Source organism: Gossypium hirsutum, chromosome D07 (assembly GCF_007990345.1).
Source record: "Gossypium hirsutum isolate 1008001.06 chromosome D07, Gossypium_hirsutum_v2.1, whole genome shotgun sequence".
NCBI classification, from domain to species: Eukaryota; Viridiplantae; Streptophyta; class Magnoliopsida; order Malvales; family Malvaceae; genus Gossypium; species Gossypium hirsutum.
The window spans coordinates 54,671,187-54,743,275 of NC_053443.1; the positions used below are offsets into that span (position 1 = coordinate 54,671,187).

A 72,089-nucleotide genomic window follows, 5' to 3' on the forward strand; every position below is an offset into this window, starting at 1 on the left:
CTAGGGTCATAGGTATAATGATTATAAGCCATCGTTGCCAGGCAACCTGAGGTGGTATAATGTACTAGTTCTAATAGTCATTATTGTCGGCCAACCCAAGTGACAGAGTAATAAATCCGTGTATCTATCTTGAGTCTATGTTTGGTTAATAGGGGTTATAAAACGTAAACTAGCTAAACAATCATTGATATGAAATGTGATAGAAATTGGTATACTTTGTATATATACGAAATATGAAAAATGACAATATGTGAAAGATCATGCGAACTAGTTTATACAAGCCTTGAAGGTCGATATGCAAACGAGACAAATCAATAGATTCAGAAATGAAATGAGATAATGATACAAGTAAATGGTATGATTTGAAATGAAAATAAATATATTCTTGATATGAGAAAGTATAGCATGATATGTTTATATTGATTTGTCAATTGAGATAGCGTATGAATTTGGTATAAAAGTAATGAATAAATGATTTGAAATGGTTGGAATTTGATCATACATTGATTGTATTTATTATGTAAATGCTTTCATTTATATGACTTGAATCATGAAAATACCATTGAGCTTTATCACTCAGTATACAGTTTGTTTATTTTGTGCATAGGTTCTCGTAGATCTTGAAGTTCTAAAGTGAACAGCATCCAAATCGCAACTTTCAACTCAAAAATGTTTGTATAGTTCTTTATGTTTTTCGATATATGGCTTGTACCTAAGGTTTGAGTTGGTTTTATAATGTAAATAGTCATTTGGAACCTTAAATTAGTAGATGTTAATATGAATTTAAACATGTGAAATGTTAAAGTTGTTGTATATATAGTATAAGGTTTATGATGGTTGAATTGTACAAATAGTCATATGTGTTTTATTGTGTTGAAATGTCAATTGGTATGTTTGATGACTATAGGTGTTAATTTGGTTGACAATTGGGTTGATGCTTATATGATTTTGTGGAAACAATAGGTGACGCCACGATGAAAGACCTCCAACGTCGTGGCGATGAAATGGACAGAAAATGGCATCGCAACCTCAAACCTTTGATGTCGTGATGACACTCATTGTTTTGTCAAGGTTGCAACGTGATAATCTCGACGTCGCGACACCAATCCGATAATTTTGAGAATGTTACATTTTAGTCTTCAACCAACCTTAGAGCTTTCCTAAGCTCATTTAAATCTTGGATATGATTATATAACATATTGTGATTGTGTGTTGAACTTAATAACATGTATAATTTGTGATTGTAGTTTCTCCAACAACGAATGTGGCATTCTGTAGCTCAGACCGGACAATTAGGTTGGGTATGGGGTATTACATCTTAGCAAACTTTTAGCCATCAATTCACCAAGGTAACAAATTCATTTATTTAAATTTTTTTTATAGATTATTAATCATGAGTGTGACGACCCAAGATTCAGTAGTGCCGAAAAATACGATTTTGAAATAATATTTTCGTAAATTGAGTCCGTTAATATTAAATAGGAATACTTATGGGATTAGTATAAAAATATATTAAAATTCGGTTAAGCAATTTAGCCGAAAAAATGGTTAATTAATGCCAAGAGACTAAATTGTAAAAGTCCAATCGCTATAGAATTTTAATTACCTAGATAACAATTATGCAAAGGACCAAAATAGTAAATAAACCAATTTACAATATGAGATAGTGGATTTTGGTTATGATTCCCATTAAAGATTAAATTATTATTAAACTAAGATTAATTAAAGTAAAACCATAATTAATTAAGCTAATTTTAATCTAAGTTATGTAGTAAAAATTAAAGGAAGATGACATATTGTCATCATCTTCCTAAAGCTTATTGTAGCCATTGAAGAATAAATCCAAAGCTTTCAAATTTTCCTTTCGGCCAAAAATTAATTAAGGTAACCAAACCATTTTCTTGAATTTTTTTTATAGATTTATGATTAGGGGAGCTTGATTTAGCTAGCTCATATATCAATTTGTTAAATTTTTGAATTTTTAGCAAGTTATCATTGTTGATAATTTGATGAATTAGGCTTGAAATTAATAGAAATTAAGCTTAGGTTATGAAAAGGACTAAATTGTAAAACTTAGTAAGCTTAATTGTTAACTTTGTTACATTAGGGACCAAATTGAATAAAATAAAACCTATTATGAAATTTTATTAGGAATAGAAAGTATGGATTCCTTAATGAGTAAATGTGAAATCGAATTTTAATCTAAAGCTTTATATGGAAAATTATGTTTGTCTCGGGTTTAGGGACTAAATTGAATAAACTACAAAATATGCTTGACTTTATGTTTGAATGTGAATCGATGGGAATTAATATCGTTTATTTTACTACGTTATCTTCATAGCTAATGTCGATGAGTGACACGAAATTTCAGTTCGTACTTTTTGTTGGATTTGGTGCCCAAAGTGTAGTATTTTCGTCTATGTACACTTGTACTTTTTTTCGAACATATTAATTAATAAAACAAATTTTTTGATCACATTAATATACTTTGTATAATTTTCCTCATGTGGTTTTTGTATGCAAAGCAAATGTTGCTCATTGGTTGTCTAATGTTGAAACTAATATTAAGTGGTATTACGTTGTCGGATCGTAATACGAAAAGACAACTTATATTAGTAGACGAGCCTAAACATGTCTTTATTCTATATCAAAAATGAGCAAACTGATGGAAAGACTAGTATGTCGTCTATCAAGTCCAATTAGGGATATGCTCTGTCTTGGGCATCGAAGCGGATGACTCCCAAAGACAGAGATATAGATATGACTGACTGGACTAACAGTATATTGGACATGACCTAAGATGAATAGATCCTAGATCCATTTATGGATTTATTCACTTGTGACATTCATAATGTGACATATCTAAATCTTGAATGGATAACGAACTATATATGCGTGACTCGTATACTTTGATGTAAGTAAAAGTTCGAGTTCAAATAGATAAACAGCCAAAAGTTGATGCGTCGGGTATACAACTTCTGAAGTATGTAGAGTCATTCATAATAGTAGAATTTATAGCCCGAGACATGATTAAATGATATCCTTTTACTTTGATGTAAGTAAAAACCTGAGTTCAAATAGATAAGGAACCGAAAATTGGTGTGTTGGGTATATGACTTCTGCAGTATGTAGTGTCATTCACAACAGTGGAATTCATAACCCGAGACATGGGTAAATGATATCCTTTCATTAGCATTACATGCTTGATGACAAGTAAACATGGCCACAGGTCGTTTGTTTTTGTGATGAATGACTTAATTACTATTTGATAGTAATTGACTTTTCATTAAGAAAGATGTAATGGTTACCATGAGATAAAATATGATCATATTGGGAGAATAGATTTTATCCCAAAGAGATTAAGGATATCCTATAAGGGTAACATACTTATGATAAGGTCATTAGACGAGCACTGATCGAGTTACTTTTATAATGGTATGTCATTAGGGAGAGCTCAGTTACGATACTATACCGGAATGACTTCGTGACTAAATGAGTTTATAATTAATAAGAAAAAGCTGGAACTTAATTATAAATCATTTGAGCCCTAATTGCATATGTCCAATTGGTCCCTCTACTAGTTCGTTGAAACCATAAATGAGTTGCAAATTAAATCAAATGAACATAAATGAATAGAAATGGTGGAAATGGAGAAATGGAATCATTTGGAAATGAATGTGTTTTTTCCAAAATGAAAATGAAAAATGACCTGAAAATGAATTTATGTTTTTCGAATTAAATGAAGTTCGAAAATGAAAATAAATAATTTGGTCATAGTGAACCATTGAATGTAGAAATATAAAAATATATTTTTTCGTACATTCTTTTACGATAAATTTGTCATGATTTTAATTAGACCGATATGGGAAAGGCCCAAAAGCCCATCATGTTAAAGGGGTAGATGACAAACCCTAGTAATATTAACAATGATTTCTGCCTATAACGACCCGAAAGTCAGTGGTGTCAAAAAACATGGTTTTGGGACCTCGTTTTTGTAAATCAGACTCATAAATATTTAATAAAATATTTACAGAGTTACATTAGAAGTGAATTGAATTTTGGTTAGGTAATTTCGTTGAATTAATGCTTAATTCGCATATAGGGACTAAATTGTGAAAGTGAAAAAAGTGTGAATTGTTAAAGAATTTTAATTAGAACTTAATAAAGATGACTTAAAGGTGATTAAACCAAATATAAAGGGTAGTGGACGGTAACATAGCTTATTATGTTTAAAAGTTTTAAAAAATAAATTATAAAATGGAAATTTAAATAATAATTAAATAAAACATAAGTTAGTGGAAACTAAATACATTTCTTCTTTTTATCCATTTGTCCCAATCTTTGAGAGTGAAGAAGAAGAACTCACGACCTAGGGTTCTTGGATTTCCAAGCTTCAATTGCAAACGTTAACCCAAATTTCTTGAAAAAGAATGGGAAAGACAAGGTCGTCGACGAATAGCTCAGAGTTTACGGTTTGTGTTTCAATAATATGAACTAATTTACAAATTGCTGCATATTGATTTGTTTGTTCATGGTAAGTATTTGAGGTAGATTTCTTGTTCAATTGGGCTAATTTGAACCAATTGGTAATTATGGAGACTCAATTGTGCATAATTGAGAAATATATGTATTTTTATAAATGTATGAATTGAATATATGTGTTGGAATAACTATAGTTTTTATTAAGTTGAATAAACGTATACATGTTGAGAATAAATGTGAATTTGAAACATTGGTTGGTATTGAAATATGAAATGAAAACCCTATTAATTGTTTGGGCTAAGTTAGATATAAATGACATACCATAAGATAAGAAGAGTTTAGGGATACTTTGACTATGAGTCGATGAGGCACATGGTTCCAATTTACTTCGGTTTAACCGATGAGACACTGGGTGTCAAATTTATTTATAGCGCTGGGCACAACTACTTGCTTTGGATTTATCTGATGAGGTACTGGGTGCCAAATTCGTATGTTAGTTGAATTCGTGTATCTGTCCTAATCCGAGTTGTGTTAACAGGGGAAGTAAATGGTGAACTAGAACTAATGATTTGAAATAGAAAATGGTATTGAAATGACAATGCTATTGAAATAGCAAGTGAGATGAAATGTGAAATGGAAATCAAAAGAATGATTAGATATGGAGTTAATTTATGTATGATATGTGAATTGAATTTTCCATGTATTTAGCAATAGTAAAATGTATTTGGTATAAAAATGTCTACATAAAATTGCATATTTGAAATGATAATAGCATGATATCACCTAGTTTTAAATTAAACATTTCAAAGTATTATATTTTGTAGCAATGTTCAAATTATAGAAATGCCACTAAGTTATACTCAGCATACGTTTTATTTTTGTGCATAAGTTAGGTATTATTCGGTTCGTACATCGATTGAGCATCCAGTGACAATCTCGAACTCAAGTGTTGGTGATGCTCTTATTTTGGTTTTGATATGTACCTAGAGAGTCTTGTATTTGGAATGTTGATTTTTGTAGTTTGATAGCATTTTGAATCTTGATGGCCTTATAGGTTATGTAAATATGTATAGCATTTTGGTAATGGTCATTTTGTTGATAGTTTGTTGGTGATTTTGATTATTTGCAAAGTGATTTCATGAATGAAATGGTTATATGTTAGGCATTGGGTTTGATGGATGTTTGGATTTGGTTAGATGTATAATATGCCTAGAATATGTCTTAGTACCTATGCTTTACTTGAATGTGTTGGTTATTCTTGTACATTTTTGGTTTGGTTATTTGGGTACCATTGAAGGCATAATGATATGTTTGAGTGGGATCATTTAATTAGGTTTGCATTGTTGATTGAGGTGCCCTTCTGGGCATATTGGTTAGACAATTAGGTTGAACGGTATATGACATGTTTTGACATGATTTGGTGTGTTTTGATATGGGTATTTATAGGTGGAAATGGTATGGTTTGGTAACCGAGCAAAGGTAGGTGAAATGGCTTGATTTTGAAGTTACTTTAGGTGTACACGACCTAGGACACGGTCTATCACACGGTCGTGTGACCTACTATGTTTTGGTGCAGGTTTGTCCCACACGGTCTCAAGTTGTAACACGGCCGTGTGACCCTATTTTAAATCACACATGGTTTGGCACACGATCTGCGACACGGCCGTGTGACCCTATTTCAAATTACACACGGTTGGGCATATAGTCTGGCGATACGGCCGTGTGACCCTATTTTTGAATTGTGCATAGTTTGGCCACACGGCCTGGGCTCTGTCACATAGCCGTGTGACCCTTGTTTTAAAGTTTTTCTACATTTTTCTGTTTTATTTTAAATTAGTCTCTAATTGTTTTCAGATTGATTTTTAGGTTTTATAAACTCGATATAAAACACGTATTTGTATATATGCTATGATTGATGATTGATTTTGAATATTTTAATGGTTTATGTTGTTATTTTATTTGTTAAATGTCGTAATACTTCGTAACCCTAATTCGATGACGGAGACGGGTTAGGGGTGTTACACCGCCACCTATACTTCTAGTTAGACTAAGAGTTCGTTTTTCTAGTTGAAATAAGCTTCTACAATTCAACAAGGGTTTCACCTTCTCTCCCTATAAATAGATGGCACTGATAGAGCTATTAACACAACTTTAAGATATTGTTACTCTGCCTGAAAATAGAGAGAATTTATTCTCAACTATTAAATCTATTTTCAGGAATAACAATTTCTATCGGTTTCTATTTGAGAAGAGATTTTCATTTTCACACTTAAATAAAGAAAATTATTTATGTGTTTGATTCAAATCATTTGAGTCCATACTCGAAGCAGTTCGTGGTACGAGAATAGTGAAGAAAATCATTTGGTTGAAAGTCAGGAATGATAATGATCCGTCTATCCAAAAACATAGATGCGAATTTGGTTTAGAGTTTATTGCTATAAATGTCACAAACCGGGTCAATTATCAAAATTTTTATTTTTCGCTGTGCAAGAAAATCGCTTTCGAACTGGATTTTTTCCAACACTTTTATGACTCATGATAGATTTAATTGATTACATATACATGTTAATTACATGATTGAACACCAAGGTGAATATATAATTGTCGTATGAATTGATTTATTATTATTGTTATTGAATATTATGATAGTGGACTAAATTGAATAAAATAGAAGTAAGTATGATTTTATGAAACCTGGTTTGTAATATTTGAATGGATTGAAACATGTTATATAATATGAATTAATTGTGTGTTGATGATGGATTGAAATGTGACTCTGAAATTGAATGTGAAATTATATATATATGAATTGGATTGGATTGAAATGAAATGAGATAAATGATTGTTGTGCAACAAAATAGTGTGTTGAATGAAATGAGATAAATGATTGTTGTCCAAAAATGCAAATGTGACCGAACACAAGGCATGACAGGTTGAATGAAAATGATTATAGGGTGTGAATATGTGAATAAGAATGATTACATTTATGATAATGCATATATATAATTGGTGCCCATGTGAACTCAGTAAAAGGTTAGGATACGATTAACATGCCAATAGAGTCATATGCGCGCTTGTATGGGATATGTGATTGTATAGGGATTGTAATAGCCCGTTTTCAGTGAAATCAGAATAGTGGTTTCGAGACCATAACTTAACTAATAATTAAGGGAGGACTTAAGGCATAAATATGCCTAAAGTAGATGGATGCGGTGGCATAACATAGGAAAATAATAACATAAAACCAAATTAATGGTAAAATTGTAAATAAGTTGAAATTAAAACTAAACCAAATTGAAATAAAAGGTTTCTAGACATTTTCATCACCAATTTCAGTTCAAAAATAGACATAGAAGAGAGCTTAAGCTGGTTCTTCAATTTTTGCTTCATGTGAGTTCAATTCTTACTCGTTTCTTGTAATTTTTATGTTTTTGAGATTGTTACAATTAGGTCCAACTAAACTTACCTTAGTTTTTTATTTTATTAAAAATTTTGGAAGTTGCCATTGATGAGTTTATATGATTTTAGTTATTAGTTGATGAATTTGAGATGTTGATGGGTATTTAAAAGTATTTGGTTAAGGAATTTTGATGAAATCATGATTTAGGGACTAGATTGAAAAGATAATAAGTTCATGGAAAAATTCTAAATTTTATGAAATACATGGGCTGATATTGTTATATATGGAAATCAACTAGGCTTGGAATAATGATTAAATTGTGTGAATTTTCTTTTTCGAGCCTAAGGACAAAATCATAATTTATTAAAAGTATAGGGGTAAAATAGTAAATTTTCCAAAGATGTGTATTGGACTGAATTGAATGTGAATTTTTATTGAATTGAGTTAAATTCATTCGTATAGATCCGGATAGACACAATACGGAATTGGATAGAGGAAAAGAAAAAATATCAGATTAGTAGCTTACAAATCCACAAACACTTGTCAAGGTAAGTTCGTGTAATGAAATGGTATATTTAAATGTTTTTAAATTGAATATTGTTGTGTGTGATGTGTGTACAATGCCATGTATATTCTTGATCACAAATCCGACAAGTATAGAATCTCGTTTGAACATTGGAAATTCGATGGATACAAATTACATTGTCATTAAAGGTTCCCGATTGGTTGTGGTCCTGCATGTGTTGCGTACACGCCACAGCTCGTAAGAGTGTCCTCTTATTTAGCTATTTTGAGCATCTTGTTATATGGCTCTCATGAGCTTCCCGATTAATGGCTCTTTTAAGCTTTCTGTTTATGGCTCGTATGAGCTTTCTGATAATTGGCTCTTCGGAGCTTCTCGATAAATGGCTCTCATGAGCTTCCTGATTAATGGCTCTCCAGAGCTTCCCGATATTGGCTCGCATGAGCTTTCTGATTATGGCTTTTATGAACTTCCCGTTACATGGCTCATATGAGTTTCCTTTATATGGCTTGGAAGAGCTTCCGATTACATGCTCACATGGGCATACCTGTATATGAATTGACAGATTATAGATTTGTACACTTTGTGTGTACTACCCGTGTATCCATTGGTATTACAAATGCTTCAGTTGGCAAAGTTCTGATATGAGAAAATCTGAATTCGAGACAAATTATTACGGAAATAAACTTGAAATACATGGATATGATATGTACATGTTATATGGGCCCATGATGTGGAAAGTATATGTATATGGATATTTAATTATGGTTGAGCTCATACATGTTTTTTGAAATTCATATGAAATGTATAACTAACATGTTGACGAGGATATGTGTTAGAGCTTTTGGCCAAATTGATTTGAATATCCCTAGAATGCTTACCTTTAATGTGATTAAGTGGTAAGTTAAATCCCATGTTACTAAGCATTAAATGCCTACTCTGTTTTATTTTCCCTATTTTATAGAAACTCGAAAGCTCGTTAAGGTTAGAAGCTGGTCGTAGCCACATCACACTATCCATCGACTTTTTCGGTATATATAGCAAACTAAATTTTGGTTATAATGACATATATAGGCTAAATTTGACCAATGATGGCATGTAAATGTTTGGTTGGAACTAGCCATTAGTATGGCTTGTTATTGGTATATTTTGGATATGTATATATATAAGGTCTTAACTTGTTTGACGTGTGTTTGAAATGGTTGAATGATGGAAATCACATAGGCATATTGATGAATGGTTTGAGTAGCATAATTGGTAAAATATTCATATATGTATATATGGTTAGTTTGGTAAGGTTGAATACTTGAACATAAGTGATGATATCTTATGTATAAAACTTGATTTTGGCTTGAATTAGAGGTCCTTTTGTGACTTGTGAATGTGCAAATTGCTGTATTTAGGTTGATACTATATTTGGGTGAGAAATGTGGCTTGAAAATGACCTATTTTTGTCCATATGGGCAAAGACACGAGCGTGTGTCCTTTACACCTTGGAAAAATTTTGATATTTCTCGAAAAATTCTCCGAGTACCCGATTTAGTCCCGACCTATTTCTAATGTGTATATTGGGCCTCAAGGGCTCATATAAGGAACAATATGATTAATTATGATTGGTTTTTAATATGAATGTTAAATGATATGAAATGTCTGCATTTGGTCTGTAATTTTCGTAATGCTCTATAACCCTGTTCTGGCGACGGATATGGGTTAGGGGTGTTACAAGGATTTTTTTACAAGTTAAGCTTAGACAAGCAACCTGATGTGATGTGTTGTAGTTTAAGCTTTGATGAGCAACTTGATGTGATGTGTTATAGTTTAAGCTTGGACGAGCAACCTGGTGTAATTTTAGCTCGGACAATAAACCTTGTGTGGTGTAGTTTACTCGTATATCCGAGTCTATTTTACTAAGGTTCCATCAGGCGTAACATTACAATTGGAATCGAAAACTTGAAAATGTAATGAAAGATTGGTAATAGAATATGGTACTGAAATGAACTATGTGAAATTGGTATGAATTTGTGAATTGATAATAGTGTATGGAACGTATTGATATGAAACTATATATGTGTATATATGTGATTTCATTCGTGATAAAGAGAGTGAACAAAAAAGACCATACAAATGGTTGGAAACAATCCCTAGAGGCTGACTTGAATCCTAATGAGTCGATAGACTTCAAAAAGAGATTTGAATGATATATTTAACAATTTATTGATGTTGAATGAATATGGAACTGAATGATCTCATATGTCAAGGTATAAATGTTTGATCCATGAATGATATTGAATGTTAAATGGCTTAAAGATAGGTAATTGACCAATAAATTGAATTGGTTAAATATGTTACAATGTTGAATGGAATTATATGTTATTTGCTATATATATACTTATATGAGTAGGTGATAATGGAATGACTTGGTACCTAATGTTCAAATGTTTCAAAATGGTAGAAATTGTCATGGATTTCAATGTATAGAATGATATATTAATTTATGTATTTGTTAAATGATGTTTTATGGTTAAAATTGAGTAGATAAATGTGACATTTTTGGTTAAATGGTTGAATGGGAGAATTGGTGTAGATGTTTGAATGGTTTAAATAGGTACCAAATGAACCTTATGGAACTAGGCAGTCACGTTGTGACACTGACCCCTTAACATTGCGACGAGACTAAGTCAGTGAGTTGCACTATGACGAGGAACCCCTGAAGTCACGACATCAACCCGATATTTTGCAACCTTTACAGTTTGGTCCTTATTCGACCCTGAGTCACATTTAGAGCTTTTGTAAGCTCGTAAAAGACCTGAAAATGAATGTAAATCATATTATGAATGAATATTATAACTAATAGCATGAATGCATGCTTAATGTGAATTGTGGTTGATTGTAGTTACTTCGACAACGAATGTGACATCCTGTAGCTTAGACTCGACGATCAGATCGAGTATGGGGTGTTACAATGGGAGCTTGATTTAGCTGACCCATGTATTGATTTATTCAATTGTTAGATGTTTAGCGAGTAAGCTTGGATTATGTTAAGGACTAAGTTAGAAATTAGGTTGAGTTTTATAGATAATTTTATGATATTAGGGATTAAATTGAATAAATTAAAAACTGTTAGGGAATTATGCTATAGATTAAAAAATATATGGTCCTTAATGAAAGGATATAAAATTAGATTTTTATCTAATGCTAGATATTGAAAAATATGAGTATTTCGGATATAGAAACTACAATGAATAAAATGCAAAATATGTTTTATTGTGTTTTTAATGTGATTGGGTGAAAACTAATATCATTTTGACAATTTAATTATCAAATGTAGCTAAAGACGATGTTGGACCGTCTCGAGAGAAAAGAAAGGCGAGAGTCTTAAATGAGTAGCTAATACGATTTATACTACCATGATTTGAATTAAATACATATACCTATGTTACAAACTAGCTTTATTAAGGTAATACCCCTACTTGTCTCATTAATTTGGTGAGTATTGCATGATTGATAATTTGTGAAACATGTGATGATATGAAATGATATGGATTGAATTAAATTGAGCATGATATAAACAGTAGTATATGAAAATATGATACGTGATCATGAATATGTGTGTGTGTGTGTGTGCATGTGTTTGAAACATTGGTGTAACACCTCTCGCCCGACTCGATTGTCGGGTCAGAGTTACAGAATGCTACAGCCGAAAAATGGAACAATTATAGACTTTAATCAATCAATTCTAAACAAAAAACCATTTAATTCAATCATTTAACAAAATTTAAAATATTTCCTGAGTCATATTTGAGCTTTGCATAATTGGCCGCGTTCGCACGTACGTATAAAACAAACAATTTTATAAAATAAATTTATAAGCGCGGCTTTACCACAAGCGTACAGGCCAATTGTAATATTTTTAGTATTACAATGGAACACTAGAGTATTCCAAGGATCGAACCCAAATAGGATGACAATTGAGTGATAAATAGCGTACACGAAAAACTCTAAGTGGCTACTGCTACGATTTTATATACGACAAACCATAACAAGAACAATTTGCAAGAAAATTAAATATGCTAGTCAGAGGACTAAATTGCATATAGTACAAATCTAAGATATTAACCAAATAAATGACTAACGGTAGTTGGTTGATTTCAATATGGTTCACCGGTTCTCGAACTAGGGACTTAAATCACTTAAACTACTAAGTGACTCAATTTTATCTTTCGATTTCAATTTTACCGACTAAGACGAATTAGTCTGATTTATCTCTCGATCTCACCAGTTTTTCTGAGACTAATGAAAGGATGTGCAACAAGATTACCTTTCGGTCTCACTTGCCTAGATATTCCCTTAGAGCCGTCACTTCCTAAGTTTTTAGGTCTATTCAATTTAGTCCAATTTATTACGATTTAGTCATTTGTCCAAAAACCAGCTTCCCTACATCTCCATCAACCAACCTTTTTTAGGATTAGGTACTTATGCTGAAAATAAAGAGAATGAACATGGAAATGAAAAACAAAGAAGCTATTAAAGCAAAGCTTAAGAAAACTATAAAAGTTGAGATTTTTATGCAAGAAAACTTAAGGAACATGAAACTAAAATCATTTAAAAAGAAAATATAAAGCAATAAACATAAAATGAACTAACTTTAATAGATTTAAAATAGAAGAAACTGAAATAAATTAAACTAAAGCTAGAAATGTCTTACAACCAAGGTACAGGGACTGAAAGTGTAAATAAACCTAAGCTACAGTGATAACTAGCTTAACTAACACTACGAACATCAAGAACAAGAAGTAAATACAAAACAAATAAACTCTAAGACTAAGAAAGAAGAAGAGAAAATGAAACTCTAAAAAAGTTACAGAAAAACCTAGAGAAAACTTAGGCTAAAATTAAGCTAATGCGTGTCTCTCTCCTCCTCAGTCAATTTTGGCTATTTTAGGCTGAATGTTGATGGATTTTTGTTGCCAAAATTACCCCTACATGGGCCATGGGTGATTGGTTGATCGAGTGGACAAAGACTACTTTTTTTGTCTAATTTTCCCCCTGAATATGTCGGTGTCGCGATACCTCGAGCAGTGTCGAGCCTTGGGGTCTTCTTTGAAGGGTGGATATCACAATACCCAAAATGGATATTGCGATACCACTAAAGGGTGTCTCTAATCTTCTATACTGTTGGAGGCATCGCGATTCCAAGGTGTGGATAACGCGATACCCTTTTCTTTGGTGTCGTTCTCTCTCATTTTCAACCTCTATCATGTCCTTACACCACTCAATCACACTTTCGACCCCTCAATGGCACTATTGGCCAAATTGGGTCACAAAATGAGTAAAAATGAGACATTTTCACTTATTAACTTAAAATCTAAAACTTTCAAAAAACTATGCAAAAGACGCTATTTTGCTCAAGAATAAGCTCTTTATGTATACCAAGAAAGCCTAGTTTTCCATATCAAATTATGGTAGATTAGTAAGCTCTAAGGTTGACCTGGGATCGAATGGGGACCCAACTGTAAAGATTTCAAAACTTTAGAATGACGTCGTGATGTAACCCCTAAACGTTCAACAAGTCAACTAGTCAAATTGAATGCTACGATTCCCAATAAGTTCATGCTGAAAGCATTAATACAAAATTCATTGATGGTTACTAAAATATATCTATTTTTATTTTATTTTATTTTATTTTATTTTTATTTTTAACCTTCGACCTACGTTGAATGAACTGCACTGTTATTGCATTTTAGTTACACTAATCTCTGATCTTGAGGCTTAGCCTACTAATTCCCCAATTTTATGCATGCTACAACTTAGAAGAATAGCTCACGCTGACTCAAAAGATTATAGCTTAGTCTCTCTCCAGTATCTCGTATATCCCATCTTACCCTATCTTGATATTACCATAATATGGTATGACTTCAATGACCTGGTCTTATGTTGACATCACTTGCAAAGGGCGGATTGTGCGTCATCATGGTACACTATTGACATAATTCACCTTAACCAACTTGAAAGTTGACACATTTTATACATTGACACGATTCTCTATTTTCATCGTTTGTGCATTAGTATATTTTGTAGGATGATCCCATTTACGCTTATGCATCGATTTCATACATGTGGATTCATAGATGCGGGTTCCTACCTGCGGGTCCTTAATAATGGACACGCTTCCCTAGGCTCACACTTGTGGACTCATGTGCGGATTTATGCATGCAAACTCATTCTTGGCAGTCTTAGATTCATGAGATAATACCTTGGCGAACTTAGACTTGAGGATTCATACTTATCGGTTAGTTCCTGTAAACTCTTACTGAACGATAGTCTATACAGACTCTTACTTGATAACAGTCCTTACGGGTTCAAATTTTATACTAGTCGTTGTAGACTTTCATATGGTAAAGTCCTGCGTATAGCTTCAACATGAAAACTTGAGGACAAGTCTAATGGAATGTCATAGCTTGAGTATGCCTATGACCATGGGACTTGCATACATATATGAGGCTTAAAGCCTTAGACTCCGCAGAGTCTCATACTTGAGAAGAACCCTCATAGGGTTATCATATACTTGTGCACATATATGCCTATACAGTCCAACTGAACCTTTGCAAAGCCAAATAACATGTGGCACAAAGTGCACAACATGACACCTCCTCATTCCTTCATCCATTATTACATCCCTCCATACTCCACATATCATTCATTATTTGAAAGTTTTAATTTTATAAATTTGCCAAACACCTTTTATAAATTTTAATTTTATTGAAAATTTTCACTATTTTTTATTTTAGAATTAAAATTTACCATTTAAAATTGATTTTGATTATTTGAAAATAAAATTTAAGGAGTAAAATATTAATATTTAACGATAAATTAATTTATAAAATATCAAAAATTGACAAATTTACTTAGAATTTTTATTTAATGAAAGAAATACTTAAATATAACAAAAGAAAAAGGTTTACTTCTTTTAAATGACTGTTTTCTATTGGTTGTTAATATTATATTTTTATTATTTTATATTATTATTTTAAGTACTAAAATAAATTATTAAAACTTTTTTTTTGTTAAGTTTTGTCTTCAAATGATTTTAAATTAAAATGGAATAGTAAATTTCAATAAAAAAATAAACTTTAATGACAAAATTAAATCGAACAAAATTCAAGAAGAAAAATTCAAGATAAAATTAACATAATTTATCTTTAGTTCAAAAGTACAATGGGTAAAATATCCATCAGAATACTTTTACTTAAAAATTTATACATTTAGATACAAAGTTTTAGTTTTCTTTTAATAGAATATTTTGATGTGTGATAAGATATGAGGAAAAAACTAATATTTGTGACCTTAAGGATATTTTTAATGTATAAGAAGAAAATGCAACAAAGACAATTTAGGAGATCCAAATTTTGTGTTGCTATTAGGATGTAAATGCACTGAACTTTCGACAAACTATTCGTGAACCGTTCGTTTGCTAAGCTAAATAAACGAGTATGAACAAAAATTTTATGTTCGTTTAATAAACAAATGAACACGAACAGAGGTGTGTTCGGTTCGTTTATGTTCATGAACAAGTTCGTTTATTTATTAATGATATTTTCTTATAAAAATTTCATTAGCATATATTAATAAAATTATCTTAAAACTCATTTATTGTTCTATTAGTATATTATTAATATAATTATTAATATTTATATTTGACTATTTATTGTTTGTTTGTTTGTTTATTATTTATTAACATTGTTCGTGAACATATTTGATTAAGTTAAATGAACATGTTCATGAACATTAAACAAACGAACATGAACGCACATAATTTTAAATAAATAAATAAAAACAAAAATTTAAAATTATTAACGAACACAAACTAAACACGAATAAGTTTAAAAATAGAAAATAAAGGTAAACAAAAATTTGTTGATTTAAGCTTGATCCATTTACAGCTTAGTTGCTATTGATTTGTGATTTAAGTCGAGCTGCCTAGAGCTGACTTAGCAATTGAGAAGGCAAATTAATTGCAATGATGATGTATGGATAGTTTTTGAAATATAAATTAAAATTTTATTCAATTAAATCAGTTCACAATTATTTTAAATTTTTAAATTTTATATTTAAATTTATTATTTAATATTTTTTTTCAAAAAGTTATATAACACTTATCAATTATCTTTTATTTACTTCAATTTTATTCTTTTAGAAATATTAATAAAAAAACATGTTAAAACTTTTAATAAAATAAAACTAAAAACCAAAAATTCATATTAAAATCAAATAAAATTATCATGGACGGTTTTAAAAAAAAATCCAAAAACACCTTTACTTGTGGTTTCCCATATTATATAAAATTAGCAAAAGATCTTGACTCATACTCATATCTAGATTTTTTTTTGGTACAACGATGATTCACACTCAAGTTTTTTTCTAAATTAAATGAACACATGATCAGTAGGTCACAACTTAGAGTTCTTGTATCTAGATTTTGATGATCTATATACCATTATTGTATTCGTATATTTGATTATATCATAATTATATTTAGATAGTGTTTGAAAACATTCGGTAATTGGATTTGGATGTAATTTCTTATAATTACACGAGAGTAGCATATTTAGATAACTACTGTAATTTGTGAGTCTTATTAAATTGAGTTTAACTGGAGCACCCTAATTACACTCTCTAATTCTTAGGAGAAAAGCTAAGAATTCGGGTAATTACACATATAATTACGTGCAATTACAATTACACCTATGGTTTTCCAAACACAAATACATAATTTTAAGTTTGAGAAATTATTTGTATACAACATTACAAAAGTTACTTTTATACAATAATAATAAAATATTTTAATTTTAAGATATTTAAGTCTAAATATTTCAAGCAATTTTGGACCAAATAACAAATTAAGTTTATAAAAACTATATTATAAATTTTATATTATTTTTCCCTAGAATAATAGTAGTCGAAATATTATAAAAAAAGTTATAAATGTTATAAAATATAGAAAGATGGGGAGAATAAAGAACAAAGAAAATATGAAAGTAATAGAGAATGTACTTTATTGATAAAAAATGATGATTACAATGCTTCATCAAAGTCTCTATTTATAGGTTTAAGAAGTATAAAAGAAATAGATATCTAATTTTAATAACTATTAGAATTTAAAGTACATCAAAATTTTATCTTGATCATGATGGACATCCACTTAATAAGATATTCATAACACTCCCCATTGGATGTCCATTGGTAGATAATGTGCTTCGTTAAAACTTTATTAGGAAAAACCCTGTGGGATAAAAATCTAATGAAGGAAAAAGAGTATACAATTTATAATACGCATAATATGCTGCCTTATTAAAAACCTTACCAGGAAAACTCAATGAGACAAAACCTCGGTTAAGGGTAAGAGAGTACAACGCGTATTTACTCCCCATCATAAAAACATCACATATTTTATTATATTCTACGTATTCAATCTTGAATACTAGTTTTTCAAATGACTATTTGAATGTATTTGCTAAGCATTTATATTACTATTCTTTTAAAAGTCATGAGTGAGGGAAATTTGGAGAAATATATTTTGATCTCTTCAGGAGGTTCAATAATAATCATAACAAACTTTAATCATGACCCTTCTATAAAAATACAAATAAGTATTTTGGATCATTTTATAATCCTCTTTCAACTACTATTGACTAAGTCAAATTTACCACATATGTTCAATTATTTTAATTCATATAAATGAATAATTTCCCTAGAATTTCAATATGTTTCTAGCATTCTAAATCCTTCAAGGATTTTAATATAAACTTTACTATATATTGATTTATAAAGGTTGTAACAACCACCATTAGACGCAAGTTAAATTTTTTATGATTTGTCAAAATAATATGTCTAAAGGTTATTGCATCCACCATAAAAGAAAATTATATCTTTTGCAAAACTTCATAGTTTTATTCCGCTTTTGCAAAACTACTTCAATTATATCAATTGCACCTTCATTGACTTTATACCTTTAGATATTTGGACTATTGGTCCAAAATTTCACGAATTTAGTTGTACTTAAGTTGAGTCTTTCTATTTTGATCAATTTATTTTGATCAATTTAGGTATCTGAATCTCTTCTGAAGTTTTACTTATTAGTTATGTCTTGGGTCTCTTCTGGAGCACCTGCCTCCACTATATAACCATTTAGAAGAATTTTCATATTTGGAACTGATCAATCTATTATTTTATTCCAACTGATTGTCCTATTGGGACTTTGATTCAAATAAAAATATTAGATGGTATACAACACTTGGTTATTGTTATTAAGTTTGTAAGTACATCTAACAATTAACTTGTAATGAGTTATCCTTATTGAACTTCTGGTTTTAATTACTCTCCCCCTAACTCATTACAAGTTATTATTTTTCTCCCCCTAATATCGGAAAAACTATCGAATCAAAATTGTACTCACAAATCATGTCATAATTGAATCTCTAATACATTCAAAATATCTAATAATATAAAAAACTTGTAATTAATATATATTCCCAACTTTCTTTAAGATTCACTCATCTTTGTGCATTGTGGTGGAGCAATTGAAACATATACGCACATACAAAAATTCAAAGATGAGAAATATTTAGCTCTTGATCAAAAACCAACTGTAATGGGGAGTATTTATAACTTATTGGCTTGATGTGTACAACACGTAAATCAACATAATCTGATGTTAAAATAGGAAGTTTAGTTCTCATAAGTAATTGTTTAGACATTATCAGAGGTGTTCAATCAATAATTTCTCTAAACCATTATGCGCAAACTTTTACAAAAGTTTTTCAAACTCAATCAATAAAAGATTGAGATATGAACTCAACAATATTAGCAAGATAAATTGTCTTAATTGCATGATCTAAAATTAATTATTTAAACAATCAATCTTGCAAACGACAAGTTACAAATTGATAACACATATGTGGTTATTTTGTAGATGCATCTACCAAAATCATATAATATCAAAACCATCCACATGGTGGATGAATGAGCCCATATTCATTTCAGAAATGCAAGACATTAAATCTCAACTTTAGCTAGTGAGTTTCTAAGAACCAATTTTTATTGAGAACAAATAACAAATGAGAATTCTTTAACTTAAAGAATCTTCTGGTTCTTTAATGGATGTCCATGTGAATTCTCAATTAATTTTTGCGTCATATACGATCCAGGATGGTCTAACTGGTCACGCCAAGTAGTAAACACATTTGTATTAGTAAACTTCTGGTTTACTTTAACATGTTTTTCCATTGTACTAAATTGTAACAAATTAATAATTTTATTATCATTCATTTTAATTTGTATCCACATATAAGTACTATTGTGACATTTACTATTGGAAATGTCTAAATCAATGTAAAGTCTATAATGCCACCAAGCCAATAAATATAATTTCCAAACAATTATATGTAGTATTCGCTTCAGGGAATATGCCAAAATCTTCAAATGCCCAAAAATCTATTAATAGCAAACTTTGAGAGTGAATATTATTTTCCAGATGTACAACAGGTACATAACCAATGACTTTTCATACATAGGTTTTCTCTCTTGCAAGTTCTCATCAATAATATTTTACCACGTAATTTTAATTAAGAACTTATTTTGAATACTATAGAGTTATACTCACAATTTTTAGAAAAAAACTTGCAACTTTAGGTGCATCCTACCATAATAAACTTTAGACAGAATTATCATATTCTATTGCTCATAAGTATATCTTTCACAGTCAAATATTTTGTTTTCAAACCTTTAATAGGGATGATGACAAAAGAATATCACAAAGATTATAAACCCAATCTCCTTTTTTATTCATATGAAATATAATATTTTCTTTATTCACAATCTCAATATGAGATCCATTACAAATAACTTTTAAAAGTAATGTATTAACTATCACAAATTTTGTGCTTTTTAGATAGTGATATATTAGCTCTTCTGAAGCTTTCAACTAATTTTGTATTATCAAATATTAGAATAATATTTGTTTGTTTCAATACCAAATAAGATAAATATTTTCTATCTGTAATGATAAAATTCATTACTACATTTTCATATCATTCCTCAAAAAATATTAACAGAAACAAAATATTTAGGCATACGCCACATATGTGGCCAATAATCTTTCATATCACATTGATAACATAAGTTATCTTTACCTTTTGAAAAGTTATCTTAAGAACTCTCATTGTTCTCTTATTTATTACTATGTTCCCACTTTTAGTGGTCAATAATTATATCTTTTATTTTCTTCATGTTTACATTCACTTTAGAGAATGCAACAAATAAACATCCCAATAGATTCTTTATTTCATAATCACCATCGCAAACATACGCGAGATTTCAAATCAAAATCGATCTATTCATGATTATTTTCCAACTATAATAAACATAATATAATAAAAAAAACATAGTAAAATATACCTAAAGATTTTTAACATCATTGTCACCACCTTGACTATTATCACGAGCACAAATCTATACTTTACCCATGCTTGTACAATAAATCAAATATTGAGAATAAAAATCATAATCCATTCTGAGATTGAATCTTTCAACATCCTGAAGATGAAGTTGTAAGGGAGAAAGTTTAAGGTGAAAAGAAATTTGATCTGTGGGGCAACTTTGAAAGATTTTGAAAAAATAGAGAATCATCGTGTTGATAACGTGTTATAAAATAAATAAAGATGGGGAGAATAAAGAATAAAGAAAATATGAAAGCAATAGAGAATGTACTTTATTGATTAAAAATGGTGATTATAATACTTCATCAGAGTCTCTATTTATAGGCTTAATAAGTATAAAAGAAGTAGAGATTTAATTCTAATAACTATTAGAATTTAAAGTACATCAAAACTTTATCTTGATCATGATGGACATCCATTTAATAAGATATTCATAACAATAAAGTAATAAAAAATATTATAATCAAAGGATAACAAAGTTAACTTCTGCTTTAGATTTTGGAATGTGTTTTTCAGGAGAGATCTCAAAATTAATTAAAGATTGCATTTGGTAATCTATAAAGTTGGTTATTTAGATCCAAAAAGTTATCTTACACCTTATTGCGGGATTTAATATCATTTAAGATAATGGAGTAAGACATAATCATTAAAGACAACTTACGAACTTTTTGATTTAAGACATTTAAAACTTTAAAATGTAGTTAAGAGAACATTTGTTGTCTTAAAAAATCATCGTAATCTAAATGATTTAGATTCACATTTCGATATGGATGATGAAGAAATTGATAAGTATATGTCAAATGTTGGAAAAGGAATAACTCAACAAATATAGCACGTTAGAACAATTAGATAAAATTACATATTATATTTATTTTTCTTATTATTTTTATTTGTAATCATATTATCGACTAACATATTACATACAATGATTTGATTTTAATTTTGTTATTTGTTTGAAATTTTTTCTCAAGTATTATTGATAATTTTTATAGTAATTAATGTTTTTAAATAAATTTAAATAATACAAATTTACAATTATAATTTATACCACCAAATACAACATAAAAAATTATAATGTAAGTACACTTTATCTACCAAACAGATTTAGAAAATTACAATTCCAGAATTTAATTATAGCCCTAATAGTTACATTCATGCAATTAGTAAAAACACACCATTAATATATATTTTATTGATATAAATTATATTGTATTATTTTAAATATATATTATATTGTATATCATATTTAATATTATCAGCTCAACTCCTAATGCAACAAAGCCTCCTCTTAAACAATGAACTATCCAAAAATGCACGTGCAATATAAGGCTAAGATGCTGAATGCTGAAGTAATTGATTCAAAATTATATATTACGATTAAATTCTAATCACAACTGGTAAGTGGTAATATAATATAATATAATATAATATAATATAAATTTATATATAAGCCAAAGATGTAAGATATTGTAGAATAGAGGACAAGAGTTAAATAGGGCAGAATAAACAAATGTTATTTTGTTTATAGTTGGTACGAATAGTTGAAGTGATCTTATTTAATCACATATAAATTATGCTCTCTATTTTTTTTTTGGTATAATTCATATAATTTCTAATATTATTGGCTCTACATCTAATCAACAAAGTCCCCCCTCTTACTCAAGTAACAACGCGAAAAAGCACATGCAAGCTAATACTAGAGATGATGATGAGCTAATGCTAGAGATGATGATTACTTAGTTGATTGAAAATATTATGATTAATTTTTAATTATATAATGTATAGGATAAAAAATTAAATAAAATACTTTTTAAAAGTTTATATGTAAGAATTAAATAAAACATTGATTAAAATAATAAAGTTAAATATTGAAAATCATTGTGTCAAGTTTTATTAATAAGTAAGATTTATAAAGAAGAGAATAAGGTTGATTTGGTGGGGATTCACTGACGGAGAGCCACTCAATGGTAAGTCTAGTAAGGTGCTTTTAGAAAGTAGAGGAGAATTATGACGAAGAAAGGGGATATTTTGTCTTGACCTCTCTCAGGTGTTATGGTTAGTTTATATAGTGGAGGATCACAAAGATTACATGTAAATGAGATCACATTTTGCTTCCTACAATGACGATGATTTGATGTCTTAAAATTTAACTCCTTAGAGCAAGTAGATGTTAATGAGTTTGAATCCTCACATGCATCTCATGCACATTTGACGAAAGTTATCTTATGTAAATTCGTCAATCTATTATGATTTAAAGTTTATCTACTGCGAAATGTTACAAACGCAAGGAAAGACATGTGAAGGAAGTATAACAAGTTTAAATTTTATTATGTATAAAAATATAAAAATATAAAAAAAAACAAAAACATACTTTATAAAATAATATTTTTGATAGTTTCTTAATTAAGTTCTACTTAATTTTTGAGAAAAACTCAACCGTTATTTAAAGATTAGTATAAATATATAGCCAAAATAAAAATGTACAACAATGCATATTGGGTTGAAGGATGAAACCTGAATGCCCAATAAAAATTTCAAGGAAAAAAATATTGTACAGTAGAAAAAAGCCTAATAAATAAATGTCATTTTGTTTATAGTTGGTAAATATAGTTTAAGTGATGTTCTTTAATCGCAGTAAAGTTTAATTCCATCTATCACAGAAAGCTACTCCACCCTACAAAATAAGGCAAATTAGAAATGTAAGAACTTGTATTAGTAATTAAATGGAGCAATTTATTATTTTTGCCAGAGAATGGAGCCGATTTTACATAACTTTTAAAGCTTTTTGATTGATGGGAAATGGCAGGCAAGCTTGGCAGCCTGGCATGGACAGACCACCTTTTTATGGATATTTGGGCAGGGGAACTGGGTAGTGTATCTAGAAAGATTTGGGTTGCTCTCTCCCATTTTTTTTTCTCTTATTTACTGTCTATTTAATGAATAAAATATGGGGAACAGAATTCCTAACAAAATTCCTATTACAAAGTTGATGTGTCACATTTAATGGCACCACAGTATTTCATTTACTAAGAATTAAAATTCATCTTTCACCAAAAAAAAAAAAGAAATCATCAATGCTCTGTCTCCTGTCCTATTAAAAAAAAAAGATTTTGCAAGATTTAAATTGTATACGGTTTTTGGTTGAGTTATATTTATTATGATTGTGAACACAAAAGTCCTGAAACTATAAAATAATGATGTTTCTCCATTAAATCCTAAAATTTTGCATATTTTGTTGGGCATTTAGTTTGCACGTTTTAAATTTTTTTAGATGATATGCTATGCTAAATCATGCAAGTGTATTTTTTTCTGATGTGGGGTTGGGTATCCTTCTCTCCCAATTCACTACTTTCAATTTCAATACAAATTGCATGATTTCATTCTAACTAATGGAATTAACAATAACATCTTTCCTTTCTAGAATTCTACTTAACATGGTGTGTCATTGATCCTTACCTCAAAATGTATTTCATTGGATAAGGTTCAAGCCGTCATTTGTTAACCATGGGGATTGGTGAAGCACTCTCAGAATCTCAGGTCCAAGTTCTCAGTTTTTGGTCACAGTTCCATTCTGCATGCTCCCGGGCACTTGACAGAAGAAAGTGCCACAATTAAGCTGCAAGACTGAGTTCCTCTGTGACCTGCATTTTCTGCAATTGCTGAATATGGCCATGTGGTTGGAGAAAAAATTAATAATGGCATCTATTCCTGGGTCACATGTTACTGGAAAAAAACACCTTCAGTTAAATTCTTCATTATGACAAAACTGAATATCAGATTTAAAAAGGATGCAACCACCTTCAATATCCTACAGTTTTCATAGTCAGTATGCACTACAGTAAGATGGCCAAAGGAACTCCATCCACCTAAAACTTCAATACATTTATAATTTGCTAAAAAGCTTAGCTACCATTGTTTAGCCTTCGAAAACCTGAGAACATCTTTAAAAAGCAAGGACCACATTAAAGGCATATTTGAATTGATTACCGATATCATATCATATGTTTCTTTAGTCCAGGCTTCATTATTCAAGCAAATAGGAATGCACCTTTATCTTTGTCCCGAAATATTTGGAAATATAAAGATCACCAGTCATGGATGTCCAGCATATCTTCATTGCAGTGTTAAAATGGCTTCTATAATGTGAACCGCCCAAGGAACTCACAAATTCATCTCCACAAAGAAAGTTGAATATATGATTCTTTTTCAGGAAATTGAAGATCATTTATCTTCTTAAACCACTTGATTGTAAGATTTCCATTGTACATTAAGAGCAAAGGAAAGATGATTTCCAAAATCAGTAGTATTATTCTCCTCAACCAAAGCATTGCTCATGAAGCCAAGGTGATTTTCGGGGGATGGGAGAAAGCCACTAGACTCGCTGCCTTGACTTGCAACTTCAAAATGATTGCAATCAGCAATCAGATTAAAGCAATTTGAGGAATGTGATAAGGTCAAAGGAAGATGTTGCAAATCTGCAATTATTTCTTCATCTGTTTCTAAAATAGATCTTCCAAACTCATGTTTCTCATAGCTGGTACTAGTGGGAGACACTAATGTATAAAAGTATTGGGGATAATTTCCTAGTACAGGTGATGAACACAACCCAAGAGTACCAAATGATTCGCGCCAGTTATTTAGACTTTGCTGATGATTCCATGAACTTTGTACTGCAGGAATTAGGGTCCAATTTGTATCTGGACAAGTAGCTGATAAGCTCCTTTCATTTACGTCAGGGTGCCACTGAAGCAATGCCAAATGTGGTTCTCTTCCAGGAGATCCATTTGGATCATGCGAATCATCTAGCTTTTCTAAAGAATTAAATGGAATATCTAGACTTTGCTGATGATCCCATGAACATTGTAATGCAGGAACTATAGTCCAATTTGTATTCTGGTAAGTAGCAGATGAGCTTCGTTTATTCATGTTTACAGAATCCCATTCAAGCTGCGGAAAACATGGATCTCCTCCAGGCAACGACCCAGTTGGATCACGCAAATAATCAGGCTCTTTAAAAGAACTAAATGGTAGAGAAGATTGAGGTCTTACAAATGGAAAGCCAAAAGTGGGGTCACCTTCAACGCGGGAGATTAGATTTTTCTCTCTTACTTCATAGCTAGGTGACTCTAAATACTTTTGAAGGGTGCTGTGGTTGTTATAGGGTGGAGAGTGGATATTAGAGAGCGTAGTCTCCCTCGATCTGTCTGACCAGTAAGATGATGTACCATTTAAGGAATCCCTTTCAAGCAGTGGCAAAAAAGGCTCACTTGCAGGTAAAGATCCATTTGGGTCATGCAAATCATCTGGCTCGTTGGAAGAAATACATGGTAGAAAAAATCCATGTCTCACGAATGGAAAGCCAAAAGTGGAGTCATTGTCAATGCAGGAAGTCAGATTTTTCTCTCTTAGTTTGCAGGTAGGTAATTCTAAATTCTTTTGAAGAGCGCTGTGATAGTTATAGGTTGTAGAGTCGATATCAGAGATCGCGGTTTCCCTTGATATGTCTGACCAATAAGATGGTGTAGCATTTTCCAAGTATGATGGTGTATCTTGAATTTCCATGATCTTCCTTTCTGGCAACCTGTAAATTTTCTTGGGAGGAATATCAGACTTGGGACAAGCAAATAACTCAGCTTTGGTATTGCTTTCCAACGGTGCAGACTCTGCGCTTCTGTAACCCTGAAAGAGTCAAAATTTCCTTTTAGTAATCAAGTTAAGAGAAGATATCATATCTACAGTAAGTTACAAAAACATACATTCTTCTCATTGCTCCAAGGAAAAAGGCGACTAAGGAGCACTGAAATGACATCACACCTGAGAAAACATCTAGTCAGTGCATGATATGAACTGAGAAAATGAAATTAACTTTTGATCATGACAAGTCTAACCCTTTGGAACCGAGTTCCTCTATCTCAGGAAATGAGTTATGAGCCCACTGCAGCAGTTTCTCTCTCTTTCTAGAAAATAATTCTGCTTCATCAGCATGGGACCCTGAAAGTTGAAATTATCTAATTTTATTTCATGAAATGACTTAAATATTCTCAGATTTAGCCAATGACTACTATTCTTTCAGATAGCAGATGATGATTTCATCCCTTTTTTTCTATATACAGCTTGGTCTGCGGCATTTCCCTATATCCATTTTCCCCTCTTTACCTCCTTTACTTTCGAAACAGAGAATAAAAATATTGACAATAGGATATCTACCTCCTGGTTTCTTGTTGTCACTATGATGCTGTAACCAATCTTCTGTGCTAAATATAGGCTCAACGGCTGAAAAGGCATTCTTTAATTTGACCTCTGCTAACAAAAACAAGAACAGTGGTTACTTGCAAGAAAAAACTTCATAACTTTGGCTTCTTTGGGGACTGGACATGAGAAATTTAACTAAAGAGTTTCAACTGGGGATAGACCATGGACAAAAAAGGTTGGCAACTTTACAGTTGTACCAGGAACAAAACTTTTATGCCATAGATTAATATTTACATTAATAAACTGAAAAAACAAAGACATAGGTACAAATGACAAGTCGAAATGATACCTATTGAAGCACAACTACATAGCAGTGGTTAAAAGATAAAGATAGCAATCAGTGAAGCAAGAGACTGATAGAAACAAGAACCAAACAATTTGCTTTACAGGTGCACACCCGAATTATTCACTGCTCTGTCGACTGGTGAGGGGAATGAATCAAAGTTAATTAGTGTCACATTGTTAACGGGCAACGGTGATCTTGAGTCCTTAGAGTTAACTTTTTCAACGAACAACCGTGATCCCAACTCGTTAGAGCTAGCCTTTCCGGCAGGAGACGGACAATTTATAGTAATTTTGGTCCCCTCTGAGGACTTAGAGATGTTCCTAACTGTTCTGGTCCGCTCTGCCCAATAAAGAAGAAAATATCATAATTGCATTGTTAAGAAAGAAACTAGGAATTAAATGTACTGAACAAAATGAAGGCGGTATCAATCAATTTCTGTTAAAGTGAGGACAATATCTGATTTAAACCAACCTACTGCTCTATAAAATTCGCCGGAATTCCATTTGTGTGGTTGGTTTTTGATCCTCTGCATTGAATGTGAATCAAATCTTTGGCCCGCATCTTTCTTCAGTTTCTTGAAAAAGGCAAACTCAGAAGTTTTAGGGCCATCAGCTGCATATGAAGAGAATTAATCAGGTAGAAGTAAAAAAGGAAACGAGCAGCTAATCTAAATAAATTCCATAAAATTATTCAAAACAAACAACTGAAAGAGAATTAAACAGGGCGTGCCCGGATTTAAAAAGATAGAGCCAGCGAAGTTCAAATTAAACTCAATTACGTTTAATAAATGAATAACTGGAAAGGAAAAGAAGGGAGCAAGAGAAAACCTCGATTTGATCGCGAATCGGGTAGGGTTACGGGGCTCCTAACTTTGGGGGGAGCTGCAGTAGATGAAATTGGAATTGGAGATGGATCTTCGGGGTCAATATCCTGATATCTTCTCTTCATTTTGATCCAAATTCTCCCATTTGTTATTGGATTTCTTGGATGAGGTAAAATAAAAAAACCCTAGCTTTTTTTTGAATGAGGATTTAGATCGGGGAACTGAAATTAGTGAGGAACTATAACCGTTGTTTGAGAGGAAAAAAACTGAAAAAGAAACTGAAAGTTTTGGCGCCTAAATGGCGCGTGAGATGGGGCGCACTATAATACACCAAGTCCAAGATCCTATTCCTAGGCTCGCTCTTCTTTTTTCTTTTTTTTTTTTTTTTACTTCACGTTATATATATATATTTACTTTTTTGGGGAATGAAAACTTTCCATTGTTTACCTAATAGTTTAAATATTTTAAATAAGTTTAATTAATTTTATAATTTTTTTAATAATTTATTAGATTTTTATATTTTTTTAATATTTATAATTTTAATAATTTAAAATTTTATAAAAAATATTAGGTTAAACTAAAATTTATCAGGTGTCAATATTTGATTGATTTGTCAATTTATTTTAAAAGTCAACGTAGTCAATGATAAGCATCGTTAACAAAGAGGTTTAATTTATTATTTTAGTTATGATGGAGACTTAATTGGGTGCAAATTTAATCCAACGGTTTAATTGATTTTTATTTTTAATTACATTTTTAAGGGTTTTTTTGACATGTAAGAAAAAAAAACACTTTTGAATTTAAAAGCTATATGTTTAACCTTGTTTATACTTTAAAAAGTACTATTTCAAAAAGGGTGAGTATTTGGTACGCTGGTAATGTTTTTATTTCACAATCAACCTTAAAAAATTGATATGTGTTTCTTTTTTTAATATCTATTTTTAAATATTTTACTATATTTTTACGAGACACTTGTTAATCCCTAACATTATTTGTAGAGTCTAAAAACTTCATCGAGAGTTTATCAAATATTTTTCCTTTAAAAAATGATAAACACAACCTAAATTTGGGAGAATAAAAGAGTTTTTTGGGTTTATCTCTTTTAGAGGTGTTTATGAGCCAAGTCGGATTAGTATGAGCCTACCTTATCCATTGTATTAATATCATTTATGATTGCTAAACCCAACTTGATTTGAAATATAGATTTTAAATTTTATCTAAGTCAACCTATATTCGTAAATGATTAAACCAAACTAAATTAGAAATATATATATTAAAATATAATTATTTTTGTTTAATATATATTTTACCACCATTATATATATAATATTTTATTAAATCAAAACAACATTAAAGTATTTATTTTTATTTTTCATGTCATATAAATCACATAATATATATTATAAACTAAATTGATTCGGACTTTGAATATTAAAACTTAAATTACACCCTTGTTTTATATTAATTTAATTTCTTTTACATAAATTATTTTTTATATAATATTTTTATTTAAACCTTTAAATTTAATTTTTTTACTTTTATTTTTTCTAATATCCCTTTTTATGGTGTAAAATATATTATATAACATGACAATCCTAAAATATCAGTCACCTTACTTTCAGTTATGCATCCACATAATTCAAAATTAAATCCACACACCAATGGCTATTAATTTCAATATTTAACTTTTGAAATTCGAGAAATAAAAAATAAAAAGTATAATAATTTATTTAACTCTTCAACTTAAAAAAAAGTTATTTTAGTTTTTTATTTAATTTTTCATATTTTTAGCTTTTAAATTTGTACTTTTTGCCAAACCACCTCAAAATAGAAAGAAAAATTAGTATTGTTTCACTTTGCTTGCATGACATACACGTGGATTGTCACGTGTATGCCACGTCAGTTAAGTTAACAAAGTTTGTTATTTCATCTAGTAAATTAAAAAAAAAAAAAGAGTGCCAAAAAATCCAAAAACTAAATATAAATTAAAAAATTAGAAAAAAAGACTAAATATTCAAATATATCATTACGAACAATGAAGATTTGCATAATTTTATCAAATGTTTATTTGTTTATCTTTTTTTTTGTTCATCAAATATTTATCAGGTTGTGAGGATGACTTCTAAAGACAATGTACAAGCAAAAGAGATATGGTGCATAGGTGGCAGCTCCCTAGTGGAGGAAACGATTTAGTCCACTTTCTCAAGATGAGATAATCCTGGGAAAATCCAAATTTCCCTTCTACAATTTTTCTGCCACACTATCCCTTTGTTACAGACACAGAAAAGATCAGAGCGTGGAGACATGGCTAGCTGCTGCAACATGGCATCGGCTGCTTCAGGTTTCTTGCTAACACCCAATGTTTCTGCAGGGACTTCTAAGACCAACAACAACAACATGGTGTTTTTCCCATCCAAGACCAACAACACTTCAAGGCTTGTTGTGAGGGCAGCTGATGAGGCTTCACCACCACCACCCTCTCCAACCCCAGCAACCACCACTGCACCACCTGAAGGGGGTGAAGCCCCTAAGCCTAAGCCACCACCAATAGGACCAAAAAGAGGCACCAAGGTTAGCTCCCTTACATGTAGAATATATCTGCAGAGATGATGTAGGGAAAATAAGTAAACATAAATCACTCTCTGTCAAGCTTTGATCATTAAACAGGGAATCAAAATTGTTACTATGAACAACAAGTTTGATGAAATGATGTTCGATATGATAGGTGAAGATTCTTAGGAGGGAGTCCTACTGGTACAACAGCTATGGATCAGTTGTTACAGTTGACCAGGTCACTCTTTCTCTCTTTCTTCTTCCAGCTCTATGTGCATGCATGCATGTATGAAGGAACTATGGATCTAATTTTGTGTCCATTTGGTGCAGGATCCCAAGACTCGGTACCCAGTTGTGGTTCGATTCAACAAAGTTAATTACGCCAATGTATCTACCAACAACTACGCATTGGATGAGATTGAAGAAGTTAAATGAGTCACTGTTTCATTTTGTAATAATTTTGGGTTTCAATGATCCTATGGCTAATATATATATCGTCTTCCCCCCTCTATCTGGCTTTGAGCTTGTTTCTACCAAAAACAACGTGTACAATACTATCATCTTTCTCTTTATTTCTCTCATTTATTAATGCCTTACTTTCCTATGTTATGTTTCAACACATCAGTGACAAAATTGGTGATCATCTGATAAAACCCTGAAAGGTTCTTTTGGTGTTATACTGTTTTTTGTTGCAGTTCAAAACAGTGTCTGGATCCAATTGTGCTACAAGTGTAAAAGAATAGAGCACCTTCCAGACTCATTTTGAGTGTACCTTTGATGCTAAACAATGTTTGAAAAATATAATTCCTGTTCGGGTCGACGTTTTATGCATAAAATTGATTAAAGCCCCCTGTCAGACTCGTTTTTATCATCTTAACAGCTGAGCTTCCTCCAAAGGGCATAACTGTTTTTCGAGGCCAATTAAGATTTCGAGACAAAAGACCTTCTACTTCCATATACATGAATCATTTAGCAAAAAGGTTCATTCACGACATAACATGATGTTACCATGGCTACCAACAAGCTACTGCATGCAGTATTAGTTCCTCTTGGTTTCTCATTCTGATTGCTTCCGAAAGGATGATAACTGAATCGAGGTATCATAGACGACAAGATTAAAAAGAATATGTATTTGTAGATAAATAATGTTGTTTTGGGATACAGATAGGGAAGAACACTGTAAGATCTACAATAGAACATGAGCAGCAACATAAGATGAGACCATATATATGTGTATGTATTCAGCTTGAAGCAAATTCCTTTTTTGTCATTTTGTTGTTGGACATAGGAAAAATGTAACATTCAGAAATACATAACCTCTTGTTTCCTTCTGTTTTGCATAGTTTTACAAGAAGAAAACCGGTCCTGGTGATGATAGGCGTTGTTACAACAAAACTCAGTAATTAAAGGAGGCAAAAATGATAACATTCAGATTATACTGCACAATATTTCATTGTTTTAGGAACAAGAATCCATAATATCCCCTTCTTATATTCCCTTACCCTGGCATTGTTTCACCATCTCATTCCTTGTAGATGAAAACTTCATTTCTAAACAAGAAAATAAACCTGAATACTCTTTACAGCATTTGATTATAATATGAAACATATATATATGTAAAATAAAGAATAAATTAGTACATACTGCAACTTAATGTGAAAACCTATAAACATATAGAAAGGTAAACTAACCTTCCTTCAAAGAACTCTTCCATCCATTCCATCAAGAAGACCTGACCATAGTCCCTTTACCGGTGGCAACTGAGCAACAAGAGCATTCCAAGGAGGGAAACCAACACCACTTCCACGCACACGACCATCCAAGCGCAGAGATAAATAACTATATAATGAACACCACATAAGTAAATTTCACTAACATGGGGATTTCTATTGACGATTTTCTAAGCACTTGTTCTGCAGTTATCAGTTCAAGTTTATAGTTTGCTCGTTTCCAAGATTGTCTAGAGGTGCAAGTGAAATGATTGATAAACACCTAAAAGTAAGGTCATAAGTGAAAAAGTATTCATTTGTAAGGTCTAAGAAGGCATGTCTCGCTATATTCCAGGATCTACGAATGAGAAGAAGATAGTAAGGTGGAGGAACCCTTACACAGGAGATTCAGGGGATATGCCAGCCAGTTTCTTTTGTTCATCCAACCACCTGTATTTAAAGTTCAAACAAAGATATATCAGATAAGACAGAGAGCACATGAAAACTGCCAAATAAAATGATCATTGCTTTGCTCGGAATCTTACTCAGTCCACTCAGAAACATAAACCGGGGCCAGTTGCCAAAGCCTCTTTCTTTTCTCAGTGATCTCTTTCATGTCTTCACTCTCATCGAAGTCGAGACTAGGTGAGTTTCCATCTGTAGCGAAAGGAACCACCAGCACTCCTCTTTCGAGAAGGCTCTCCGTGAATGGTTCACTAAGTTTAAATGACTCTAGGATAAACGATGCAGGGCCAGAACATATTACAAGACGAGCAATTCCTCTCAAACTGCTAACCGAAATTATCTTATTTTGATTCACTCGGAGCTTAAGATTGGAAAGGCTTTCTTCTCTCGAGAGTCTGGCTAGTTGCGCATTCTTAGCAGTGTTCTCCCTGAAATACAGAAACGCAAAGATAGATACTGCTCCAATGTCTATGCCAAGACCTGTTAAAATATCGGGAACTTCGGATGATCTTGCAGGATTGGTTAGAGAAGAAATTAACTGCGTGGTGGCTATTAATCCTCCCAAGGAACCACTCGCAATGAATGTGAGGTAAAAGAACATACGCACAGACCGAAAGGGAGATAGAACTTCACTCCTTATCTTGGCTGCAGAACTGAGAACACATACAATTATTAACAAGCCTCACTTATGAAACAAAATCAAAAGTATTCAATAACAATAAATCAAGTCAGAAATTTTGCCACTGAAACTCCATCATGGTGCATCTAAATCCATTGGACTCACCAACTCATTTTAGGAAGAAATGTGTAAAACCAAGCTATCATCAGGTCTTATCAGACATCAATGCAAATGCTAAATCAATCTCATCTTAATAATCATCAACATGTGACAAAAGACTCGTGTTCAAGACTTCAATTTACACTAGTCTCGAGTTAGATCCTTAGACAACCCCTATACCTACCCTTTAATAGAAAATAATCCTCAACATTCCCTTGTTCCATATCCTCCTCTCCCTCCCTAACACACCCCATTTTCAGTAACACCTTAAGCTCCAAAAGTCTAATATTCTCAGCTTGAAGAACAAAAGCTTGCATCAAAATTCTCTCAATGGATTTCGAAAAAGAATCTCCAAAACCCATAAATATGAGTACAAAATCAGATGAAATTAAAAAGAAATACAATTAATGAGAGAGAACTGAGAAGAAGACTACCTAACTTGTGAGGAGGAAGAAGGCTTATTAGCAGCTGAACAAACGATGGAAGAGGAGACTGAGACTGATGATGGCTTTGCATGAAATCTTGTACTTATATTAGACGGTGCATTCTTTCTATAAACGGGGTTTTGGAAGCAAAATCTGAAACTACTGTACTTTTGTCTAAGGTTTGAGGGGCCAATAATGTAACAAAATTGAGCCATGGAAGCCATGGCCACACAGCAACCTGGAACTTGGGGGGAGTTCTGTTGGTTTGGTTCGTTACATTCATTTCTTACAGTTAAACACTGGCGTTCCTTGGAGAGATGTGATCAATAAACTGCCACGCTTACCAGTTATTGTCTCTGAGTTGCCCAATTTTCTTTTTGGGCCTTGTTTTTTAGACCCTAACCAAAATATTTTGGACCCTTTATTTCGACCAGGACCAGAACCAGGATGGACCTATTTAGAATATTAACAGTGCTAAATTCCGAGTTATAGCCCATTTTCAATGAAGCTTCACCGAAGTTGCAGCATTGACAAGTCTTTGTTACGTAGGGGAATGTCATATCTTAGAAAAGTCTTTGGTCATCTAAGAAATTTTCAAGCCAAAAACTTGGACCAAAAGTCTATACATATGCGAACATTGCCATGGCAGGGAAGCAAAAACATACAAGAACAAAAAATCAATTGAAAATGGGAGAAGTGAAGGTTTTAGGGTCTTGGTCGAGTCCATATGGATTGAGGGTACAATGGGCTCTGGGACTGAAGAGTGTGGAGTACGAATACATAGATGAAGATTTATTAAACAAGAGTCAGATGCTATTGAAGTATAATCCAGTTCATAAGAAGATCCCAGTTCTTGTTCATAATGGGAAACCAATTGCAGAATCGGCTGTTATTCTCGAATACATCGAGGAGACATGGCCCCAGCCGCATCCTTTGCTTCCTAAGGATCCTTATGAAAGGGCCATGGTACGGTTCTGGATCAACTTCCTCGACAACAAGGATAAGGTAAATTAATTTAACTGCATAAATCAACTGAATTAAAATCCGGGTTTATGTTATTATTCATGCTTGTACAGTTGATAATGTGAATTTCAAATGAAAAATTGCAGGTAGCTCCATTCATAACATTCTTCATTGGGGTTGGGGAGGAACACAAGAAGGCAGTAAATGAAGCAAAGGAGTTGCTAAAGTTGTATGAAGAACAAGTGCTTGGGGAGAAGAAATATTTTGGTGGTGAAGAAATAGGGATGTTAGATTTGGCCATGGGGTGGATGGCCTATTTTGGAGTCATTGAAGAAATAGTTCATGTCAAAATATTGGACGCAGAGACCTTCCCTCGATTGCATGCATGGATTCAGAATTTCAGGGCCCATCCCGTGATAAAAAACAACCTTCCGGATCATGATCGATTGCTGCAAAATTACACAGAGAAAAGACAAAGGTTTCTTGCATATTCACCACACGCAGAAAATGCTTAAATTCCTAGTATTATATTCTATTTGTATGGCTATATATAAGCCACTTTTTTTTTTTTTTGCTTTCTTTTGCTTGTTCAAGCTAATAAACTCTTTTTATGCAATTTTAGTTATTATTGTGACAAAGTTAAGCTTGGGATGATTGATATTAAGGCTATAAATGAATTCGGCTTGAACAATCAAATTTTTATTCATGTTCATTTGGTTAGTTTATTTGTGATCCGTTCATGTTTAATAAGAATTCCTTTTTTGTATGAAATTATTAGTTAATATTTTTTTTTGAGAAACCAAAGTATTTTTCATGTCCATTTTATGATTCATAGAGATTAATTTTTTTCAAAGTTCAATTGACCCTTCCAACAATGTCACATTCAAGGTTCGAACTTGTGTAAACATATAATTGAACATATCACGAACAGTTTTCATAAATAACAAAGAAACAAACAATCAAACATAAATAAATTTTATTATGAACTATATATCGAACGCTCAATTCATTTATTCACATTTGCTTTAAGAAATGTTTCTTCAAGTGTGCTTGCAGGAACTGGGGATTTCAATAAGGATGTGTGAGAAATTTCATTTGATACTATTTCCATGCCTAATTTTGGTGGACAATGTGTAACATGGAGGCATTTGAGGCAAATATAGACGACGACAACAATGGAAAACAAGCCCACTAGGACCAAGTTTTCCATGGTAACATCCAAACAGAACATTTAAAATCCATTCTACAAGAAATACAGGCACATAAAATCACGGCATCCTCGACCTTTAAACCTTCCCCGGTTTCTATCCTACAAGGCAATGATCATGTATTATCTTTCTACGTTCGGAAAATCCTAACCTAAAACATTTTTATCCATCATCAGAAGAGAAGAACTCATCAATTCTTTTCTTAAGAAAGGAGGAAAAAACTAGTTAATGTAATCTTTTAGCACAATGAATTCTAAAAGTAACCATTTACAATTAAAACAGTACCTTAACAATACTACCAAGTACTTGTAAACTGCAGTCTGCAACATTATTTTCGATTCATTTCTTCTTTTCCAGGAACTCATGAATCACTAAATCCTACCGGTTAAGAATTTGGTCATATTATCAAACATGGTTCACATGGGATAACATGCAACGGTTTCATACTTTTAGCATCTAGTTTGAATAAGGAGATTTTAAACAATTAACTTATGGGGTTCTGAAGTAAATAAATACAATAGAATGGAACATATCTGCTTAAAGAGAAGGAAAATGGCGAGCCTTGTAATAGGATCTGAAGTTTGCCACAGGATCATATCGAATGAGCTAGTTTTCCTTACTTTTTGCGGTAGCTTCTGACAGCAAAGGTTCCAGTTCTCCTTTACGATATAGTTTGACAGTATCTGCAGCAGAACATGAAGCATCAATAACTGAAGATCTATTCACTCAAATTCTACAACAAAGTGTCTCTTACTCCAAAGAAACCCAAGTTACTCGAACAGAAAAAGAAATGAAAAAAAAACCTCTAAGATCACTTCAAGAATCATGTTGTACATCCAAATTTAAGAGACAATGATGAGAGAATTTACTTTCGACTAAAACCAAAGACAAAGATTGGAAAACTTGAAAGGTTCTTTTTCCCCACTGGATGGCAGGAATGAAAGAATCACAAAATTCCGAGTACCATAAAATGGAATATGACATTATTAGGAAATGTCTAGAGTTTAACGTCTTATTTTGGAATCTATTTATGTCAATTCATTTTAGCAGTTAGCTATTAAAAGATGCAGTAGGGCCTCATTTTAAAGAATGTATCATTCAAGAGAAGAAAAAGCATGAATACCTGTACAGCCACTGATGTGTTTACCCCCTGTGCAAAGCAGATACAGGATTAGAGCATCAGTTATACTTATATAACCAAAGAAAATTGCTAACTGTTATTTCACAGGTTACTTTAAACAAAGTTCCTAAGGTTGGAGTTCAAAAGTATCACAAAGCAGGCAATGAGCACAATAATTTTTCCTGTCACTGCAACTTCTTTTAGAATCATAACAAAAAAAAGGGCTGTTGTTTCATAAGTGATTCTTTTAACCAGAACTTGAACCGGAAAAAAAAGAAGCCATTAACAGATAAGCCAAGTGCAAAGTCATGATGCTCAAACTGGTTTTCTTATTAAACTATGACCGACTTCTGTTCTGTTGGTAAAGAACAACCTGACAAGACAGCCTTCTACTGCATCCTTTCATAGTTAGTAAACATTAAAGATAATAAATGGACTGGTAAGGGCTTTATACATATAAAAGCAATAAGCCATGCATACTGTTTTACAGTCAAGGGAGTTCTATATCTGTTAGGTAAATGCTAATTCAAGAAACTTACCAATAAAAACATTTGGGACAGTGTGTTGCCCAGTAAGCCGCTCCAGCAACTTCTGCACTTGAGGCCCTTGGGCACCTGAAAAAGATAGAACTCTTTAATAAGCAAGATCAATATTACGATGTAAAGTAATTGACTGCGCGGTCCAATTTGAGATATTAAACTTCATTCACAAATTCTGTTGAATTTGGAGAATGGAAGCATGAATTACAACCCAGAAATAACATTCTTTTGAATAAGATAAATGTTATATAAACTCAATTTCCAGCTTTCCAACCACTTTTTCCAAGAGAAAGTGTCACATGGTGATAAGTGATCAATTTTTACTTACTGTTATGATTTCAAAGAGGTTAAGAATCTGAGACTTTCATAATTTCAATGGGTTTTAGAAGCACAACGAAGAACTACAAGACACTCAATTTTCATTATAACTTCACCGATATGGTGAACTTAGCCTCTGGAAGACCTCAGCGTTCTTCATTATTTGTTTCTTAATTTAAGCAGAAAATAGACCAAACTTTCAAAGTTGATATTTTCTAGATTCACATTATTCATCCTCATTGCATTCAACATCTCAGCCTCAGGTTATCAATCAACTTGGCCGAGGCCAAACAGGTAGAAGCAAGAGGGCACACTCACAAGGACTCTTCAAATGAAACGTCCAGCCATCTTCAATGAATAACATTTATTAAGACAAATGCATTTCTAAACTGTATGGAAATTTCAAATGCAGCAAGAAATCAAAAAGCACTCTTTATCATCATCGATCAATCCAATGAAGTTACAAAAAATTAACAAGGTCAAAGTGAACCAAAATAGTGTCTTTAATGACCCGGGTTCAGACGTCTCCTCACATCACCACAAGTCACCTAGCGTATGCTTAGGTAAAAAAAAAACTGTCTTCTTTGGATACAACCCTCAAAGTTTTATCATCCGACTGCCCTCCCTCGATATGAACCAAAGGAGGTGCACCTTTGGGTAACAAAGGTGGGCCTATAGGTGCCAAAAAGGAAATATGTTTCCTTTAATGTAATTGATGTAAGGGTAGGCGTGGTGACAACCAAAACTCGGTATATGTAGTGATGTGGAGAGAGTCTAAATCAAGGGTCATTATAGTATCTCTACAACATTTGGTAATATTGAGTAACCTAAGGGGAAACACACACACACACACACACTTTATAGCATAAACATAACAAGAGCAAAAATTTTGAAGAAAAGACTAACCCATTTCATCCAATTCAATAACCAAAGGCTCCACACCAAGTTTCTTGAACAATGATTTCACCTCTGAAGAATACCTGCAAACAAGGAAAGCATTAAAAAAACCAACTCAAATCTCCCTAAAAAAAACCCGATTCACACAAGAAATCAACAAATTTATTTAATATTTAAAAAAAAAAAAAAGAACAGATGAAACTTAGGAGAATAATCGAGATTTGAACTCACGAGCACCAAGACTTAGAGTATACAACAACTGGGTTACTAGCCACGGTCTTCTTAACACTCTCCTCAAGCCTTGACCCAAATGAAGAACCCATGCTTCGCACCAACATGGGTTTACATTGCTTCCTGGAGACATTGATGCCCAAACTGAAGCTGGTCGATGTTGAAGCTCTGTTGCTTTGAATACGAAGAAATTCGTTGCAAGGAAGGTGTGAGAAAGAGGCAGGACGGTCTAGAGGAACATTGCTGAGGTTTGGCAGATGAGATGTAATTGCCATGGTATTTTTATTTTTTTTTCCTTTCTGGTTATTTGTTTGTTGAGATTGATCTCGTGTCGTGTGTTTCAGCAGCTATTTTTGGAATTTTACTCTGTCCTTTCGTTATTATTGTTTTCAGGTTGTGTGGGCTGGGCTTTCGGCTTTGCTTGCTCATTCTCCCAAACCAAATATAAACGAGACTTGAGCCTTAAGTAGCCTTCTTTTCCTTTTATATTTTTTAAGGTAATTTTTTATGGGTTAATATTTAGTATATCGAAAATATTTTTTTATTTTATAAGTAATTTTATAAAAATATATTTTTTTAGTATTTATTTGGTATAAAGATTTTTTAGTCCTCAAGTTTACAAAAAAAATTATTTTATCATTTTATTTAATTTTTTATTTTTTTAAACCTTAAATTTGAGTTTTTTTTTTGTTAATCACTCAAAATGAGTGGAAAAAGTTAATATTTTTAACTTTGTTGATGTTGCATATATGTAGATTGTCACATGATGACACTCCGGCATCTAATTAATTTTTTAAAATTTAAAATTTCAAAAAAAAATTATAAAATTATTTTTAAAAATTTGAAATTATAAAAAAATATTCTTAAATAATTTTAAATTCTTTTTTAAAATTAATTAAATGCTTATGTGTCATCTACGTAGAAAACCACGTGTATGCCGCACAGCAAAGTTAACAAATGTTAACTTTTTCATCTATTTTGGGATAATTTGACAAAAAAATGCAAGTTTAAGAGCTAAAAATGATAAAAAAAAATTAAATAGAGGGCTAAATGATTTTTTTGTAAAGTTTGAGGATCAAAAAAGTCTTTATGCCTATTTTTTTTAATATTTTACTATACCACACTTGTTAACCCCTAACTCTATTTGTGGAGTTTAAAAATTCTATTGATAGCGTACTACATATTTTCCCTATTCTTATTTGAGGACTGTCAAAGATAAAATTCAAGACTTTAAATAATATTAAAATGATATTAAGAAGTTAGATGTTCAAACATTTATTAACATTTTTATATTTTTAAGAGTGCAAACTAATATTTTATATATATTATCACTAAATTAATTATTCTTAATAATACTTTACTCATTTAATCAATAATAGTAAAGTGAGATCTAGGATTTATGATTTGAGACTTAAGATTTTAGAGTCTAGAATTTTAAAATTTAAGGCTTAAGATTTATGTTTGGATTTATGATAGGTATCGTAATTTAGGATCTAGGGTTTTAAGATTTTAAAGATGCAAGGTTTAATATTGGATCAGGATTAAAGATTAGTGTTAAGTTTTAAGGTTTTTGGCTTCAGGTTCTTTTTATTGGATGAAGAATGTAAAATTTTAGTTTTTGATATTTAAGGTTTGTGATTTTAAGGTTTAGATTTTAAAATTCTAAAATTTAGGGTTTAGTGTTGTGTTAGGATTTATGGTTAAAATTAGGATTAAGATGTAATTTTAAGGGTTAACATTCAATCATTAGGTGAAGAATTTAAGATTTTGGTTTTTAAGGCTTAAGTCTTATGATTTTAGGTTTTAAGGATTTATGATCATATAGATTTTAGGTTTAGGGTTTTTAGTTTTGTGTTGGGTTAAGATTTAGGGTTTAAGGTTTAAGAGTAGCGGTATGAAGTATTTCTTAAGGGTATGAGTTTGTAACTTTAGGGTTTAGTGCTTTGGTTGAATTTATGGTTCATGTTTTTGTATTTAGGATTTAGGGTTTAATTTTAGAATTTACTATTTTGTATTTGTGTCTAGTGTTTGGATTTAAGATTTACAATTTTGGTTTAGAGTTTGTGATTTTAAGGTTGAGGGTGTTGGGATTTAGGATTTATTGTTTATGAGTTTATAGTTTGGGTTTTTAGATTTAGGGTTTATGTTTTGAATTACAAGTTTTGAGCTTAAGATTTAGGATTAATATTAAAATATAATATTTGAGGCTTAGGTCTAGGGTTTAGGGTTTTGGTAGAGTATTTAATATATTGATTTTTGGTATTTAAGGTTTGTGTTTTCATTATTTACAGTTTTGGGTTTATGTTTTTGTTAGGACTTGATGTTTAGATTTAGGGATTGGTGTTTTTGATTTAATGTTTAAGGGTTTATGTTTAAAATTTAGAGTTTTAATTTTTATGGTTTGGTGTTTTAGATTTATTCTTTAATATTTAGTGTTTAGTATTATGGTAGGTTTAGGTTTTCTGGGTGTAGAGTTTATGTATATAATGGATGATTTTTGATTTTTGAGTTTTCGGGTTTAGTTTTAGTTCATGGCACATGATTTATGATTTTGGAGTTTAATATTTAAATGTTTGTCACCATGTTTAGATTTTAGACTTTTAGATTTAGGGTTTAATATTTTAAAGTTTAGTTGTTAATACTAGGTTAGTGGTTTATATCTAACATTTAGGATTTTGATTTCATAGTTTAGAATTTTTGGATTTAAGATTTAGGATTATTGTCGGGACGTAATGTTTAGGGCTTAGTGTTTAGTTATTGGGTGGGGAAGGTAAGTGGTTTTTGGAATAGGGCTTGTTATTTTAGGGTTTAAGATTAGTGTTAGGAATGTTAATGGTTTAATGTTCGGTGGTTGGGTAGAGAATTTAAGATTTTGGATTTTTGGTTTTTTATGTTGAAGTAAATTTAAAGGCTTATGATTATGTTTAAAAGTTAGGCTTTTGAATTTTAGGGTTTAAGATTTTTGTACTTCTGTATTTATATGATTTAGAATTGGTTTAGTTGTAGTTGAGATTTAAGATTTTTTTAATTTCTGAGTTTAAGGTTTGAAGTTAGATTTTTTGATAGAGTGGTTTTAAAAAAAAACAACTCAATGCCAACATAAAAATGCGGCACAAGTTTTTCACTAATATCATGGATGTCATCATCTAGGACTTGTCTTATTGTTATAAATTGAGATTTAGAATATCTTTGATAAATCATTGAACATTTTCATTTGATTAAATAATAAAAATATTAATATTAAAAAAAATTAAAACATGTATGAGAACCTTAATAAATTTTCATTTCATTTTAAAATTTCAGCAAAAAAAAATTAAATAGAATGAATAGGTAGATAGTTACTTATCGCTTATGGGATATTTAGTGCTTTCTCATTCTTTGATTCTAATAGAATATAGTTCCTTGTAATGTAATTGATGTGAATGTTATTACTGTAAAGTTACTTCATGATGTTTGGTTCAAATTGAAAATTATCGATCAAAATCTCGAAAAAAAATTAAAACAATACATTTGTTATACTCAACACTTTCTTAAAAATTGTATTCAAGCATTTTTAATATTTTTCAATAATTTTTATCATCAAAATGTATTTAAATTAAATGTTTAATAATAACATTCTTCAACAATCTTTATTATTATAAAATATTTGAACCGATAACTATGGATATGATGTTGGAAATAGACTGATTTTATATCACCCTCAATTTGAACTAACAAAAACAATGTTTCCTTGCATAATATGGACTCCAAACATTCATGATCTGGATGTGAATGAGGCGAATTACTTATCCCTGGGTCTATTAGTGAACTATCTCTCCAATGATTGTGAAAGATGTTCCACTAGAAATATTCTTGTTATTGTTTCGACTCATATTCCCCCAAAAACGGATTCCACTTTAATAGTCTAGAATAAATTAAATACATGTATTAAGATGCGAATGCTTCTTATTCCACAACAACAAAAACACTTTTTCACTCTTTCATATAGTAGGGGGTTTCACTAGGAAAAGAAAATATTCCATACTAATGAATTCGAGTCCATAACTGTGGGTTCCAATGCACGAGATATTATAACACTTACCAATGAGGCCCTATCTATTAGTATTACATAGAAGATATCAATTATAGACACTAATTCAATTAGATCTGCTCTTCATAAACAAACTCGGGATTTATGATCCAAAGTAAGATCGATTCAGGATAAGGGGCTTTTTTATAAAAATAACCTTAAAAAATTAATTAATTACTTAAATAACTTATTTTTTGATAAAATACGAAAATAACCCAAAATCTACAGTAAAAATTGGTGGAGCCAAAATGTTCGGCGCCACCAACATGCCACGTCAGCAATCTAAATTAAAAAATTAAATTTTTGGTGGAGTCATGTAGAATAGCGCCACTTGTATAAATACTAGAGAAATACTGTGATTTTTAAAAGTATAAGGAGTTTAAATAATTTTACCTTTTTTTTGGTAGAGTTAAATAAATTTACGCCAGATTTTAAGAAAATAGTTATCTGTCACCTATTTCCTAGTAAAGACAATTTTTTTTTATTTTTTTCCTTCACGTCACTTTTTATGATTTGTCCTTTTTTTATTTTTCTTTCATTTTAAGTTTTTATTTATTTACTTTTTTTTAAGTTTTTTTTATTTCTCCTTATTTATTTGTTTATTTGTTTATTATTGGTTTTGAAAATTTTTAAATGTTTTATAATATTATTTTTTAAAATTTTAATTATATATTTTTAAATTATTTTTTAAAAATTTTAAATATTATTTTTTAAATTTTAAATATAATTTTAATAATATAAAACATTTAAATATTTTAAAGATATGACCTTTCAAATTTATTATTAATTTTGTAATATTTTAAATGTATATTTTAAATATTTTTAATTTTACATATAATTTTTTAAATTTTGATTTTTAATTATTTTTAAAGATACTCAAACCTTTTTTTAAATTCTATTTAAAATTTTAAAAAATAATATTTTATCTAAAAAGTGAAAATTGAATTAATTAGAAAAAATAAAATAAAATAATTTGTTAAAAAAGATTTATTTGTTAAAAATATAAATTTATTTAAAAATATATATTAAAAATAAAAAATTTAAAATATATATTATAACTGGTCACATCGTGTCAGTGACATCAGTGATGTGACCAGTTATTAACTTAATTATTAATTAAAAAAAAAGAAGAAGAAGAAGATGAATGTCTTGTATAAGGTGGGCCTTGGTCCCCCTTCAAATATTTGTAGAAGGAAGGAAGAAAAGAGAAAAAAAAAGAGTAAGTTATTTATATTTTTTATTTTTATATTTTATAGTTATTGTAATATAATAATTAATTATATTGCCTTTATATTTTTTTTTATATTATGCATGTATCAAAATATCTTCTGGATCAAATACGGATCACACTTTATCGATAATCAACGAAACAATAAAATTAATTATAAATTAAATAAAAAAATCGTTTTAGTTTCTCGTTTTTTCTTGCTAAGCGCTACTTTTCTCAACGTATTTTGATGGCATGAAACTGATCTCTATTTGGTTGTTATTATTTCTTTTTAACTATTTTCTTGCATGAAATTGATCTCTACATGTTAGTTATAATTTTTTTTAATTTAGTACACATTCATAAATTTATATATTAATTTTTTTAATATGACGACCGTTCTGCTTAATTTTACTGTTTATGTGCTTGGTTCCATTTGTAGGGTACAAAAAAGTTATATTTTTCTTTAACGAGTGAATTTTTTCATAAAAGTTCTCACATGTAAAATAAATTTTCGAATTTGAATATGCCTAGTTTATATTATATGTAAAACTCTATGTATTATTATAGATATCAATTAAATAAAAAATAAGTCTTTTTTATTTTTATATTTACCCATATCACCTATAGTTTTTAGGACATTATTGTTTTTTTTTATGTACTTTTTGTAGTTATATAGTTGCCTTTAGTTTTAATGCTTTACTATGATTAAGACATAATAATCACATTTAATTTCTACGTGTTATTATTAATATTTTATGACAAATCTTCATTCTATTATTAATATTTTATTACTTATTTAATTTAAGTTAAATAAAAAAAATACTTAGAATGGTTATGTTGGTATAGTATAAGTGTGATGTTTTTATTTTCTCAACCTTTCAATTTTACTCTTCAATATATAATTTTATGTTTAAATTATATTGATAATTGATATATCATATTTGTATAAAAATTTTACCATACAGGATGGATATCAGGTTTTGAGGTCGCGGTTTCATTTTCCCAAGTATGATCCGGATGAGCGGATCATGCCATACTTACAGTTGGCGGGATTTGGAGATGTCACATTGATCCGGAGGTTTGACTTGAGGGCGAACTTAATATCCGCCTTATTTGAGCAGTGGTGTACGGAGACCCACACATTCATTATGTCGTGCGGAGAGTGTACTATCACATTAGAAGACGTCGCTATGCAACTTGGGTTACGAGTTGACGGTGTTGTAGTCACGGGTCAGAACAAAGTGTTGGAACCTTCAATACTATGCCACAGATTGCTTGGACGGTCCCTAAGTGATGGGGAACAAAATTTCACATGCTTGACATTGGCATGGTTGAGAGCAAATTTTAAGGAGTTATCGAGCACTGCGACTGAGCACGAGGTGATGTGTGCTACTCGATCCTATATTATGCAGCTGATTGGAGGGTACTTATGCCGAACAACACGTCTAATAGGTTCCACTTAAAGTACTTGCCTCTATTGGAGGATTTCTCTCGTGTCGGTAGTTACAACTGGAGATCGAAAATGTTGGCCGTATTGTACTATGAAATTTACCGAGCAACAAAACATGGGGTTAGTAACATGACTGGTTGTCTGGGTCTGCTGCAATCTTGAGCTTCGTTTTTAGCAGCTGTTAGGCACCAATCATATTCATGGCCACTTATAAATAGGTAAAAACAAAATTATACTTAACATTTAATGACTCATAAGTATGGATAATATTTTCCAAAGTTTAATTGCTAACGTGTTTGTTTCGATTTTAGATGGGCCACGTCTCCGGGAATTGGTGCGAGCCAAACATTAATCATTTACCGCCAAATGATAGAGGCGTATGCCGAAGAGAAAGTAATATATATTAATATGGTTTAAGTAACATTGATTTAACTTATCCACTTGTAGTATGTGATGTGACTTAACTCATTGTGTTATATTATGCAGTTCTTGTGAATGCCGTATTCTGCACCGAACATTGCAACCCTTATTCCTCAGTGGGTTCACGCTAAAGCCCATATGTGGTGCATTAACTTCTCAACCGTTGAGTGGTACAACAGTGATCGAGTTATGCAACAATTTAGGTGTAGACAATTTATGCCGGTCGAGCCACAACAATTTGTTGATGTCCACGGTAAGACCATGAGGGGGAAACATACAACAGACTGAAGCGTGGAACATCAATGTTATGTAGCACTACGGAATGCCCGATATGACAGGCGGCCTGAGATGCACCTTATATGTTTGACTTCAGTCCCTCGACTGAATACATGTAGTGGCACATGACTCGATGGCACATTTATTTATATGGTGGACAACTTATGATAGTACCGGGTCATGGCTACAGATGTGGAAATCAACCTATGAGGGAGCTAAAGGATCAACATATGGCAGATCCCGACTCGGAGGACCAACCTTTGAACACATCAGACCAATGGGTTGACGCTTTTTGTGATGAGTCGCAGAGCAGTTCATATCACCTAGACATGGGTGGTTCAAGTTCATATCACCCGGACATGAGCTGCTTGAGTTCATATCACCTGGACATGGGTGGTTCGAGTTCATATCACTCGGACATAGGCGGTTTGAGTTTATTTCACCCAGAGCAACCACCGATATTATTTGATATATTTGGTAATAACATGTACTCCACCCTGCCTCAGGCCACATTCCATCCAGCTGCCGATCCTCCTGATGTGTATAGTACACCCCAACATCCACCCGACAATGAAGGCTCGTAAACCACTATACCCTAAACGACGATACCACTCCCGATTCTTTCCAATTTTGAGTTATGTAAATTTCAAGTGTTATGTAATATTTATTGTATTGGTTTAGGGTTCCATAACTTATATATTAGTCTTTTTTTGTATAATTTATAATATCTTTTAAAGTATTAAAAGTTGCAACTGTTAATTTTAAATAAAAGCTTAACACTAAATAATACAAATTTTATTTCTAAAAGATCATAAAATGCAAACATCAGGTACAACATTTAATTTCTTTCAGGCTGTGAAGATTGACCAGTATAGACGTTTCCATGGGGACATTTGCTTCGATTGTGGCCAACTATTCTACATATGGTGCAACGCTTTGGATCGACCTGTTCTCTTATATACATGTCGTTCCGAATCCTCATTGTTGTTGGTCGACCTTTGACTCTTTTACGTAGTGACCGATCTGGTAACATCTCGAACGTATGTGGTTGCACTTCCCATGTCGATACATCATTTAATATGGAGAACTCGTCACCCTAAATATGCAACATACGTTCAAGTGTGTACACATCGTTGATATATTTTTTGACATTCAAACTATAGGTAGCACACGCTACAACCACATGCACATACGGGTATCGTAGTGTTTGGAACATCTTGCACTTACATCATTTGTTTCAGAGATCAACTTTGTAAAATCGTGGTGGGATCCCTGACCGGCAACTGATGTACTCTATCACTCGAAAAGTTTCCAAGTTTTGGGAATATAGTTTTGCATTCATCGACCCAGCTCTTTGAGCGTTCTCTTTCATGGCATCCCTGATTTTTTCGACGTGCACGTATCCTGCCTTTAACTGTTTTGCTTGTTTCAACTCTATTTTTGGCATTAAGGTTGCTCGCCTGTAAAACGTGGCTGAAAAAATCACTGAAATTGGCAAGTGAGGCGTACGCCTCAAGACAGAGTTAACGGCGTCAACGAGGTTAGTTGCCATATGATCATATCGGTACCCCTCGTTAAAATATTGAGCCCATTGCCACGGCTCTATGCTACCCAACCATTGTCTGAGAGAAGGTTTGAATCCCGCCATATCAGTCTCTAACCTCGCCAACTTATGTCTGAATCGGTATGCTTCCAGCTCGTATCCTACGTATGTATTCCGATAAAATATGTTACCATCTCAATTAGGAAATAGACTCAAAATATTTACAAATATGAATTTAAATATGATATTTTTACCCATGTTCACAATTCGTTTACGCAAGTCTTTGTTATTGTACTCATTGTGGAAGTTGACAACAATGCGACAAATATAATAGGCGGACCTCCACAGAACCTCGGATTTGCAGCAACAAGACTTTTCAGCCTGTTAAAGATAATGCAAATGTTGTCTTACCTGACAACATGCCTCCACAAGTTCTGAATGAAATATGCCCATGATTCGGAGTTCTCTGACTCCACGATGGCAAAAGCGGTCGATAGTACATCCCTGTTACCGTCTTGTGCAATCGCAATCAGAAGTATCTGCGTATATTTTCCATAAAGCCACGTTCCATCAACTTGCACTAGCTGTTTGCAGTAAGAGAAGGCCTTAACACATGGATTAAAAGTCCAGAACAGTCAACGGAAAACTCTTCTCTCCAGTTCTAATTGTTTATTTGGGCCTCTATAAGGCAACGTTTGCAGGTCTACAACAGTTCCTGGGATGTACTCCACCGTCGCTGAAATCCAACCTTGAAGTTTATTGTATGACTCATCTCAGTCGCCGTACAATTGTTGCATGGCCATTTGTTTCGCCCACCACGCTTTTTTGTACAACACTCTGTACTGAAATCGAGCTTGCATGTCCGCAATCAATGTCGACATAGGAATGATTGGGCTATCTTTCATTAGTGGCATGATGCAGTTGTAAATAATTTTAGCATCTAATTTTCGGTGGTTTTGAGACATAGGTGCGACAGTACATGTATGACGCCCTTATAATTTTCGTATTTGCCACTGTTGAGTCCTTTGTATAAATGCAACCCGAACTCGCCAACCACACCCATCGTCGACTCTCCAACATTCCCCAACATATAATGTCAGTGTAGATTTGGCAACCTTGTAATTAATCGACAACTTCATATTGTATTGTTTTATGACAAACACACAGTTCGCCTTGTTCTCGAACTGTTGCCCAACGAATAACTCCTCGAACAACAAATTTGACGCCAATCTATGAGCAGGTACTATATTGGCGTACTCAGAAAACTCGGATGCATGCGCTGCATCTGGATCTACGTTCAACATGTTGCCCACACGTTCATTTCGTAAAATAATGCCACGACTCAGGTTACTGAATGAAGGGCCGTGAACATCTTCAACCTCCTTCGAGCTTTTATCATTGGTATTGTCCGGAACCTCATTAACATCGGGGTCACTAAAATCTTCAACGTCCTAATTAGAATCTTCACCATTATTGGTTATTTCTCTGATATTTGCCTCTGTGCTTATTATCACTTCCGGATGTATTTGTAGATGGGGATCGGGGGTAGGGTTGTTATACGAGCTCCTACAATAATTAGGATTTTTAGGTATCTGCAATGTCCCTTCGCATTCTAATTGGTCTGTCCATCTGACATTAAGATCAAAGTCAAATTTGTGATGTTGACTTGTTGGACTAACATTCTCAACAGGCTCTAAGTCTGCTAACTCAACAAATAACTCAACTGGTTGGGGGTTCTCACTCCCAATTGACCACCATATTTTCATCATAGTGCCTAAGTCATCATCATCTAGCAGCTGCATCTCACAAAATTTGAACGGATCTATAGAGATTGGAAACTTGTAAAATAATCTGGACATCTCCTTTCCACAACGAATAGCTATTTTTGCATTGATCTTCCTTTTCATTTCTACCAGCTTCACATTTTTTTTGAATGGTAAACCTACTCTTTGCCGACCTTGAAATACACAACTAACATCACCTTCTACAATTTCACCATAAAAAAGAGCATACACTAAAAACACCTCATTATTCATCTTCAACGGAATTTTTGAACTCTTCTATGAACACAACAATTTCACTATTCTATATATGCTAGAGAACCAAGAGGTAAAATATAAAATATTTAATTTTTATATTAAAAAATATAAAAAAATTACACTTGTAATAAAGTGATGGAGCCATTCTAAATGGCTCCACCAAATAAAATATTAATTTTTAAAATTTTAAATTTAATTTAAAAAACGTTTTAATATCTTTAAAATTGATTTAAAAATTAATAATTTATAAAAATTATATTTAAAATTAAAAAAATTTTAAAATATACATTTAACATATTATAAAACAAATAATAAATTTGAAAGGTCATATCTTTAAAAATAATATATTTTTAAAAAAATTAAAAATTAAAAATTAAAATATTATAAAACTAATAATAAATTTAAAAGGTCATATCTTTAAAATATTAAAATGTTTTATATTATTAAAATATATATTTAAAATGTAAAAAAATAATATTTAAATTTTAAAAAATATTTTTTTAAATATATTTAAAATTTTAAAAAATAATATTATAAAACATTTCAAATTTTTTAAAATTAATAATAAACAAATAAATGAAATAAATAAGGACAAATAAAAAAAACTTAAAAAAAGTAAATAAATAAAAACTTAAAAAGAAAAAAAAATGAAAAAGGACAAAAGTGACGTAAAGGAAAAAAAATTGCCTTCACCTGTTTTAATAGGGAAATAGGTGACAGTTAGTTATTTTCTTGGAATCGTGGAGCTAATTTATTTGGCTTCACTAGAAAAATGTAAAATTGTTTAAGCCTTTTATACTTTCAAAAATTATAATATTTTCTTAATATTTATACAAATTGTGTCATTCTATATGGCACCACTAAAATATTAATTTTTTAATGTAAATTACTGATGTGACATGTTGGTGGCGCCAAACACTTTGGCTCCACTAACTTTTATTGTAAAATTTGGGTTATTTTATTATTTTATCAAAAAATAAGTTATTTAAGTAATTAATTAATTTTTAAGGTTATTTTTATAAAAAAGTCAGGATCATGGGATCCTTTTTTATCAGATAGGAAGAGTTGTTGTACAAAACGTACTTCTAAGTAATTGCCTCTTAGATCCTTTTTTTTTTTGCATTTTGACTAAATTTGGTAGATGAATACATTTGAAAAACAACTTGTATATTAATTGAAGTGTATTCATATATTATGTATGTAGCTTAAAATTATCTTAATACTAAAATTTTATTTAATGAAAACATACATTTTAACAAATATATTTATAATAAAAGAAATATATATTTACTTACTTTGACACAATAAATTGAACCCATAGAGATAAAAAAATAAAAAAAAATAGACATCGGACATATTTTTTTATAATAAATAAATTAATACCCTAAATACAAATAAAAGAAAGGCTAACTCTTTTTTTTACTTTTCATTAACACTAAAAAGTTACTTTCTCGCTAATTATTAATGGAATGGGAAAGTAACTCCTAATAAAATATTACATTTTTAAAAAAATAAACCTATTTTTATGTACCAAATATTAGAATCACAGTCGTGGTTAGGCCTCTAGTACTATGAGACAAACATCATCATCCCTGTGTTAGCAGTGAAATTTAGAGATTCAGCCATGTATAACAATTGTTCTAAGTAATCCTCTTAGATATTAACCTATAAGAAGTGTGATGATTTTTACATGTGATCATCCAATTGTTTGTATTTTGTCAACTCTCTTTTGAGGCTAGATATGTTGAATTATTCAGAAAATAAGGGATTGAATCATTGTTTGTAGATTCTACCAAACCCTAAGCAATGGCCATTGCTTGGTTCCGGTCCACCCCGCCGGAGTCGACACAAACCATGTGAAGAAAACAAGTTTCTGACTGAAGGATCATGGTTTTGTACAAGATGAAAAATGATGGGTCCCTTTGTAAAAAAGATTTTAGCAGGGAAAGAAAAGGTAGCCATCCCATGTGCTTGTTCTCAGTATTGTTTAGCAGTGATGACCAGGGGCTCACAAACATGCATTGCTATGGTTATCAGTGTCATGTCCAAGTTATAGGGAGTATGGAAACATGTAGATAAACTGTGTAAAAGACATGTTGTAAGAGCCCAAAGAAACTGATCAGTTGTTGCTGTGAAGTGCATTTGTAATGAAGGAACAGATGGGTCATTGAATTCAAAGCTCCCTGTGGCCCTGTTGTAAGACCAATGCAGGCTGTTTCTATGTTCTATTTGGGGAATATGAAGAGAAAGTCCCCATGGCTTATACTTGGTTTTGAATATTTATACACACACGTTGTGGGTTTTATTGCCCTCTCGAGTTGCTCCTTTCAGTAGCTTGAATTCTTAATTAAAAAAGAAATGCAAAAGGAAGAACGCTAAGACTTGAATTATATAGTTAAAGTACTATAAATTATGGGTAAATTTAGATTAGAGATAAAATTGATTTTTTCTGTTAAAAATTTTATTTATTTTTACTGTTAAAAACTGAAATACTAACGGAATAACCAAATAATTACACGTAGCATGCCACATGTACCTTATATCGCTGACATAAAGTAACCGGTTTTTATTAGTAGAAATAGTTAGAATTTTTAACAGAAGAATTAGTTTGCTATTTGGTTTAATGTATAGAGATTAATTTACCTATTTTTAAGTAGATGGGTAGTCAATTGAGTCTTAACTCTATTGGCATGGGCATTGTTGTCATAATAGGAGGTTGTGAGTTTGACTACACTGAAACACATTATCCTTCTATTTATGGGTTGAGGAGGGACTATAGGTTGTCTTAAAAAGATTAGATATGATCTGAGATTATTCAAAAAAGAATAAAAGAAGATGGGTTCTTACAAGCTTTACTGCTCTAATTATTAGTGGTGTTGAAAGATTTTATTTTCTGTATTTTTATATTCGCTTTAAGATTTATATTCGAAGTTCCTGTTCGACTTTTTCAATCATAATATCTTCAAGTTAGGCCTATATTCTCTCTGAGAGTACAATATTTAGCGGCGTTGGAGCAAATTGAAGTTTGGACTTTAGTTTCCAGACGACTTTCAGTGAAAGAAGCAATGCTTATGTGTTGGACTTCCCAAATCAGGGATTGCTCTATGGCTAGCCATACACTTTACAGAAAGAAGAGGGAATGGGCTGTTTTGCATTAGAATGGAATTAATACAATTTTTTTCTCTTTTGCTCAGACATAAAACATAAATGGAATTAATATATGCCTAAAAGAAGGTTTTCTTTGACTACTTATACATATTTCTCCACCATGTTAGTAGTATATCTGTGTCAGATACCGATAGTCTCAGAGCTTGAAAGCTTCTTGAGTCGGAATTAAATTGTATATTTTTATGATAGTAAAAATATAATTTTATCATTTCAATAGTTCATATCTTTATAATTTTTAAAGGGTTAAATAAATTTTTTATCATTTTTAGGGGTCAAAGTACAATTTTATCATTACTAATTTAAAATTTTATAAAGAGCAAACTACCAAAATAGTCACTTTTGTTTACCTCAGGTTGCATTTTAGTCACTTATGTTTGAAATATTATATTTTCATCACTTACGTTAACATGTTGTAACATTTTAGTCACTGAATCATTAATTGACGTTAATGGTGTAACGATAAGCTGACGTGGCACATTAAATCATCAATTCAAACAAAAATTTTAGGTTAAATTATACAATTGGTTTCCATATTTTTTTGTTTGGAGCTAAATTTTAACTTAAAATTTTCGTTTGAAATGATGATTTAACGTGTCATGTTAAGTTTCCATTACACTATTAACGGCAATTAACATCCAGTGACTAAAATGTTACAACACGATAATGTAAGTGACTAAAATGTAAACTAAGAGAAACAAAAGTGACTATTTTAGTAGTTTATCCTTTTAAGTGGCACCGATACAAAGGGCTTCCTCCGAAGACATATATAAAATATTTTTATCGGTTTGTAATTGTAGGTAAAGGGTTCAAGTTCCATGAAATTGTGGTAATGTTGTAATTGGAAAATTAGAACAGCTCATAGGACACATAAACTGAGGTATTATTTCTCACTTCTAAGTAATGGAATATGCTTTAGAGAAAAAATCTAACTGTAAATTTGGCAAATGAGAGCATTGAGGCCCTCAATCCATGTGCAAAGGCATCAGCGACTCAGTGTTTGAAGCCTTAGATTATTGAGTTTAAAAGTTGGTCAATCAAATAAAGATAATAATTATAATCATATTTTTAAAAGTTTGGCCATCCTTACATAAAAAGAAAAATAAACAACATGGTGGTGGGAACTGACTTGAGTTCCATGGTCACTCATCATCATCTACCCTATCTCATCTAATCATATATGATCAACGTTTAAATATATTCACGGTGAGAGGATTAGTTGTTATTATCGACTGTAATAGAGAAAGATTTTAGAGTTTATTTGATTTCTATTTAAGTCATGAATTTGTGGATTGCAGCTCTTTTTGTTTTTGTATAAATCAGTATCATGAATGAATAAGAATATTGAAACCAATCAAAGACAAAAGACAGCAACGATGGAAGTGTATCATTTAACTTAGTCCCTAAAACAAAACAAAAAAAGAAAAGAAAAGCCTCATCATCCTCAGTTTACAAAATGCCCAAAAAAACTCAAAACTTGGGCTTTTGGAGAGGGCTCTGTCAGCCTGTGCTACTTTTTTTGGGGGGGGGGTATTTTACAGTATTTTCAATTTTTTACAGTATTTTTTGTTTATTTTTTTGTTGCACTGAGGAGTGAGACTTTAGAACTGTGAAATGCATTGTCTATGGCCAGCAATTGTTATCTTTTTGTGTTGCTTAGTTTCATCTTTCCAAAGCTTGCCAATATCTTGTGCTATCCTCATGGCATCTGAGGAAGCACCGGAGAGCCCTCTCCTTGTGAACCCAACTGCATATAATCCACCATTGCCTTTCCAACCATGTGGGAAAGGTGCCTTTGGGTACCCATTCTCACCAAAGAATTCACCTTCCTGTTCATCACGTAACCAGAATCAATATTACTAACAATTTTTCCCAAGAGGACAAAAATCATGTTGGTTTTTTTAGTAAAGTAACATTTTTCTTACCTGAAGCCAAGAAGGAACATTGCTGCGGTATCCGGTTGCCAAAACGACCGAGTCGATATCGAGTTTTTCACCGTTAACGAGCTCGACTTGTCTATATGAGAAACGTTTGATAGCAGGAACAACATTGATGTCACCTGATTTGATTTTCTTCAATGCACCAATGTCCAATACAGGGGTTTTCCCTTTAGTGTTCTTGAGTTCTAATGGACCCATTGATGGCCTTTTAAGCCCATATTTCTCAACGTTTCCAAGCACCAACCAAGCCAAAACCAACATCAACTTGTCAACAAGCCAAAGGGGTAACCATTTCATCATCAAAACAACTAATTCAAATGTGGATTTCCCATAGACTTCTCTTGGCAAGACATGGACCTGTTAAAACAGAACAAAAATCCCATTACAAATTTATTCTCCATGCTCAAATTTCTCTTCAAAGAAAAGCTAGTAAGGCATGTTTTAATGACTTACCGAGCTACGAACCACCATTGATGGTGAAGCATTGTAGTTGCAAAGATCAAGTGAAACTTCCATGCCAGAGTTGCCACAGCCGACAACGAGCACCTTTTGACCCTGGAATTTTTCACCCGACTTGTACTCACAAGCATGAATAACCTCACCACCAAACTCAGCCAATCCTTGGATATCAGGCACCACACGCTCGGCATTTTCACCGGTGGCCACCACAAGCCAGCGGCAAATGTACTCAAACTCGATCTTGTTTGAACCACTTGTGACAATGGTCTTGACCCTCCAGAAACCACTGGTCTCATCATATCTAGCTGACTGCACACACTCATTGAACTTTGGGTTGATATCAAAATGCTTAGCATATGATTCAAGGTATTCAATGAACTGTTTCCTTGTTGGGTACTCAGGGAAATCCTCAGGGAATGGTAGTTTAGGGAGTTGACAGAATTGCTTTGGAAGATGAAGCTTCAGCCTGTCGTAAGTGCGTTTTTGCCACAAAGAAGCTATACATTCAGCTCGTTCAAGAACAACAAAGGGCACCCCTTGTTCTCTTAGACAAGCAGCAGTGGCTAGCCCCGAAGGTCCAGCACCAATTATGATCGGACCATTGACCAAAGTCCATTTACGTTGAAAAGAATCTTGTTCCTGATCAACAAGGCGAAACAGGCTCTGATCCATTGTCGAAAAACCCTGAAAGTTCTTTGCTTGGTGTAGTTTTTTCTTTTAATTTCAATGAACCTGAAATAGAGTCGAAAGAAAGAAAGGAAGATGATGAATATTGGTTTGGTGGGAGTAGGGCTTTGGACGAGTCCTTAAATAGGGATAAAATGGTGTGAAAGGTCCATGTGATTATATTTCAAAATAATAATAATAATAATAATAATAATAATAATGCAAATTGAATGGGGTCAAATTCCAAATCATAAGCCAATGGCTAACTTTTGTTATTTTATGAACTATTCAATAGAATCTCATATATTATACTTGCTAAAAAAAGTTGAAGGATTGACCCCCTTTTTCTTTTCTTTTTTTTGGAAATTTTCTTTTTATTCTTTCCATTAGAATTTATATTTTGGGTTTGGTTCTGGATTAAAACTGAAGTCGAATCAAACTGGATCATAAACAGGGCAAATTTCTCTTAGTATTATTTTTCTCATCCATAATACTTAACAGGCATGGAATTTCTTACCACTCAATCTAATAAAATTCAATAAACTTTTTGTTTATTAGTAAAAGCATCATTGAGGCAAAAAATGAGCAAATTAATCCTTATATATTAGATTAAAGAGCACACTAATTATTTTTATTAAAAATTTCATCATTTCTACTTCAAAAACTGACGTGGCTGAGAGAATAACTAAATAGTTGTGCTTCATTCTAACGTATAAGGACCAGTTTTTAACGAAAAATAGATAAAATTTTTAACAAAATGACCTCCTTCAAAGCACTTTTACCTTTATTTTTCATATAAATGTGAATAGTTTTCATTTTAATAATAACAATAATTAGATACTGTTTTTTTTTCTTTCTAGAAATTATTATGGAAAGTATTAGTAGGAGGAAATACTTGGTTACCATTGGTTTCAATGATTTTTTATAGTCCAAACATGAGATGTGCTTGTAGATTTCATAGCAACCTTGAGATTCCATATTATTATTGCAAATATCAATTATTGTAATATTTGTGTATATATATATATATTCCACCAAACTCAATAGTAGAAACCCAAAATTTCCATTGAATTATATATATCAAACAAGAAAAAGAACAAAAAAGAAGAAATGCACGCACAATCATAAATCTATAATAATTACCACAGCTGTTTTCATCACCTTTTTGCAAATTTGTACAAAATATAGATAATTATTACTACAAGAGTTAAATCAAAGAGATTAGAGGGAGAATTAGGAGGCAAAGAAAATGACCCAACATCCTCATCCGATTCTATGGACCCACTAATAAAAGATACAATTAAAATTATACATATTTGGGGAATAAGGAAAAATCAAAGGGGGGGAATAGTAATACTAAATAGAAACCAAAGTGGCAAAGAGAAGGGTGGTGAGTAGGATGGAGACGATGTTCCCACGTGGAGTGGATGAGCCAAGTTGCGGGGAGGGCCCTGAGTGTCACAATCGGGAAAAAACGCCCCCACAAATTAACAGCAACCCTCCATGGCCTTGGGATTGCGACTTCAAGGCTGTTTCGACCCACAAATATTATACGCCCATTCTGCCAACCGTCTTCCACTGAACCCTTTGCGCCATCTTTTGAACCCCTTTTCCTGCCTGTCCCTTTGTGCATTTTGGTTTTACTTCGACTTCAACACAAAGCTGGAGTTTCCATATTACAATGTTATTTTATGTTTTTTTTATTACTTTACGTTGGATAAGTGTGATCACTATAATATTATAATATTGGAAGAAGGGGAAAATGGATGATAGGAATTGAATTTGAAAGATAAAAGCATCGTGGAGACTATTGTATTAAGAGTCAGGTTACATTTTATTTCTTTTATTAAAAAAATGAACAAATTAGTTCATGTATGTTAGATCAAAGAGCAAATTGATCCTTTTTATTAAAAAATTTATCTATTTCTATTGTTAAAAATTAGCTTAACTGACAAAATAACCAGACAGTTACACGTGGCGTGCTACATATACCTCATGTTAACGTACATGGGCTAGTTTTAACGGTAGAAATTGATGAAGTTTTTAACAGAAGAACTCATTCTCTTTTTGATCTTATGTACAGGGATTAATTTGTCCATTTTTTGAATAGATGGGGTAAAATACAATTTCACTCCTAGTACAGAAAATCTAGTTCTAGCCACTACTCCAAGTAAGTTTTGACAATTAAGTGTGGTAATTAAATACATTACCATGAATTGCAAGTATGAAACTATTAAAGGGTTTTTGTGTTTTATAAATTTATACACTGACAGGGAATTATGTTAGGACATATCATTAATAAATTTATAAATTATTTTAAAATTTTATTATAAATAAATCTAATTATTATAATTTTAATATGTAAAATCTTGTAGTTCGTTGACAAGAACGACATAATAAGGGATCGAGATAAAATTTAAAAAATTGTATTGAAATTTTTACTTTTGAAAGAGATCAAAAATGAAATCTTTCTACTTAACAAAGAGATTAAAAGGGATTGAATATAATTAGTAACATTTGCAACATTCAAGGGGCCAAAGTCCCTAGCCCTACTCGCTCTCCCGTTATATAATTTCTTCTCCTAGACACTTGAAAGGCTTTACTTGAATATTGCTCCAACCTGAATAAAATTATACTCAAACTATAAAATAGATGAACGCATGTGATAATACTAAAAAAATATAATGGATAGTTAATGTTTTTATTTTTTATAGATCACAAAGGCATTGAACAAAGAGAAAAAGACTAGGCAGTGTGTGAAGAGAAGAGGAGAATATTCTTCATGCATGGTAAAGATTGTGAAGTACTAGGATAACCTTTTGTGGTTCAAGGCATGAACCCAATTTTCTATTATGATATTAAAAATAAAAAAACAAAATAAAATAAAAATCTTAACTAGTCAAAGTTTCATTCGTGGTATGTGGATGGAGGCCAATAAAGCTAAGGTATCATAGCTTTCGGTAGTTTGACGCGCATTTGCATCTTCTCCCTAATTAAGACATATTAAAGCTTTTTTACGCTTGTGGTTTTGATGGTGATTACTCGGTTTCGTTGAATGCTTCCCCCTTCCCTTTTTTTAGGGTTTAGGGTTTCTTTTTATAGCTGTACTTTCTTGAATAGGCCTGTCAAAGTACAATTTTGTAATCACGTTGAAGGAAAAAGAAAAACACCCACCTTGATATTTCGTCTAATTATATTGTATTTTTTGTGTTGTTGAATCGCATTTGTATTAAAAATTAATCTATGATTGAAAGAAAAAAGAAAAGGTAGGGAAGCATGTGCATAGGCATTTGAGATCGACCTTGAATTCCATGTAGGTCTCTCCTTTTCATGAAAAGATTGAGAGCTATGGGTAGATTTGGCGTTTCTAAGTTTAACCATATACTAAAATCATTTCATTTCCAGCTTAGCTTTATTTGATTGGCCAGCTTCATTAAAAAAGAAATCAAATAAAAACTAAAAACTACCCTCCAAATGCAACAAACAATTTGGAAAATGAAAGAGGAAAGAGGTATAAAACCTTAATTATAAATATCGAACTTTGTCTCATCAGGTGGTAACTAGTTCTTACGTAAAATTTTGAGTTCGAATTTTGTAGATGAAAAAAACTATACTATTAAAGAGTTTTATCTTTATTTTAAAAAAAAATTTCACTCGATTTCGAAGTTAATTAAGATTTGATGTGATTACTAAATACTATAAGCCTTAATAATGGATAGTCACTCATATCCCATGCACGATATGATATCTGATTTGATAGAGATATGCCCATAACACCAAATGAAACAGCCTTGGATTATTGCATTGCTCCACCACCCAGCGTTTCTACTATTAGGGATGGATGGAGTAGCTAGTTGAATCTCCAATAATGGTAGGTAATGTTTCTTGCAACTACGCGATGAACGATATTTTGAATCGTACCACTTTAGATTACTTTTTCTTTTATTTCTACACAGTCGGCGGTGTACTTTTGCTATGGGAATTGAATGGAAGTTAGAGGCTTTAGGAGTAGAATATCTTTTCTCATACTCCATAATATATATAATGCCAACCAATGAATGATTTAAAATGTAAACTATTAACCCAAAAAAGCTAAATTTGATAAAATGTATGATTATAGTTTTAGTCACGCGTAATGAAAAGTTCAAGAAAGGCGAAATCGTTGGCATATAAAATTATATAAGTGAACTGAACTGGCTGCTCGGCACCACCAGCTTACACACTTCTATATTGCAGCTGGAACCTTAGTTGCCATTGCCATTTGCCAACTTCGCTAAGCACAAAGTTGAGAGTTTCGATCCGGGAATGCCCACTTTCATAATATTTAATACATTATATTTATTTAATATATATGCTTGGATTCTCTCTTTTAGTTTTTCACACACTGGGTTAGTGAAATGGTTAAGTTTAATCATGATCATGATTAAGCTTTAAGAGGCGGCTCGAAAAAATTGGAAGAAATTCCACTTCCATAATTATCTTTCATTTAGTTAGGATTAATATTTAATGATTTACTTAAAAAATAGAAATTTAAAAATTTGTAGTATTGAGGTTAAAAAATGAGTAAGAGGTGGTGGATGGTTGTTCATAAGATGGTGAGGCACAAAGAACCACTTTAAAATAAGAGAAGGGTGGGGTGTTTATTATTAAGGTTAAGGATGAGTATTTATGGGCGAGGTTAATCATCGTTGATCATTAGACCTTGACAAGTGTTTGATGCTAGTTTTATTGTGGTTGGCCACTAAGGGAATGATCGATAGACCTCTAGATAGGTAGTGATGGAATTGGCATGAATTAGATGAGATTAGGATGACAATTTGGATTTTGAATTTGAATAATATTCGAATTCCAATTTTGATACTAGCTGTTGCAGATTTGAAGTGAATGCGGATAGATATTTCAAATATACATTTGTCGAATCTGCATTACTTATTCGAATAGCAGATGTAGGTTGGAATTTAGATATCTAAATCAACTAATCACGAAATGCATATAGTTTTGATTATATATATAAAAAAGTTGATGGATTCAATTTTGAATTTTCATGGATTTGGATATCAGGAAAATGATTGAAAATTTTAAAATTACTCCTTTTATCCGGATTCAGATATTTGACGGATAATAGTACTTAACTTAGGCCAAATTTAGATAGTAATACTCAGATAATTTGTAGACAATAAATAAAATTTGATTTTCAAGTAGATATGCATATTCAAATTCTAATAATTCAAAAAATCTAGATACTACCCTGTTGCCATTCCTAGGCAGGCAAGAGTACCCTACGTGTGATCCATGCACAAAAGAATCCAACATCTTTCATTGACAAGGTAATTAGAAGCGCCACGTGCCAGGCATATATGTATCGATGAGGTCTATAGCTGGGAAAGTGTAGCCCCCAACTGAAGTCATAGTTGACGAGGTTGTAGTTGGGCGAGGTGATGGTGACAAAAGCCAATCTCGCAAAATATTAATAACAATTACCCTCAAATTAATGAGAAGTTATAAAGTGACCTAATTAAGTGGTAGCATAGTTGTCCATAAGTGTCATGTGTGTTGTAAGGCATGAGCTCAAACATTACCAAACTCAAATACTCAAATTTCCTTGGTAGGTGGCTGTGCGCCACGTACCGTTTGTCCCAACAAGGCGTTCTCACTCTATTCAACCTGTCACCTCTTTAGGTAGTTTTAGGCACTTGAGTTCTTTACAAAGTCGAGAGATAAAATTATTAGAAAAAAAACTCGGTTTGAAAACGGTTTTCTTTCACGGAAAAAATTAAAATTTTGAAAATCGACCCGGTTTGTGATATTTATAGCAATAAACCTTAACCGAATTCATACATGTGTTTTTAGATAAGTAGATCCTTGAGGTTTTCAAGCTTTCAACCAAACGATCTTCTGCGTTATTCTCGTACCATGAACTATTTCGAGTGTGGGCTTGAACTAATTGAATCAAAACACAGAACTAGAAAAAGTTTTCCTCTTGGGGTGAAAACAGAAATTCTCTCTTCTTTAATAGAAATCGGTAAAATTGTTATTCTGAAAAATATGTTTACAATTTGAGAATAAATTATCTCTATTTTTCGGCAGAATAACAATCTCTCAAAAGTTGTGTAAATAGCTCTACTGGTGCCATCTATTTATAGGAGGAGAAAGTAGAAAAACCCTATCTAGGATATAGGGGGCGGCAACCCTAGTTAATGATACTAGGGTTTTGTCGTCCCACCTCCTTACATGAGAGGTTTTGGGCCTCTCTCATATCGGGTCCAAGTACGAATACTTTTTGTGTCTTTTTGACCTAGTACTCTGTAATATGATCCAACCCGATTCAATTTTTCTATTTCCAAAATAAATTTTAATATTTACATATTAAATAATTTTCTCACGACAATTTTACCCAGTAAAACTTTGAAAATTTTACCTCCAATAAAATTTCAAGAAAAATTCGTTCAATATGACACAACTCAATATGTTCACTATGATTGAATGATTTATTTTCATTTTCGAGCTTCAAAACAATCCAAAAATATAAGCTCAGTCTTCCATCATTTTTTAAGTAATCATATATAGAATTGTAAGTTTCCATTTCTATTTCCATTTTTGGAAACCTACATTCATTTTCAAATGATTTCATTTCTCCATTTTTGAGAAAACCATAATCATTCTTGAATGTTTCTCATTTCTCTTTTTCTATCAATTTTGCTCATTTCCATTCAAACACGCAATTCATTTTTGGTTTCAATGAACTAGCAGTGAAACCGATTGGACATATGAAGTTGAAGCTCAAATGATTTATAGTTAAGTTCTAGCTTTTCTCCTATTAATTATAAACTCATTTAGTCACGAAGTCATTCCACTATAATATCGTGACTGAACTCTCCCCAACGATATACCATTACGAAAGCAACTACTTAGTAATCGTCCAATGACATTGTCATTAGTGTGTTACCCTCATAGGATATCCTTGATCTCTTTGGGATAATATTTGTTCTCCTAATATGATCATATTTTATCTCATGGTAATCATTACATCTTCTTTCATGAAAAATCAATCACTATCAATTAGTGATCAAGTTTCCATCACAAAGGCGGACAACTCGTGGCCACATTTACTTTTCATCAACCATGTAATGTCAATAAGAGGATATCATTTACCCATGTTTTGGGCTATGAATTCCACTATTGTGAATGATGCTACATGCTACATACTACAGAAGTCGTACACCCAACATACCAGATTTAGGTTCCTTATCTATTTGAACTCAGGTTTTTACTTACATCAAAGTGTAAAAGTCACACATCATAGACCGCTATCCATTCAGGATTTAGGTATGTCACACTATGGACGTCACAAGTGAATAAGCCCATAAACGAATTTAGGATCTATTCTGCTTGGGTCCTATCCAATGTATTGTCAATCCAGTCAGTCACATCTATGTCTCTATCTTTTGGGAGTCATCCGCTTCGATGCCTAAGACAAGGCATCTCTCTAATTAGGCTTTATAGACAACATATTAGTCTTTTAATCAATTTGCTCATTTTCGATTAGGCTAATGACATGTTTAGGTTCGTCTACTAATACAAGCTGTCTTTTTATACACTTAATACCGCTTGGTATTAGTTAAATATTTAGGCAACCAATGAGCAAAATATGCTTCCATTTTGCTTTGCGTGCAAAAACTATGTGAAGACAATTATACAAAGTATATTAATATAATCAATGAATTTGTTTTATTAACCAATTTGTTAAAAAAATTTACAAGTGTATATTGATAAAAATACTACACCTAGGGCACTAGATCCAACAAAAACCTTAACCAATAATACTATTGGACGTGTTGAGTGTCCACCATTTTCAAAAAATGCCACTTCGAAGACTTTCCAAAAGAGTCAGAAATCTTTCAACAATTAGTAAACACTTCTTTTAAAAAAATTATAATTCGAGATGAGAAAAAAAATATAAATATTGAAATTTAAATTAAACTTACTAAATGTGATCTTTTGGAAAATAATTTCCATTAATAAATTTCAGAGATAAAGATCAAAATTGCACATGAACTTTGGTTTCATTGTGCAATTTTATATATGAAATATTGATTTGATTCAATTTTCACAAACAACTAACATCGTTATTGATATACCATCATTTTACATCTATATATTGCATATCCAAATAATTATACTTATCCAATATAAAAATAAATTGATGTATTTATTTCTTTAAATGAGTACGTTTGAATCAAAATCAAATTTTCATATATACAACAAATATAAGAGAGAGATCTATTTATACCAGTGTAAAGTTAAAGTAGTTTATACTTCTTCATATATATATATATATATATTTGTAGGAGTAATATTTGAATAATCTAACTGTTGAATCTATCGATATAATTGTACTTGTCATACATGCAAAATTTTAAACTAATATGATATCACTATTATATCAATTTAAAAAAATGTATACATTAATATTTATTGAATACTTGAAATTTCTTTAAAAAATAATTAAAAAATTAATTTAGATCAAATTTAACATGATTCATATAAATAAAATATAAAATATCACTATTACAATTAATGCATTTAACAAAATCATGAATTACAGAAGAGCCCCACAGGAAAATCTTATCAACAATTTATTTCTTTTTCTATTTTAAGGAAGAAATAGGGGTTTTTTACAAAAATATTATAAAAAATAAAAATTTACCAAAATATTACAACTTTTTTTTATTTACCAAAATATTACAACTTTTTTATTTACCAAAATATATAAACTTTTTTTTATTTACCAAAATATATCAAAAAAAAACCAAAAAACAAAAAAAAACTGACACCAGCCAATTAAATTGGCGGCACCAAAGGTGCCAAATAAATTGGTGGCATGCCAAAGTCATTGGCGGCACCATGGTGCCAAAGGAAAAAAAATGTGTAATTGCTTGCTAAGTCCTCCTTATTTATTATTTTCTTTTTATTCCTCTTCAACTCATTTTTTATTTAATAACTCTATTTTAATTTAATAAATTATTCTCATTTAATAACTTTATTTTAATTTAATAAACTATTAAGTAATACTTAATTTTTTTAAATTAAAATAGAGTTATTAAATGAGAGAATTCTAATTAAGTGACCATCTGCAGTTTCAAGGACCTCGCATGCAAATTTACTATTTTGAATTTTGAAAGTGAATTGCTGCTGGTTGCGCACTAAAATTGAAATGTGGCTAATTGCCTTCTAAGCCCTCCTTATTTATTATTTTCTTTTTATTCTCCTTCAACTCAATTTTTTATTTAATAACTCTATTTTAATTTAATTTAAGTAATACCAAAATATTACAACTTTTACAACTATTTTAATTAAGTATTACTTAATAGTTTATTAAATTAAAATAGAGTTATTAAATAAAAAATTGAGTTGAAGGGGAATAAAAAGAAAATAATAAATAAGGAGGGCTTAGAAGGCAATTAGCCACATTTCAATTTTAGTGCGCAAGCAGCAGAATTCACTTTCAAAATTCAAAATGGTAAATTTGCATGTCAGGTCCTTGAAACTGCAGATGGTCACTTAATTAGAATTCTCTCATTTAATAACTCTATTTTAATTAAAAAAATTAAGTATTACTTAATAGTTTATTAAATTAAAATAGAGTTATTAAATGAGAATATTTTATTAAATTAAAATAGAGTTATTAAATAAAAAAATGAGTTGAAGGGGAATAAAAAGAAAATAATAAATAAGGAGGGCTTAGAAGGCAATTACACATTTTTTTCCTTTGGCACCATGGTGCCGCCAATGACTTTGGCACCAATGGTGCCACCAATTTATTTGGCACCTTTGGTGCCGCCAATTTAATTGGCTGGTGTCATTTTTTTTTTTGGTTTTTTTTTATATATTTTGGTAAATAAAAAAAAGTTTATATATTTTGGTAAATAAAAAAAAATTGTAATATTTTGGTAAATAAAAAAATTGTAATATTTTGATAAATTTTTATTTTTTATAATATTTTTATAAAAAACTCACGAAATAGAAAGATTTAGAATATCTTCTTTTATATATATACATACCACTCACTAAATGTTATTTCATAAATTAATAGGTATAAATTTACATATTACTAATAAATAATATTAATATATCAATAAATTAATTAATAAATTTAAAATTTTAAAAATTATTGAAAATAATATATAATTATTAGATTTTTTAAATATATGATGTATTAACAATATATAAATTTATACATTACTAATATATCAAATATAAATTTTACTTACAATATATAAACTCATACGTAATCAATATATCAAATACAAATTCATATAATTATTGGTTAGAATATCTTTTTGCATATGTTCAGTGGCAGAGTCACTAAGAGACCCAGGGGCCATCCCTCTTAAAATGGTAAAATTTTAATTTAGGCACTTTATAATTTATAAAATTTTAATTTAGTAACGATAAAATTGTACTTTAACCTCCTAAAAATTATAAAAATTTGATTTAATCTTTTAAAAATTATAAAGATATAGACTATTAAAATGATAAAATTACATTTTTACTATCGTAAAAATATATAATTTAATTCCGACCCCTAAAACTTATTTAGGGCCCCACCACTTTTGAATATCTTGTGGACATGAGAATAAGATAAACCAATTCTTTAGTCTGAAATTTTTTTTCTTTTAGGATTTTATTTTGGCTAGGCCATTGAGGATTTTATTAGAAAGTGACTGCAAGCACAACTAATTATTTGCAAGTATTTGGATTTACATTAATGATTACTTTGATACATTAATTTATTTGTATTATTTTTATATTTTTTTGTGTCATTATTATATTTAAAATATTTTATTTATATAAATTTTGATACTAGACCAGTTATAAGGATTCACATTTAAATAACCTATTTAATTTTTTATTTAATTAAAATATTTGAAACTTTTAATAAATTGGATCATCTGAATTACCCCTTCTAATTATAATGGGGAATGTGAGAATTGGAGTAATTACGCAAGTAATTACACTCAAATCTAATTACCCTATGATTTTCCAAAAAGTTCATAGATTTAACTTTAAAAAATTATTTTTTTGTACAAGTTTAAGTTATAAAAATTATATTACAAGTATGAACACGTATGAGTATTTGGGATGATTATGATAAAAAAATCTAAAAATATATTATAAATACTAAAAATATATATTATAAAAAATGATTTGTGTATTTTTATAAATTTATAACCAATAATTATATTATTTAAATTCTAAAATTTTCTAAAATTATGATAAAAAAGTATATCACAAAAAATTATTTACTTGTTATAAAAAATGTTATAATATGCTTATTTATAAAAAAAATATAGCAAATAAAAGGACATGCTTATTTAAATTACATGCTATATATTGTAAATATATATATTATTTATAAAAAAAATGCTATAAATTTTTTCCATAATTTATTCATAAAAAAATAACTTTATAAAGTTATGGTAAAAACTTACATTACTTAATTATAAGAAATGTTATTAAATTTTATATTAGTTTTACCTAATTTACATGTTATAAAAAAAAGTTAAATCGAGTATAAATGTTTTTTTTTCCAAATTAAGTTTATATAAGTTTTTATAATCAAAGTTACAAATTGTTTGCATCGTGAACCAAAATATTATGTTTCTTACACCATATCAAACGATACGATACTGTTTGAGAGAATTGAGTTAGATAAAAGCACCAGAGATAACTCACGAGTTCTTTAATTTGAAGCATTCAAAACTTCAAAATATGATTGAGCAATTAGATAAAATTGCATATAATGTTTATTTTTCGTGTTTTGTTACTTGTTTAGAACTTTTTATCGTATTGATACTTTTTTATAGTAACTAATATTTTTTGAAAAATATAATTTGTGTAACTATGTAATTACACTTTGCAATTATAATTTGTACTATCAAACATGTTATAGAGAATTACGATGTAATTACACTCTGTCAGTTAAACACATTTAAAAAATTAAAATTTTCCGTATTACAAAAAAATATGATTACTTCACTAATAATTATATTTTTCATCTAATTACTTTATACTGTTCAGACAAACTCAAATATTAAAAAGCACTCAAAGGAACAACGAGAAATAAAAGAAGGCTCAATAAATTTTGCAAAGTAAATGTTCTTTGTATTACTTTGTAATAAATGAAGGAATGATAATGAGATGGGAAAAGCTACATTTTATAGTTGAACTCTCTTATATCTAACGGGACAAATTACATTATATAAACAATTTAGATTCAAATTACTAAGGTGAGGAAATGGGTTGAGAAGGTAAGTGACAATCAAGACTATTTGTATATAAAATTGTAAATATTTTTATATTTTATAATTATATATATTTTGTAATTTTTTTGGAATAATTTGTAGCAATATTTTTTTTGTAAATTTCTGTAACTTTATAAGTTTTTTTTTACTTTTCTATATTTTTAATAATTTTAATAAATTTTAAATTTTTTTATTATGGTAATAATTTTTAATATTTTCTGTAATTTTTTATAATTTATATAAATTTCTTGTCATTTAATTTTTAATATTTTTGCAGTTTTTTAATAATTTATATATCTATATTCACTTATAATAATGTTTATGAATTTCTATATTTTTCACTTTAAAATTGTTTATAATTTATAATTTTTTAAAATATTTTTAAACGAAAATTACACTTAATTGGGTTTTTAATTGAAAGTTAACAATTAATTAAATCCTTAAATTTGTGTTTTTCATTGAAGCTTTTGACGGTTCGTCAAGTGATGACGTAGTAATTGGCGAGACAAAAATTGATGACATGGCAAATGAGTATGATTTTCTATAAAAGACTTAATCGTTTTTCTTAATTATTTTACAATGATATTATAAAATAAAAAATTATAAAAATTCAAGTTCAATAAGAAAATTTAAAAATTATGAAAAAAATTCTATTTTTTAAAAAAAATATATTAGAATGCTAAAAAAAATCCTAAACATTTTTGAAAGATTCTAAAAGTTATTGAAATTTAAGTTTGATAAGAATTTTTTTTAAATTATAAAAAAAATTCTAAAATGTTCTTTACAAAAGCTGAAAAAAAATTCTAAGAAATACTAAACCTTTTAAAGATATATAAAAATTAAAAATATTTTGAAAACTTTTAAAAATTTAAAAAATATCAACCAACAAATTTAATAAAAAAATTCAATCAACGTAATTTTTTTTATATACATTTACTTAAATTTTTATGTATAACAAATTACTGATTCAACTTTTAAAATTAAATCACGAATCTGATCTCAGAATTCAAATTAAGACTAAATAATTTCAACATTCAAACACATAATTTTTTAAACTTTATTAACTTGATAACTAGTTGAAATAACCCACACATTTATATTTTAATATAAAGTAAGACTCGAATTTACATCCTAAAAATTCTCAGAGCCTTAATCTTTCCATTACATCATACAATAATTTTTTAAACTTAATTATGAAATTACAAAATGTTACTAAATCTATGTTTATAGAAATAAAGGCCGACAAAGAGAGAAGTTACTAAGTTATTGACTACAACAATATTAGCATCAACACTACAGCGAAGTTTAGTAGAGATCCAGGGACCATGAACCTCTTAAAATGATAAATTTTTAATTTAACCCTTTAAAAGTTATAAAAATATTAATTATTAAAATAAATATTATTGTAAAAATATATAACTTAATTTCAAGGAAAAAAGAATTTGTAGCTCCATAACTTCATCAACATCAAATGGCAATGGGACTTTCTAAACAGGGAAATTGAAGATGGTGAGCGCCATGTGACACCCAAGATGACTACTAACTCACTCTTATTTTTATTTATTATTTATAGATTTTAAAAATATTTCTCAAAGTTTTGGATATAGTTTAGATGTTGTGATTGTGACTATCTAATTATAATCATTCCTTTCCCTATTTCTCTTTTCACCCTTCTTTATTTAGCTTATATATAGAGAGAGTCAATAAATTTTTGAAGGGGTCGGAATAAAGTTGTATATTTTTATGATAGTAAAAATAAAATTTTATCAATTTAATAGTCTATATCTTTATAAAATTTAAAGGATTAAATCAATTGTTTCTCATTCTTAGGGGAGCAAAAGTATAATTTTATCATATACTAATTTAAAGTTTTTAAAATTATAAAAGGACTAAAGGTGAGAACTTTCATTTTAAGGGGCCCCTTGGCTCCGCCCCTATCTATTATATTCTTATCATGATTAATGTCAAAAAATTTAAATACAACAAACATTTTTTTATGGAACTTCTACTTATAATGGAGGAAAAACGTGGTTAAACACACTAAAATTCACATCCTCGTAATTATTATAGTAATAATAGTGTTAACTGAATTAAGGTTCAAGCAATAAATATAACAAATACTTAATTTATGTATATATGATTTTGAATATTAAATTAACAAATAGATCAAATAAATAAATGAAAATTTGGCATTTGGTAAAATTATGGTTATTTGAAATCCATCAAGTTCTGACTCGACTCAATTCTCTCTCTCTCTATATATATATGAAAATAGGGTTCTGGGAAGAGCGCCCACCTCGCACTACCTCGTTTTGAACTCGCACGGCTTGTTTCAAGAAAATTACCTAAACACCTTTATATTATTAATTAGAATTATTTTTATATTTTTAATTAAAAATTTTGAAATTTTTATAAGACTTTATAAACTATTTTATATGTATTTTAATTAGATATTTTTAATTTTATAATATGTACTTTATTTAATCTTATAAAAAGGTATAAGATATAAAATCATGTAATATTTTGGGAGGATGATGAGTAATAATAATAATAATAATAATAAAAGTCTAATGATGATGAATTAAAGTAAATTGGCAAAAACTAAAGTATTCTCCAACTCTTAATGATGATATGAGTTCTCGCATGCATGCAGTCGCCCGACTTTAGGATTACTTTATTTACAAATCAAGTTGTTCCAACTATATGAAAAATGGTGGTCCAAAATTCTAAATCATTATCATCATCACTATTCATGACACCATTTTCTTTAAAATAGAATAAGAGTCGGATTATATTTTGTCTCTTTTATTTTAAAAAATGGTAAATTGATTGTTATGTCTTAAATCAAAAAATGAATCAATCTTTCTGTTAAAATTTTTATCGATTTCTATTAGTAGGTGATATCGCATTATTATCTGGTTGAGTGAATTAGTCTCTCCAAATCAATACGAGGTACGTGTGGCACGCCAAGTGTCACTGTTTGGCTGATATGTCAACCACGTTAACATTTAACAGTAATAATTGATGAAATTTTAATAGAATGACCAGTTTGCTCTTTGATTTAACGTATAAGAAAAAATT

The 72,089-nt window shown here is 30.7% G+C and overlaps 6 protein-coding genes across 11 annotated transcripts; 2 read left to right on the forward strand and 4 right to left on the reverse strand.

Annotated features, from left to right (window-relative positions):
* Positions 1-23,369: 23,369 nt before the first annotated feature.
* Positions 23,370-28,560, reverse strand: LOC107925766 (uncharacterized). Of its 2 annotated transcripts, XR_005916399.1 has the most exons (8): positions 28,265-28,560; positions 27,909-28,049; positions 27,549-27,776; positions 27,107-27,199; positions 26,788-26,890; positions 26,656-26,713; positions 24,356-26,578; positions 23,370-23,573 (listed from the first exon to the last, which is right to left on the reverse strand). XR_005916399.1 is itself a non-coding variant. In XM_016856489.2 (7 exons), exons 1-7 carry the CDS (start codon positions 28,383-28,385, stop codon positions 25,133-25,135), a joined length of 2,190 nt encoding a protein of 729 aa, XP_016711978.1. In that variant the 5' UTR covers positions 28,386-28,560; the 3' UTR covers positions 23,370-25,132. The 2 variants fall into 2 exon arrangements, 1 of the variants encoding a protein (XP_016711978.1); XM_016856489.2 differs by having other exon boundaries at positions 23,370-26,578.
* A 1,747-nt stretch (positions 28,561-30,307) lies between these two features.
* Positions 30,308-31,385, forward strand: LOC107925900 (photosystem I reaction center subunit IV A, chloroplastic). The gene is made up of 3 exons (XM_016856641.2): positions 30,308-30,831; positions 30,986-31,051; positions 31,144-31,385. The coding sequence occupies exons 1-3, from the start codon at positions 30,565-30,567 to the stop codon at positions 31,246-31,248; spliced, it is 438 nt and encodes a 145-aa protein (XP_016712130.2). The 5' UTR covers positions 30,308-30,564; the 3' UTR covers positions 31,249-31,385.
* Positions 30,568-34,504, reverse strand: LOC107925896 (protein LOW PSII ACCUMULATION 1, chloroplastic). Of its 4 annotated transcripts, none has more exons than XM_016856635.2 (5): positions 34,200-34,504; positions 33,068-33,640; positions 32,922-32,972; positions 32,505-32,652; positions 30,568-30,858 (listed from the first exon to the last, which is right to left on the reverse strand). In XM_016856635.2, exons 1-4 carry the CDS (start codon positions 34,412-34,414, stop codon positions 32,511-32,513), a joined length of 981 nt encoding a protein of 326 aa, XP_016712124.1. In that variant the 5' UTR covers positions 34,415-34,504; the 3' UTR covers positions 30,568-30,858; positions 32,505-32,510. The 4 variants fall into 4 exon arrangements, with proteins under 4 accessions (XP_016712124.1, XP_016712125.1, XP_016712122.1 ...); XM_016856636.2 differs by lacking the exon at positions 30,568-30,858 and adding an exon at positions 31,929-32,178; XM_016856633.2 differs by lacking the exon at positions 30,568-30,858 and adding an exon at positions 32,060-32,363.
* A 287-nt stretch (positions 34,505-34,791) lies between these two features.
* Positions 34,792-35,859, forward strand: LOC107925898 (glutathione transferase GST 23). The gene is made up of 2 exons (XM_016856637.2): positions 34,792-35,195; positions 35,300-35,859. The coding sequence occupies exons 1-2, from the start codon at positions 34,833-34,835 to the stop codon at positions 35,666-35,668; spliced, it is 732 nt and encodes a 243-aa protein (XP_016712126.1). The 5' UTR covers positions 34,792-34,832; the 3' UTR covers positions 35,669-35,859.
* An 805-nt stretch (positions 35,860-36,664) lies between these two features.
* LOC107925899 (monothiol glutaredoxin-S10) lies at positions 36,665-39,824 on the reverse strand. 2 transcript variants are annotated; one of them, XM_016856638.2, is made up of 5 exons: positions 39,467-39,823; positions 39,245-39,318; positions 38,021-38,095; positions 37,485-37,511; positions 36,665-37,044 (listed from the first exon to the last, which is right to left on the reverse strand). In XM_016856638.2, exons 1-5 carry the CDS (start codon positions 39,739-39,741, stop codon positions 36,968-36,970), a joined length of 528 nt encoding a protein of 175 aa, XP_016712127.1. In that variant the 5' UTR covers positions 39,742-39,823; the 3' UTR covers positions 36,665-36,967. The 2 variants fall into 2 exon arrangements, with proteins under 2 accessions (XP_016712127.1, XP_016712129.1); XM_016856640.2 differs by lacking the exon at positions 37,485-37,511 and having other exon boundaries at positions 39,467-39,824.
* Positions 39,825-54,989: 15,165 nt separating this feature from the next.
* Positions 54,990-56,816, reverse strand: LOC107925754 (probable indole-3-pyruvate monooxygenase YUCCA5). The gene is made up of 3 exons (XM_016856477.2): positions 56,032-56,816; positions 55,564-55,935; positions 54,990-55,467 (listed from the first exon to the last, which is right to left on the reverse strand). The coding sequence occupies exons 1-3, from the start codon at positions 56,707-56,709 to the stop codon at positions 55,240-55,242; spliced, it is 1,278 nt and encodes a 425-aa protein (XP_016711966.2). The 5' UTR covers positions 56,710-56,816; the 3' UTR covers positions 54,990-55,239.
* Between the last annotated feature and the right edge of the window lie 15,273 nt (positions 56,817-72,089).

Excerpts from the sequence above, each read along its gene's own strand:
- LOC107925899 (XM_016856638.2), bottom strand. The coding sequence starts at position 39,741 with ATGGCAATTACATCTCATCTGCCAAACCTCAGCAATGTTCCTCTAGAC. Across the intron at positions 38,096-39,244 it reads TATTGAATTGGATGAAATGG|GTGCCCAAGGGCCTCAAGTG; the intron begins GTTAGTCTTTTC and ends TATCTTTTTCAG. Across the intron at positions 37,512-38,020 it reads TGTCCCAAATGTTTTTATTG|GGGGTAAACACATCAGTGGC; the intron begins GTAAGTTTCTTG and ends TGCTTTGCACAG.
- LOC107925896 (XM_016856635.2), bottom strand. The coding sequence starts at position 34,414 with ATGGCTTCCATGGCTCAATTTTGTTACATTATTGGCCCCTCAAACCTT. Across the intron at positions 32,973-33,067 it reads TATGTTTCTGAGTGGACTGA|GTGGTTGGATGAACAAAAGA; the intron begins GTAAGATTCCGA and ends CTTTAAATACAG. Across the intron at positions 32,653-32,921 it reads ATATCCCCTGAATCTCCTGT|TTATTTATCTCTGCGCTTGG; the intron begins GTAAGGGTTCCT and ends TTCATTATATAG.
- LOC107925766 (XM_016856489.2), bottom strand. The coding sequence starts at position 28,385 with ATGAAGAGAAGATATCAGGATATTGACCCCGAAGATCCATCTCCAATT. Across the intron at positions 26,891-27,106 it reads TGACAACAAGAAACCAGGAG|GGTCCCATGCTGATGAAGCA; the intron begins GTAGATATCCTA and ends TTCAACTTTCAG. Across the intron at positions 26,579-26,655 it reads CTTGGAGCAATGAGAAGAAT|GGTTACAGAAGCGCAGAGTC; the intron begins GTATGTTTTTGT and ends TGACTCTTTCAG.
- LOC107925754 (XM_016856477.2), bottom strand. The coding sequence starts at position 56,709 with ATGGATCAGAGCCTGTTTCGCCTTGTTGATCAGGAACAAGATTCTTTT. Across the intron at positions 55,936-56,031 it reads CAATGGTGGTTCGTAGCTCG|GTCCATGTCTTGCCAAGAGA; the intron begins GTAAGTCATTAA and ends CTGTTTTAACAG. Across the intron at positions 55,468-55,563 it reads ATGTTCCTTCTTGGCTTCAG|GAAGGTGAATTCTTTGGTGA; the intron begins GTAAGAAAAATG and ends CGTGATGAACAG.
- LOC107925900 (XM_016856641.2), top strand. The coding sequence starts at position 30,565 with ATGGCTAGCTGCTGCAACATGGCATCGGCTGCTTCAGGTTTCTTGCTA. Across the intron at positions 30,832-30,985 it reads GACCAAAAAGAGGCACCAAG|GTGAAGATTCTTAGGAGGGA; the intron begins GTTAGCTCCCTT and ends TCGATATGATAG. Across the intron at positions 31,052-31,143 it reads CAGTTGTTACAGTTGACCAG|GATCCCAAGACTCGGTACCC; the intron begins GTCACTCTTTCT and ends CATTTGGTGCAG.
- LOC107925898 (XM_016856637.2), top strand. The coding sequence starts at position 34,833 with ATGGCAGGGAAGCAAAAACATACAAGAACAAAAAATCAATTGAAAATG. Across the intron at positions 35,196-35,299 it reads TCCTCGACAACAAGGATAAG|GTAGCTCCATTCATAACATT; the intron begins GTAAATTAATTT and ends GAAAAATTGCAG.